This window comes from Hyalella azteca, unplaced genomic scaffold, assembly GCF_000764305.2.
Source record: "Hyalella azteca isolate HAZT.00-mixed unplaced genomic scaffold, Hazt_2.0.2 contig6408, whole genome shotgun sequence".
In the NCBI taxonomy this organism is placed as follows: Eukaryota; Metazoa; Arthropoda; class Malacostraca; order Amphipoda; family Hyalellidae; genus Hyalella; species Hyalella azteca.
Window position 1 is genome coordinate 420,053 of NW_025936571.1, and position 72,089 is coordinate 492,141.

The 72,089-nt window shown below is 39.5% G+C and overlaps 5 protein-coding genes across 7 annotated transcripts in view; 2 read left to right on the forward strand and 3 right to left on the reverse strand.

Moving 5' to 3' along the window:
* The window catches only part of LOC108682927 (xanthine dehydrogenase 1), a 30,078-nt gene extending 15,365 nt beyond the window's left edge, over window positions 1–14,713 (reverse strand). Inside the window, exons 1-11 of the mRNA XM_047880821.1 lie at window positions 14,566–14,713; window positions 14,013–14,188; window positions 12,166–12,326; window positions 9,405–9,573; window positions 8,748–8,813; window positions 6,874–7,092; window positions 5,870–6,010; window positions 4,014–4,181; window positions 2,911–3,076; window positions 1,398–1,513; window positions 242–331 (exon numbers count right to left, since the gene is read on the reverse strand). Coding sequence (XP_047736777.1) covers window positions 242–331; window positions 1,398–1,513; window positions 2,911–3,076; window positions 4,014–4,181; window positions 5,870–6,010; window positions 6,874–7,092; window positions 8,748–8,813; window positions 9,405–9,573; window positions 12,166–12,326; window positions 14,013–14,188; window positions 14,566–14,656 — 1,563 coding nt within the window. The 5' untranslated portion in view covers window positions 14,657–14,713. The remainder of the gene's footprint in view (window positions 1–241; window positions 332–1,397; window positions 1,514–2,910; window positions 3,077–4,013; window positions 4,182–5,869; window positions 6,011–6,873; window positions 7,093–8,747; window positions 8,814–9,404; window positions 9,574–12,165; window positions 12,327–14,012; window positions 14,189–14,565) is intronic.
* Window positions 14,714–18,607: 3,894 nt separating this feature from the next.
* LOC108682929 (cilia- and flagella-associated protein 410) lies at window positions 18,608–34,845 on the forward strand. The gene is made up of 10 exons (XM_047880822.1): window positions 18,608–18,777; window positions 20,886–20,951; window positions 21,816–21,983; window positions 22,332–22,466; window positions 24,093–24,186; window positions 25,320–25,520; window positions 28,079–28,195; window positions 30,022–30,128; window positions 34,514–34,577; window positions 34,834–34,845. Exons 1-10 carry the CDS (start codon window positions 18,695–18,697, stop codon window positions 34,843–34,845), a joined length of 1,047 nt encoding a protein of 348 aa, XP_047736778.1. The 5' UTR covers window positions 18,608–18,694.
* Window positions 34,846–37,202: 2,357 nt separating this feature from the next.
* Window positions 37,203–40,755, forward strand: LOC108682931. Of its 2 annotated transcripts, XM_018172187.2 has the most exons (3): window positions 37,203–37,324; window positions 37,642–38,701; window positions 38,766–40,755. In XM_018172187.2, the coding sequence occupies exons 2-3, from the start codon at window positions 37,930–37,932 to the stop codon at window positions 39,935–39,937; spliced, it is 1,944 nt and encodes a 647-aa protein (XP_018027676.1). In that variant the 5' UTR covers window positions 37,203–37,324; window positions 37,642–37,929; the 3' UTR covers window positions 39,938–40,755. The 2 variants fall into 2 exon arrangements, with proteins under 2 accessions (XP_018027676.1, XP_047736779.1); XM_047880823.1 differs by lacking the exon at window positions 38,766–40,755 and having other exon boundaries at window positions 37,642–37,917.
* Window positions 40,756–50,370: 9,615 nt separating this feature from the next.
* Window positions 50,371–55,041, reverse strand: LOC108682939 (adenylate kinase isoenzyme 6). 2 transcript variants are annotated; one of them, XM_018172202.2, is made up of 5 exons: window positions 54,897–55,041; window positions 53,873–54,024; window positions 52,543–52,688; window positions 51,163–51,385; window positions 50,371–51,127 (listed from the first exon to the last, which is right to left on the reverse strand). In XM_018172202.2, the coding sequence occupies exons 1-4, from the start codon at window positions 54,928–54,930 to the stop codon at window positions 51,181–51,183; spliced, it is 537 nt and encodes a 178-aa protein (XP_018027691.1). In that variant the 5' UTR covers window positions 54,931–55,041; the 3' UTR covers window positions 50,371–51,127; window positions 51,163–51,180. The 2 variants fall into 2 exon arrangements, with proteins under 2 accessions (XP_018027691.1, XP_018027689.1); XM_018172200.2 differs by having other exon boundaries at window positions 50,371–51,385.
* Window positions 55,042–64,304: 9,263 nt separating this feature from the next.
* Window positions 64,305–70,578, reverse strand: LOC108682938 (MAP kinase-interacting serine/threonine-protein kinase 1). Its single transcript, XM_018172199.1, has 5 exons — window positions 70,271–70,578; window positions 68,725–68,847; window positions 68,411–68,523; window positions 67,439–68,253; window positions 64,305–67,281 (listed from the first exon to the last, which is right to left on the reverse strand). Exons 1-5 carry the CDS (start codon window positions 70,278–70,280, stop codon window positions 66,933–66,935), a joined length of 1,410 nt encoding a protein of 469 aa, XP_018027688.1. The 5' UTR covers window positions 70,281–70,578; the 3' UTR covers window positions 64,305–66,932.
* Between the last annotated feature and the right edge of the window lie 1,511 nt (window positions 70,579–72,089).

Below are 72,089 nucleotides of genomic sequence, written 5' to 3' on the forward strand. Positions count from 1 at the left end.
CCAGAAGCTGTTGGGACCAGAACATGTCGGGACCAGAACCTGTCGAGACCAGAACCTGTCGGGACCAGAACCTGTCGGGACCAGAAGCTGTTGGGACCAGAACATGTCGGGACCAGAACCTGTCAGCACCAGAACCTGTCGGGACCAGAACCTGTCGGGACCAGAAGCTGTCGGGACCAGAAGCTGTTGGGACATGAACCTGTCGGGACCAGAACCTGTCGGGACCAGAAACTGTCCTAACCTTGTCGGGTTTGCTGCTGCCGACGAGCCTGAAGCTGTTCACGCCCGACACGTCGTCGGCTGTGATGAAGGCCGCCACCCCCGGCACAGCCTGCCGGTCATAGCGTTACTCTTAGTGCTTAGTATTTGGATCAAGTAAAATTCATTGTAGGTATACTTTATTGTAAGTATACTTTATTGTAAGTATACTCTATCATAAGTATATTCAATTATAAGTAACCTATATTGCAAGTATACTTTATTGAAACAATAGTATAGTATATATTGAAGCAATAGTATACTTTATTGAATTATACTATTCTAAGTATACTTTATTGTAAGTATACTCTATCATAAGTATATTCAATTATAAGTAAACTATATTGCAAGTATACTTTATTGAAAATATACTCTATTGTAAGTATACTTTATTGAAAGTATACTTTATTGAAAATATACTTTATTGAAAATATACTCTATTGTAAGTATACTTTATTGTAAGTATACGTTATTATTATTGTAGTACACCTTTATATTGTAGTATACCTTTATACTATTAATATTAATATATACCTTTTTTGGAAGTAAACTTGATAGTAAGTTTTTTTTCGTAATTGATTGCACGAACTCACGTCGCGCATTGTGTCATCGGGTTACGCTCAATGCAATGCGTTTAGATACAAAGAAAACAAATACATTAATTGCGTACAGTTATTCACTTTCATTTTGCAATGTAAAAACGAATTTCTAGACTCCATCAAACAAATACAATGAGTTAAAAAGCCATAGCTAGCAAATCAAATATGAACAAGGTGCGTGAAAGAACATGTGATTTTTTAATGCATGAATCTGCGAGCAATATAAATAGAAAATCACTATAAAAATTTGGAAAGAAGTAGGAAGAGCATTAGGTGAACAAGACTGAAGTGGCACTAGTTTTTTCTATCATCGAAAATTAAAGAATATTTTAAAACGAGCTAATTTATAAGTGACAATTTGGAGCAGAATGGAATTTTGCAACTCCATGAATATCAGGGTCTGAACGTTGCGGTAATGCAGTAGGTAATGTTATTCGTAACTCAATTTGTGCGAGAGAAATCAATCAATAACTATCATATATTAAACAATAGCTGTACTAGCTACCGCATCACTAGCGTCGCTAGTTCAGTTCCACTCACCAGCGCGTCACTAGCGTCGATGAGGTCTATCCTAGCGTTGGCGACGTCGCACTGCACAAACACGCCCTGCAGCTCCCCCTGCGGCGGCAGCAGGTCGGCCGCGTACTCCGCTTCTCCTGCGGGACAAGTGAGGGACTTGATAACAACTGAATATTGTGAGGGACTTGATAACAACTGAATATTGTGAGGGACTTGATAACAACTGAATATTGTGAGGGACTTGATAACNTGTAGGACTCACCCGACACTTGGATGTAGGACTCACCCGACACTTGGATGTAGGACTCACCCGACACTTGGATGTAGGACTCACCCGACACTTGGATGTAGGACTCACCCGACACTTGGATGTAGGACTCACCCGACACTTGGATGTAGGACTCACCCGACACTTGGATGTAGGACTCACCCGACACTTGGATGTAGGACTCACCCGACACTTGGATGTAGGACTCACCCGACACTTGGATGTAGGACTCACCCGACACTTGGATGTAGGACTCACCCGACACTTGGATGTAGGACTCACCCGACACTTGGATGTAGGACTCACCCGACACTTGGATGTAGGACTCACCCGACACTTGGATGTAGGACTCACCCGACACTTGGATGTAGGACTCACCCGACACTTGGATGTAGGACTCACCCGACACTTGGATGTAGGACTCACCCGACACTTGGATGTAGGACTCACCCGACACTTGGATGTAGGACTCACCCGACACTTGGATGTAGGACTCACCCGACACTTGGATGTAGGACTCACCCGACACTTGGATGTAGGACTCACCCGACACTTGGATGTAGGACTCACCCGACACTTGGATGTAGGACTCACCCGACACTTGGATGTAGGACTCACCCGACACTTGGATGTAGGACTCACCCGACACTTGGATGTAGGACTCACCCGACACTTGGATGTAGGACTCACCCGACACTTGGATGTAGGACTCACCCGACACTTGGATGTAGGACTCACCCGACACTTGGATGTAGGACTCACCCGACACTTGGATGTAGGACTCACCCGACACTTGGATGTAGGACTCACCCGACACTTGGATGTAGGACTCACCCGACACTTGGATGTAGGACTCACCCGACACTTGGATGTAGGACTCACCCGACACTTGGATGTAGGACTCACCCGACACTTGGATGTAGGACTCACCCGACACTTGGATGTAGGACTCACCCGACACTTGGATGTAGGACTCACCCGACACTTGGATGTAGGACTCACCCGACACTTGGATGTAGGACTCACCCGACACTTGGATGTAGGACTCACCCGACACTTGGATGTAGGACTCACCCGACACTTGGATGTAGGACTCACCCGACACTTGGATGTAGGACTCACCCGACACTTGGATGTAGGACTCACCCGACACTTGGATGTAGGACTCACCCGACACTTGGATGTAGGACTCACCCGACACTTGGATGTAGGACTCACCCGACACTTGGATGTTGCACTCACCCGACACTTGGATGTAGGACTCACCGGACACTTGGATGTAGGACTCGAGTTTGGGGACAGGCTGTCCTATGGGCCACGTGTCCTCGTTGGAGTCAAACTCCTGCTGGCCGCTGCCCAGCTTACGGACGAGCTTCTCCCCCGCCGACCTCAGCGCTGGGGGCACCGCCCCCTTCAGCACCCACACCACTGTCTGCAGGGGCAGGGGGATTAGGGGGATACGGAGGAATGGTTAGGGGGAGGGGGATTAGGGGGATACGGAGGAATGGTTAGGGGAGAGGGGGATTAGGGGGATACGAAGGAATGGTTAGGGGGAGAGGGGGATTAGGGGGATACGAAGGAATGGTTAGGGGGAGAGGGGGATTAGGGGGATACGAAGGAATGGTTAGGGGGAGAGGGGGATTAGGGGGATACGAAGGAATGGTTAGGGGGAGAGGGGGATTAGGGGGATACGAAGGAATGGTTAGGGGGAGAGGGGGATTAGGGGGATACGGAGGAATGGTTAGGGGAAGGGTAGGATGTAGAGGGATACGAGGTACGTAATTGTAGGATTGGGGAGAGATGGGGAAATTTTATTGGAAAATGGAGGTGGGGAGAATAATGTTATTCCTAGTAGGGGAAGATAAGGGAAATATAGGGGGAGGGGGGATTAGGATATGGGGATACGTGGAAGTATGACAACCAAAACTCGAGTTTATCATTACATGGAAATAATATCCATATCACTAATTACTTATATCATTACTTATAATTACTCAGTACTAATATCACTAATTAGGTACTTAAATCGCAATTTCATGTGTAATATATAAGCGAAAACGTTCTCGATGCAGAAATGATTAATTAATTGGGATTTTTTGTAATTTTTTAATTCAAAGGGGAAGAGACAAGCCTCAGGCCTCAGCAGTTCTGAAAAACCTGAGGATTGTTAGGCTTACCTTGCAAGAGGCACCAGTGAGGCCACGCCTGTAGGCCTACCTTATAGAAGAGTGAGGGCACCACGCCTGTAGGCCTACCTTATAGAAGAGTGAGGCCACCACGCCTGTAGGCCTACCTTATAGAAGAGTGAGGCCACCACGCCTGTAGGCCTACCTTATAGAAGAGTGAGGCCACCACGCCTGTAGGCCTACCTTATAGAAGAGTGAGGCCACAAGGCCACGCCTGTAGGCCTCACTGCCCTGTTGAGGGTCTGGTGAGGGTGTGGCCTCAGCCAGCAGCCTGCGGATGGCCTCTTGCACGACGGCCTCATCGGTCAGGCGCCTCCCAACCAGGAAGCGCTGCGTGTCTTGTGCCGACACCTACCATCAATTATTAATTGATTAAGTAATAAAATAAATTAAAATTAATTAAAACATCATTAATTCTAACTGGTAACTAATAATAACTAATAATAACTTGTAGCCGCCATTTTCCATTTTTTCTGAAACTTGTAGCAATAGAATTTGCCTACTCGACGCAGTTTATTTCACCAACGTCACAGCATTTATTGGTAGCCCTTGATATATATACGGATGCCTGCACTAAAGCTATTCGGTTCGTTATATTTATTGTTTGATTTCGTGATATATTGATTATCCTGTCAAATTATTGTTAGGTCATATATTATTATTTCATGTAAATAGCGTACCTTTCTTTTTGTATGTTTTTCTTAGGTATATTTGTCATTTCTTTCTAGAAAACCGTCCGTCATGGAATGTTCGTTCTTATCTTGCCATGATGGCGCCGCATGGAATAGCCTAGCAACGTTTCTAGAGGACTATAAGAAAGTCCTTTGCATAATTAATATAACTAATAATAACCAATATAACATTAATATACTACTAACAAGTAATAATAACTAATATATACTATTAATAAATAATAATAACTGATAACTAATAATGACTAAAGATAAAGAATAAGTATTAACAAACTTAAATATAAATGCTTGCAATTTAATCATACAAATTCTTATTCAAGAATTTAGTTGCACTAGAGCAATACAGCTCAAAGAAATAAATGGCTCATATTGACTTCACCCATAGTACGGTCAGCTTATGAACGGACGTAGCACAGACACGCCAAGGTGAGTCAGGGTGACCCACACAAGATGAAACATGCATCTATTTTTGGACAATATTCCACTCATTTCTCGGGATGTAACTGCACATTATACTCTTTGTATAACTTTTTGTTGTAGCATGTTGCTCAACTTCAACTTAAATAACTTTTATTGAAAAGAACGAACGGCAAAGTGCATGTGTTTGACTCATGAACAAATTGAAGTTTATTTCGCGGGATGTAACTGCTCATTATACTCTTTGTATAAATTTTTTGTAGCATGTTACCGTACTCTACTTGAACTTAAAATACTTTTATTGAAAAACGAAGGGCAACGTGTGTGTTTAATTCCTGAACAACATTAGGTTTATTTTGCCATTAATATGTATGTGAAGAATATTTCAAAGAGGCATATTTATGTGGACTTTCTACATGTCCATAAAGGCCGTCAATTAAGATACTGAATATTTCTAAGTATTGATAGAAATTTAGCTGTGTAACGGCTTTAAATTATTTACATCCACAGCATTTTACGAATTATATATGTTCCTAGTTACACTATAACTGGGATATAGTTTTGGATTTATTTATCAGAGAATTTTTACGATAGTTCTATTTGTATGCCATTCTATTTTCTCTTATATTTTGTCAGATGATGCCCTCTGCCAGATGATGCCATATTTGTTTAAAGTACTAGTATACCGCTAGTGTAGGTAGTTTAAATATTATTGCAATCACACAATATAGTTCAAAATATTATTGCAATTACACAATATAGTTCAAAATATTATTGCAATTACACAATATAGTTTGAAATATTATTGCAATTACACAATATAGTTTAAATATTCTTACAATTATACAATAGCGTTGAAATACCAGTATTACATTAAACAATATAGTTGATATACCATGGTTATGACGGTATAAGCAGACAATGACTCACGAAAGTATCGCTGATGCCCCCCAAGACGATGGAACATTCCGCGTTCACAGTGAACGTCTGCAGGTCTACCGGCAGCCTGAACGCCGCGTTCACGTACGCGTGCGCGTTCACCGCACGCGGAGTGATCTTGTATGAACGCACCTGAACAATCATATATTAAAAATATTATCAATTAAAATAAAAATCTATTAAATTAAATATTTGTACAAATATTAAGAATGCAGTCTGGCATTAGCAACATTTTTCACCATCCACGAACTGAAATGAATGGTGCTACCACTGCCACACTTCCGGCATCACCACCCGCCACCACCACCCGCCACCATCGTCACCGCCACCGCCGCCCTCACTTAAGGTCCCATTGACATCACCACCGCAACCCCACCCGCCACCACCACCTCAACACTCGCTACCACAACCCCATCCATCACTACCACCCCAAGCGCCATCACCACTCGCCCTCAATTATATTCCCACCGCCACCGCTCGGCACGAGCGCCACCAATACCCCACCTGTCACGCACTACCCCACCCACACCACCACTCACCCCACAAGACACATCTCAAGACACATCTCAAGACACATCTCAAGACACATCATAAGACACATCTCAAGACACATCTCAAGACACATCAAAAGACACATCGCAAGACCTACACATCGCAAGACACATCGCAAGACACATCTCAAGACACATCTCAAGACACATCTCAAGACACATCGCAGGACTCACGTTCCTGACAGAGGAGTTGGCGACGAGCTGCCAGTGTGAGGCCAGCTCCTCAAGGTACTGGTAGCCCATGAGGCCATCAGGCCCCGGGGAGGACACCCGCAGGAAGAGGTCAATGCAGCGGGCCAGGGTCACCCCCGCCCCAACCTCCACCCGCGCCCCGTCCGCCCTCACCCGCTGCAGGTCCGCGATACCGGACAGACTTACGTAGCGGGCATACGGGCCGTCGTGCTTGTAACCACCCCATACACCACCACACCACCCGCCACTCACGAAGGTGTAGTCTGATATCTTAGGCAAGATAAGGGACAAGATAAGGCGGCCGTCCAGCGGCCGTTGCAGGAGCTCGGCGACCTTGTAGCGCTCTAGGGCCTGCGTGCGGACGTCGGCGACGGTCACCTCCGCGTTGACGGCCGCCAGCGTCACGAACACGTCAGACGGGAAGGACGGGTGCTGTCTCTTCAGGGCCAGGTTGCCTGCCCACGTGCCCGTCTGGGCAACAGGGCACGACGCATCAATGGGGACACATCAAGAGGGATACATTCAACAGGGACACATCAACGGGGACACATCAACAGGGACACATCAACAGGGACACATCAACAGGGACACATCAACAGGGACACATCAACAGGGACACATCAACACAAGGTAGAACTATACGTTATGTACAAGGTAGAACTATACGTTATATCCAAGGTAGAACTATACGTTATTTACAAGGTAGAACTATACGTTATATCCAAGGTAGAACTATACGTTATGTACAGGGTAGAACGTTATTCACAGGATAAAATTCTACGTTTTTAATTAGAATATAGGATTATATGGTTGAATAAATAATTATCATAGTTTAAACAATATTAACGATGATGAAATATAGGTCTACAAGAAATAGGTCTATAATAAATAGGTCTATAAAAAATAGGTCTACAAGAAATAGGTCTATAAGAAATAGGCCAATACGAAATAGGTTAATATAAAATTAGGTCTATAAGAAATAGGTCTACAAGAAATAGGTCTATAAAAAATATGCCTATAAGAAATAGGTCTATAAGAAATAGGTCTATAAGAAATAGGTCTATAAGAAATAGGCCTATAAGAAATAGGTTAATATAAAAATTAGGTCTATAAGAAATAAGCCTATAAGAAATAGCTCTATAAGAAATAGGTCTACAAGAAATAGGTCTATAAGAAATTGGCCTATAAGAAATAAGTTAATATAAAAAATAGGTCCATAAGAAATAGCTCTATAAGAAATAGGTCTATAAGAAATAAGCCTATAAGAAATAGGTCTATAATAAATAGGTCTATAATAAATAGGTCTACAAGAAATAGGTCTACAAAAAATGGGTCTATAATAAATAGGTCTATAATAAATAGGTCTACAAAAATAGGTCTGCAAGAAATAGGTCTATAAGAAATAGGTTATTATAAAAAATAGGTCTATAAGAAATAGCTCTACAAGAAATAGGTCTATAAGAAATAGGTCTATAAGAAATAGGTCCATAAAAATAGGTCTATAATAAATAGGTCTATAATAAATAGGTCAATAAGAAATAGGCCTATAAGAAATAGGTGAATATAAAATAGGTCTATAAGAAATAGCTCTATATAAGAAATAGGTCTACAAGAAATAAGTCTGTAAGAAATAGGTCAGTAAGAGATAGGTCTACAAGAAAGATTTATAAGAAATAGGTCTATAATAAATAGGTCTACAAGAAATAGGTCTATAAGAAATAGGCCTATAAGAAATAGGTTAATACAAAAAATAGGTCTATAAGAAATAGCTCTATAAGAAATAGGTCTACAAGAAATAGGTCTATATGAAATAGGTCTATAAGAAATAGGTCTACAAGAAATAGGTCTATAAGAAATAAGCCTATAAGAAATAGGCCTATAAGAAAAAGGTCTATAAGAAATAGGTCTATAAGAAATAGGCCTATAAGAAATAGGTTAATATAAAAAATAGGTCTATAAGAAATAGGTCTACAAGAAATATGTCTATAAGAAATAGGTTAATATAAAAATAGGTCTATATGAAATAGCTCTATAAGAAATAGCTCTATAAGAAATAGGTCTACAAGAAATAGGTCTATCAGAAACAGGCCTATAAAATAAATAAGTTAGTAAGGCAACGCACCGGCGCCGGTGTTGCCCAGCACGAGGCGAGTCTTGCCCTCGATGTCCTGAGACAGGATCCTGTAGGCGCCCTGGGGGAGTGAATAGAATAGAATAGAAGTGTCGGCGCTGAAGAAATAGGCCCATGGCCTGTTGCCGATTCTTGAACTTTTCGTGACTTGATTCACAAGGGATCCGGCCTTTGGAACCCGATCTTTCCATAACTGACAATTGATTGAGATAGATGCTGGACTTATTGCCTGGTCCATAATAGTACTTGCACTGTTATAAAAATCAATGTTAAACGGTCTCACCGGTGTTCTAGTGGACGGCCGACGAGTGAAAAGAAACAACGCATGGCCGTTTTTATTAAAGTTCAACACTAGAAACCTGTACAATATCTGAAGAAAAAAAACGATTAACGGCTTCTTTTCACGTGGCGGCCGGCCACTAGAACGCCGGTGAGACCGTTTTTTTACAGTTATTTCGGACAGTGTGAGTAGGAGTAGGTACTTAGGTGGACCACGTCAGTAATGACGGGGACAACGGCAGTAATGGTACCTAGCTACAGTCCTACTCACTTAAGATGCTAATAACCTCCACTAGATGAACCACGTCACGAATGGTAGCTACAGTCCTACTCACTTAAGATGCTAATAACCTCGAATAGATGGACCACGGACCTTCAAGTCGACAGGCTGATACCACTTGACCGCCCCGGTGTCCATCACGATCTCTTGGTTGAGTTTGGTGGCCAAGGAGGCCACAGGACACGATGTGCCGCACGACTCGCGGCACGGGCCTCCCGACGACGGACACGTCTTCTGATAGGCCTCCTGTGACCACGAACGGCTTGTGAACGATGAATATCGATCGTTCACTAATATTCATTATTCTATGCTATCATTTGTTCTCATATGCCTTTTTGTTCATTCTGGCGAAATTATTTTATTACGTCTGGCGAAGCTGTGCTTGTAACATTTAAGTCAGACCTGTAGCAGTGGGAACCACGTAGGACGAGGTCAGGTCTGAGCGGCTGTGGGTCGAGGTAGTCAGTCGTGTCCCGCCAGCCCTACAGTGAGGTTCTAGCCTTAACTCACCTCGCTCCGTTGCTCCACTAGCGATCTTGTGCCCTAGCGCTAGTTACTGTGGCTGTGCTCTATATGCTCCATCAAGCTGTGTAATGTCTCTCGTGCTTGCTGTACTATTTTATTCAACGTGTTGCTTTTAAGTTTTCTTTTCTGGAATAAAAGGCAAGTTTTACTCGTGTAACCGAAGTTTTAATGAATGAACATCCCAGTGCAATAAAGTGAACTTTTTACAAGATAGTTGCCGGCGTTTGGCCGTTTAGCTTCGATCATCCTGATAAGATTAAAGGTAGCGGAACACGTCCGGTGACAGGCTTAGTGGTTGTCAGTAGGCCGGGTCCATCACACGTCATAATTTATGGCTTAATCCATGTCCATCACACGTCATCATTTGTGGCTTAATCCATGTCCATCACACGTCATCATTCGTGGCTTAATCCATGTCCGTCACGTTATCATTTATGGCTTAATTCATTTACATCACATTGTCGTTTATGGTTCAATTCATGTCCATCACCTTTTCATTTATGACAGAATTCATATCTATCACTTTTTCGTTCATGGCTTAATTCAAATTATTATCACGTCACCAACCACATTAAATTAGTCAACATGAACTCTGAGGTCGTTCCGAACTCTGAGGTCGTTCTGAACTCTGAAACGTTCTACAATTTACGAGTCTACCCACAGCAAAGTCTAAACTCAATATTTTCTATGTCTACTTATACTAACAGCCAGGTCCCACCTCTACAGGTCCCACCTCTACGGCCAGGTCTCACCTCTACAGCCAGGTCCTATCTCTACAGCCAGGTCCCACCTCTACGGCCAGGTCTCACCTCTACAGCCAGGTCCCACCTCTACNTTACTAACGCCACCAGCGAGGTACGTGGTCCTTACTAACGCCACCAGCGAGGTACGTGGTCCTTACTAACGCCACCAGCGAGGTACGTGGTCCTTACTAACGCCACCAGCGAGGTACGTGGTCCTTACTAACGCCACCAGCGAGGTACGTGGTCCTTACTAACGCCACCAGCGAGGTACGTGGTCCTTACTAACGCCACCAGCGAGGTACGTGGTCCTTACTAACGCCACCAGCGAGGTACGTGGTCCTTACTAACGCCACCAGCGAGGTACGTGGTCCTTACTAACGCCACCAGCGAGGTACGTGGTCCTTACTAACGCCACCAGCGAGGTACGTGGTCCTTACTAACGCCACCAGCGAGGTACGTGGTCCTTACTAACGCCACCAGCGAGGTACGTGGTCCTTACTAACGCCACCAGCGAGGTACGTGGTCCTTACTAACGCCACCAGCGAGGTACGTGGTCCTTACTAACGCCACCAGCGAGGTACGTGGTCCTTACTAACGCCACCAGCGAGGTACGTGGTCCTTACTAACGCCACCAGCGAGGTACGTGGTCCTTACTAACGCCACCAGCGAGGTACGTGGTCCTTACTAACGCCACCAGCGAGGTACGTGGTCCTTACTAACGCCACCAGCGAGGTACGTGGTCCTTACTAACGCCACCAGCGAGGTACGTGGTCCTTACTAACGCCACCAGCGAGGTACGTGGTCCTTACTAACGCCACCAGCGAGGTACGTGGTCCTTATTAACGCCACCAGCGAGGTACGTGGTCCTTAATAACGCTACTTCAGGAACTTCGCGTACTTTTCTAACACAGCAATTCTAAATATGAATGCAAACGAAAAATAAATGACATTCGTCGTCACCACACCTCTACAAAAGATAGAATCTATCATCCTGCAAAGGCCTCGACAGGAATATGTCCGAAATTATATTAAGGTAGGTATCGGTTATGCTGGAACTGCAAAGCAGTTGCAGCATAACCGATAAGACGCCCTGACCATACTTAAACTACTCAAATAATTCATATAAATATCATAGAAGCATACCCATATACGCCGCCATGACCATGCCCGGAGAGCAGTAGCCACACGCATAACGCTTACCCATACGCCGCCATGACCACGTTTAAACTATTACAAACTAACACAAATAATTCATATACATTAAACATATCATAGAAGCATACCCATACGCCGCCATGACCATGCCCGGAGAGCAGTAGCCACACACATAACGCTTACCCATACGCCGCCATGACCATGCCCGGAGAGCAGTAGCCACACACATAACGCTTACCCATACGCCGCCATGACCATGCCCGGAGAGCAGTAGCCACACACATAACGCTTACCCATACGCCGCCATGACCATGCCCGGAGAGCAGTAGCCACACACATAACGCTTACCCATACGCCGCCATGACCACGTTTAAACTACTACAAACTAACACAAATAATTCATATACATTATACATATCATAAAATCATACCCATACGCCGCCATGACCATGCCCGGGGAGCAGTAGCCGCACTGCGTGCCATAGAAGCCGGCGAGGCTGCGCTGGAGTTTGTGGTAGCCCGCGTGGCGGTTGCCGAGGCCCTCGATGGTCTCGATGGACCAGCCCGAGCACGCGTACACCAGCTGCTGGCACTGCAGGTGGTATTCAGAGATATTAAGGCGTAAAATGATTTTGAGGCCTTATTATTAATAAGATATTAATAATATTATTAATAAGATTGATATAATAAGATTGATAGTAAATTATTATTAATAAGATACTTACAAAGATATTAATTAAAGCGTAAAATGATTACACCAGCTGCTGGCACTGCAGGTTGTATTCAGAATATTAAATGGGTAGAATGAATCGAAACTTTCTACATATCAGAAAAATTGGGGGTAGAATTAATTGAAACTGTCTCTATATTAATTGAAGAATAGTGACATTGGGTATTAATTAAGGGATAGAACTAATTGAAATTGTCTCTATATTAGTTGAAGGATAGTGACACTTTCTTACCGACAGCATGAACAGAAATATGACCTGGCTGTGTTACTCCCCCATTTACCTCAGCCAAAATGGGTCAGGATCACCCATACAAGAGCAAAAAGTGTATAGTTATTTGGAGAGATTCTCACTCATTTGTATCATTTAAATCTACGAAGTATTTTAATGCACGCAGTCAATTAATATTCGCACTTGAGGTTTAGAAATTATCGAGTTTCTGTGGAAAGTGTGGGCACGCAGTAATATCGGTTACTTGACATAAGTACATTACTAGTGTTCAGATGTTAAATAATGAACACAAAATAGCTATACCAGCTAGCGTGTTCAAAATTATTCATCAGGTTGTGTCCAATTTATGACGTTCGCCTCCGGCGACCAAAACTATCGACTGACCGACAGTTGTAGCTGCATACGACTAGACAATATGACTGGAAACTACGACTAGACAATATGACTGGAAACTACGACTAGACAATATGACTGGAAACTACGACTAGACAATATGACTGGTAACTACGACTAGACAATATGACTGGAAATTACGACTGACAGTATGACATGCAGTATGACTGGACACTACGACTGACATGCAGTATGACTGGAAAATATGACTGGACACTACGACTGACTATGACTGGACACCACGACTGACATTATGACTGGACACTACGACTGACAGTATGACTGGGCAATATGCCTGGACACTACGACTGACAGTATGACTGGACATTACCAGGACCACCATCAATCATCAGAAGCACTTCATACACTAAGTGAACACAGTTTATAACTCAGACCCGAGTCATTCATTCGCACGCATTACATTAATACCGCACTTTTTTGCAATACGGCAAATTTGTGATAGGTATGTCGTTTGAGTTGCTCAAGTAAACCTAAGTTTGATTTTGTTTCCATAAAAGACTAAAATGTGCAAGAAATGAAATTTCCAAGAGTAAATACTATAAACTAGAACAATATACTTACGCAGTTTCGAAGCCTAAGATGCGGGTAGCCCTACATCAGCTTTATCGTCAGTTAATCAAGTCTAAATTTCAGACAAAAATACATCTTAGCGACGCCTGAGTGAAGAAATAAGAATTAAATGAAGTAAATAGTAAGGGGAGTAAGTATTGAATGAAGTAAGCAGCACCGAAAGCAAGTATAGCACAGAAAGCAAGTAGCAAAAAAAGTAAGTAGCACAGAAAATAAGTACTAGCACAGAAAATAAGTAGCACAGAAGGTAAGTAGCAACAGAAAGTAAGTAGCAAACGAGGTAATAACTAAAGGAAGTGTGAAGTAAATGAATTAAAAAGTAATTAGTTAATTACCGCGTGTAGGTTGAAGGTGCGCACGTTGCCTCCGTCAGCAGCGAGGTCGGGCACGGTGGCTACGACGGTGCAGGCGCCACACCCGCCCTCCCGACACAGCGCCTTGGTGCCCTTAGCGCCCGCCACGTCCCGGATGAAGTCCACGAGGCGCATGTGAGGCGAGACCGACGCCGACACTGCGTGAGGGGGGCGAGGAGGGTGGAAATGTGATACATTATTAATAACAGAGCGATTATCGGGCCACCAGCAAGTGCAGTGCACGGTATCGGGCCACAAGCAGGTGCAGTGCACGGTATCGGGCCACCAGCAAGTGCAGTGCACGGTATCGGGCCACCAGCAAGTGCAGTGCACGCTGCACGGTATCGGGCCAGTGCAGTGCACGGTATCGGGCCACCAGCAAGTGCAGTGCACGGTATCGGGCCACCAGCAAGTGCAGTGCAAGCACTGCAAGGTATCGGGCCACCAGCAAGTGCAGTGCAAGGTATCGGGGCACCAGCAAGTGCAGTGCACGGTATCAGGCACGGTATCACGGTACACGACACTCAATACTCACGCGTGTATTTCTCTCCGTTGATGAAGAATGAGACGCTGCGGCCCAATTGCTCCAGTTTATCAAGTTCGTCGTTTTCCTGGGGAGCCATCATTACCTAACTAACCTAGTTAACTTCACTCCAATTAAATCAATGAAACAATGCTATCTGAAATACAAGAATGACATAAAATTAAATATGCAACTAGCTAAGTGAAGTAACAGAAGTCCGTTTTACTGCAGTGTGGAATTTATTTCTTAGTTAGCATTCAGATGACAATCAAAGTTGATAATTTTCATGTAGAATTATTTCCACAATATGAACCTCCCGCATACCGAAGTTAGCCTAGATTGCGCTTCGGGACAAAGCTCCTAAAAACGAGTTAGTAGCGCAAAACCGATGCCGATTTTCTAGAACATAGTAATCTTGCTTCAACTTTTTAGTAAATTGGACTTGGGAATAGTTGGAGGGCGCTCAAAATCAAAAAGAACATCATAAGAATACTAAAATTGTTATCCTCGCATTCGAAGAACAAAGAATTGAAGGTCTAAACCATTCATGAACTTCATCGCTGACCTCTCCAAGCTCACGTTTAAACTAACTTCGAAGCAAAATTGTACGTAATCGACCAAGAAACAAACTTTTAAGATAATTCTGCGGAAAACGACTGATATTTGTTCGTTCATTTATTCACATTTAAATTGTCTAAGGACTAGTATTACGCGAGTTATCACTGGTACAACCACAGTTTACACTACTTTATCTTTTTGAACTGTCCTACCGTAGCTTTGTGGACTAACGTCACAACACAGCTGCAACCACAACCCTACTCCACCTTACTCAACCCGTCACTAACTAACAGCTAGCCTAGCTAGCCAGACAAGCCGTCTTTGTGACTAGGAGACACCGACACGAGTGGCGACTATCCGGAGTTATGCTCAGCGTCAAGGTCAAATAAAATGAGCTCTTTAAACAACGATAGTTACAATAGAAGTACGGCTGCGTCAGAGCTGTAGTACTGCTACATTAGAACTGTTTAATTAACGCCGATGATCGTCTGCTAACTTCTACAACAAACATTACATCTGGTCTGAAAAAAACAAAAACAGTGATGTCATAAGCCGATGATAAGGCCGATTTTTTCATATACAGGGTGTTTCAGAATTAAGTAACCCTTTTAATTTGTTAATAAATAAAAAACTAAGAACGTTATGAAGTTGAAACTTGTTTTATTTAAAAGAAGAATATTTTCATGGTAATATTGTATCATAGTTACGTCATTATCCTGTATAGCTTGCTAAATTTGTGTTTAATTATCAAGCCTTAAATTTTCATCATGATTCGCTACAGCAAAGAAGAAAGAACAAAAATTATCGCTACAGTCAATAACGATGCCAATAACAGAAGTTCAACGTGATTACAGGATCCATTTCAAAACAAGGATCCTTCAAAAAACACATTTAAATATCTTTATCGAAAATTTGCGGATATCAAAAATTTGCACTCTCGTCAGAAACACTAATGAAGGTGAAGAGAAGAGCCCTATTTTGTCAAAACAATTGTGGTGGGCATTTAAAAGATATTATATTTAAAAACTAGGATACAATATTACCATAAAAATGTTCTTCTTTTAAATAAAACAAGTTTCAACTTCATAACGTTCTTAGTTTTTTATTTATTTACAAATTAAAAGGGTTACTTAATTCTGAAACACCCTGTATATAGCTGGGTTGAAGACTTGTGAAGTCAGAAGCATCTCCATGGTCTTGAGGTCTATATTAGGAGGTCTTCATTCCTTCTGATTGTTGTGAAGCCCCACAAAATAATGTTCATATAGTAAAATTATTATTATTTTACAAAATAAATAGCGACTAATTTACTATAATGTGGCGATGGCGTGATTATATGAATGTACATAAGAAAACCATCCAACCAGTCATTATTAACTCAAATATGATCATAAATCTTAATTTAATGATCAAATCATGTATAAATATGTATATCTCCTCAGTTGCGGCTGATAATGTTACAGTCAAGAAGTGTTGTAGGCTACGTTCTTCAGGCTCAGGGAAGGGATCATGATAGTCCATTCGAAGCACGGCAGTGGTGGTCTCCGACAGGCGTCCCTCCTCAGTCGTGGCGCAATACTAACCGAAACGATTACACCTTCTTCCACGAACGAATAGAAATATTAAGTATAACTCTGTTATAAGTTATAACACACAGAAATTATACAATTTATTAAGAAATTATCTGCAATCTGTCAAGCAGTTTTGTCTGACAGCTGTTACATAATCGCGTCATCAGTTCATGCCTGGTCTTACACGAATATTAGCATTTATAGACGGTGCACGTACGTTATTCAACCCAAAAGTTTATGATGAAACGAAAATATTTCTATAACACTAAAATTATTTTAAATATAATGATTTTGTCAGCGGCGAATTCCATTTAACATCAGTGATTTTACGACACAAATAGTAACCTTGGACTAACGTGTTGAGCCAATTCATCAGCTATTAAAAGATATGATATTACTTAGGTTTCATGTCAGCCTAATCTTTTGTTGAAGCATCTAATTGCTATTAGTGTATCTAAATTCGTGTGCAAATCGGTCTCCGCTTCTCCAAGCACAGTCGGCTCATGGCTGAGTGGGAGTGTATCTTATGACGCTTCGATGCCTGTGAGCTACAAACATTATTCTCATGTCCAGCGACGCAAGAACAATGGTTTGCAAGTGCGTTCACGTGAAGCACAAAACCGAACGTTGGCGTCTCCTACTGAACTCGAATGTGTGGTGAACTGCAATATCTTGCATGTTTTGTCCCTACAGCTATAGATTTAAATCACTCTTTTACACTTCATTGCTTGCGTTTAAGCATTTATCGCTGTTTCTCCTAGCTGTGGAACATTCTCGGGAATATTTGCTTGCAAACTTTAATATACAGCACTAAGATCTTGAACTGTTATGCCATGAACCTGCATTGTTAATATCTTTTGAAGCTAAAGCAAAGATCCTTTTCACGAAACGGTTTTCATGGAACAGGCACTTTCATAAAACATAAGTTGCGTTAGTCAAAAAGTTCATTTATTATTTACTATTATATGAAATTGAATTATCAAGAAATTAATATCGAAATTTTCTGTTGTTAACTCCATGGTGCAAGGTCGTGAATTCATTTGAAATTTCTAAATTTTATTTCAACTAATCCATACTTCAATAGTGATCAATGCAGTTTCATTGGCCGACCCAAAGCATAAGCTAGAAGCTTAGCCGATTATTCGTCTCGTACACATTCTCCCTCGCAGTGCCGTATATGGTAATAACTGGCGCAATGGCACATGTGGAATAAAAATATAAATAACGTTTGATTTATGTAAGCACATTATGAAATTACGATGAATTAGAAAACTATAAGCTACCACTTTACAGCGGTTATAAAGTTTGCAAATAAATGCTTACTGTATTGTTTTGTTAGTGAGCTGTTTTCACAACGATATAATCAGAAACTTTACGTGTAGGCGATGGTTCCAGCGAGTGTTCAAGCGCATATGAACCCAGTGCTGCTCTGGGTTCTCTTGCGGTCGATGTGATCACATTGGTCTTCATGATGTTTGCAGGATGAATCTTTTTGTGAAGTATGGATGCAAATAATATAGTGACCATGGTTGAACCATGAAGTGACAGGGTAGGATGAATCTCTTTGTGAAGTATGGATGCAGATAATATAGTAAAATAAAATAAAATATTGCTTCCCCTCGAATTAGCTTGAAATTTTTTTTCTGAATTTATAATAAACATTATAGAACAATCGTTACCTTACTAGCCAATGTTAAACAAACAAACTTAGCCATAAGAAATTCGTTATTCGTCTGAAAAAATATAAATTGGGAATCATCCATTATTTTATTCGCTCAAGCTGTGTTGTGAAGCGAGCAAAGCGTGAATTTGGGATTTTAGTAAAGCGAGCTGAGATCAAGTAGAAACCACTTCCGTCATTAGTAGTTTCCGTATTTTAGAAATTCTTACTTTTAACATTTAATCATTGTATAGTTAGACGCGACCACACCAGCTGCTGTCTGATCCGTCAAGCATGAAGCAGCGTGTTTGACTGCAATAATTTCCGATACATATCGACATATCCTACCAAAATGCCAATAAAATTAACAGAAGACATGGTCGTTGCCCGTTCCAAGGGCTCCGATCTGCAGAACATCAGGAAACTCAACTGCTGGTGAGATGCTCCTTGTTGATTTTGGTGAATGGCTCATTGTTTATATCTTAGTTTTCCTTTAAAAATGAAACTACTTAACTAGTTAGCTATACAGAAATTTATTTATTGAATTTGAACTCATTGTTAATTCTCCAGAACATTTTACTTGATGTAACATTTTTAGAAATACAACTGGTAGGTATTTAAATTTGTATAAATGATTTTGATTTGGGCTGATCTTGCAATAAGTTCTCAAAAATACATCAATACTAATGATTAATACTGGTCAGTGGTCACTGCATACCACTATGCAGAGGGTGGATGCAGCGTCGGCAATATATGGATTTTTAAGCCCAAAGCGTCGCCGGCCATTTTAAAGATGCGTTGCCGGGTAATTTTTAATGAAAAGCCATTTACGCTGAGTAATGACGAACTATTTACAAGCCACGAACTTATTACAAGGTTGCATGCACGTGTTACCCCAAAGTTATTCACTATTTGGTAGAGCAAGGTCAATTGTCAAATTTGACACATTTTTCGATGATCTCACCAGGTGGCATGCATTGTCTCTCTTTGGATCTCAATATTTTCCCACTAGATAGCCAAGACCTAGTGTTTTGGCAGTATTTTGATGCGTAATGTATGACGTCACCATTTCAACCATCAACAAACGCATGGAACTAAAACAAAGCTTAATATAAAGGAAAAGTTGGAGAGGTGACAGAATTACCCACGATGTCGGAATATACGTACCGCGTTTACTCTAAGTAGACTCTAGACGGTAGACCAGTGGAGTATCATGGATACCAGCAATTTCATACTCAAGATATTGGTTTAAATCTTGAGTAGATCTGTAGATGACTAAGGTGAGGAGATTAAAAATGCTTAATATCATGTTGCTTGCTTGACACGTTGACTCCGAAGTCCAAAGTGGTACATATGCATACCATGAAATGTAATTCTCCAGGACGTAGTGGTACATAATTCAGGTTGCCTAAAATTGGCCAAATCTGAGAACAAAAAAGGCTGATAACTCAATATATACTAGTTTATTTGTAGGTTCTGCTATAAAAATTCCATTTATCTTCTTTTGCAGTATTTAAAATTTAATTAAGAAGTACCCCTATCATAAATTTTAGCTGGCCAATGCAATTGAGATAAACTAAATTACAGAATTTGTCCGGAAGGACGGAAAAAATGACCATCTGGCAACCCTGTTAAAAACGGTACAAAAATGAAATAATAGTACAAGTACAAGATTAAGCAATCAGAGTCCAAGTGTTAAAGTTAATATTCTTAGATCTTTGGGAAGAGGTGATTTAGCTGCATTAGACATATGACCCACTAGAAGGGGTAAAAATTTACTGGGTCATGACACAAGGCAAGTTTTTCATAGCTGGCGCCTGACTCCAACTGTTCAATGTCGTGCTTCCTTGTTATTATATTAACTAGTGCCTGGACTGCCTGCCAGCACCTGCTATCTGCTTACCATCAATTTTGTAGTAAATGTTGTCTGCATGATGATGAATGTTGGCAATAAAACTTGGCATCCACTGTCTATATCAGTATAGGTTTGTCTTGGAGTCTTTGGTTAGAAAAATGGCATCCTCAACCTATGTTATGCCATTTTGGGAAAAGTCCTACTTTTTTCTGAAATATTGTGGCTCTAACATTCTATAATTTTAGTAGGTATAAAATCTTGTGGCTCTACTGTCATGTATTTTTGTTTGATTGAAAAAATCATGGTTTGCATTTTGCAAACATGTCATTTCATAAAATTTTCAACTCTGCAATCCGCATTACTTTAACTGTACGGCCAAAATATCCTGCAATATATTTAACAGTGACATTAAATATAGTATTTAATAAATTGATACCTTATATTTAATAATACAGGAGTATTTTCAATTCAAATAATGAGTTTTGCATGTTAAAAAGCTGAGAGAAATGTAAGAAAATTACATTTCCTAATTTGTTTGAACATGTTTTTCAAATTACTTACAAGGATCAATTAATCATACTATAAAATAACAATACCATTATATCATATTCCTTTTTTCTTAGGTTAATTGGTATGTATTTCCAATATTTTAAACCAATCAAACCTAATTTCTCTAATTTATTTTCAGGGGAAGTGAACTCTCTGATGTATCTGTGATTCGCAAGCTGCCCAATGTGGAAGTTCTTTCTCTCAGGTAAGATGTAATTTTTTAGTAATGATAGAAAATTTCAATTTTACCTTCAGTGAATGTTAGTGGAAAGATAATGAAAATGATAATGATATTTATAATGGAGGCTGGATGCAAGCAGCAGAAGTGTTGTCTGGCACAGCTCATTTTCCAAGTTTTTCTAGAGAAATTTATTCATGGAAAAAAATTAAATCTAAATGGAGTCAATATGCTCATCCATTGTCTACTGACAACGGCACTATAGCCCAGACTCATGCAGGGTCTATGCTTCCATATTCCTGTTTCTATTGCGGATTTTCAACATTACCATGTTCAAAATCTTTGCTATTTGTAACTATCATACATAGACATCAATGTAAGCTCATATACAAATAATGTTTATGTTGGGAATTTCTGTTGATTGGTGGTGGCTATGGGACAAAACTCCAATTAATAAACTAGAGGGTACTAATTTTATATTTCTTGCTGATTCATCTCTCACTGATTTACTCCTTTGGGGTTTTTTGAGGAATATATTGCTCAACATACGTATATATTAATATATTTCGAGGGATATTTTTGTCATTATATGGGAATATTGAGAGGACATCTAGTAGGTATAAATATCGTAGGAGGGGCTGTATAGGGTGCATGCCAGAAGTTTTTTCCAGCCAGAGAACATTACATATTGAATAGAAATAAATATTTTCTAAATAAATTAACAAATTTTCTTTCTACCTCAGAGCAATTTTATTGGCCTAGAGATAGGTGTATTGCTAAATACTAGAAAATGTTGTAATTTAATTTATTGATAAGAATTTTGAATTAGGTTTATATTTTTGTTATTCTCACCCAAAGATTCTACCGTTTATAATCAAACCTCTTTTACAGTGTGAACCAAATTTCAACCTTGGTGGACTTCCAGTGGTGCACAAACTTACAAGAACTTTACATCCGCAAAAACAATGTAAAGGACATCAATGAACTGCTGTACCTGCGTCAGCTGCCCAAACTCAAAAGCTTGTGGCTTGCTGACAATCCTTGTGCTCAGTTTGACAAGTGTGTTCTTTACAATTAAATCAAGATATTTTTGTGTTTTCCAAGTCTTCAAATAATTCATTTGAGCTTAATGGCAATTAATTGTGTTTACTATTTGTATTATTGGAGAACCAAAATGTTTCTGGTTTACATAGGTGGTTATATAATTTCCTAAAATATCAATATTTAGCTATGACATTTAAGTATTCAATAGAATAATTCTAGAATTATTTGTATGGTATCTATATTGAATATTCAGTGTTATGTATGTTGAAAGAAGTAATTTTATTAACATGTCGTCATACGTACGCGGCATGAATATTTCAATTACGTATATTGAGGTGAAATAATTTAACATTTACTACACAGTTACCGGCTGACTGTACTGCGGGCTCTGCCACATCTACAGAAGTTGGACAACGTGGTGGTGGAGGGAGAGGAGGTGCAGCGTGCCATGGTGTGCGGTACCTTGTTGCCTTTAGGTGCTGAACATCAGGCCGACAGGTGAGTGTTGCTGAAGTGATGGAAACACGGGAGTGTTACGGAAGTGTTGGAAACCCGTGATGTATTGCAAACCCATGTCGACAGGTGAGTGTTGCTGAAGTGTTGGAAACCCGTGAGTCTCACTGAAAATCAGGCTGACAGGTGAGTGTTGCTGAAGTGATGGAAACACGGGAGTGTTACGGAAGTGTTGGAAACCCGTGATGTATTGCAAACCCATGTCGACAGATGAGTGTTGCTGAAGTGTTGGAAACCCGTGAGTCTCACTGAAAATCAGGCTGACAGGTGAGTGTTGCACGTGGCTTTAGTGAGCCATTTTCGGGATCTTAGCAATGCTGCTGGCTTTTGTATGGCACTCTCATGTCCTTTGTAATATAAACCAATATCTGAAAGTTGGATGCTGTTGTGGCTTTCGAGTAAGTGATGCAATTGAGTTGTGTAATTAATACATTTGTGGGTGAGTGATGCATTTGAGCTGTGTAATTAATACATTTGTGGGTGAGTGATGGATGCATTTGAGTTGGGAAATTAATGCATTTGTGGGTGAGTGATGCATTTGAGTTGGGAAATTAATGGATTTCAGTTTATGCACAGATGACTATTAGATGTTGCGGCTGACGATTATACAATAATGCCAATATTTGGGCAAATTGTTGACAATATGCAGAGATCGCTGATAATTATGGGGTATTTCTGAAAGGATTGTTCTGCTAGTGACTGTATAAGGTTACTTATTTTGCTATCTATTCTATCTCTGTATGCACGTTATTGATCGCTGCTAATGACGGTTGATAAAGCTGCTCATGCATAAAAACTAGCTTGAAATTTAAAACATTTTCTTTAATTCACTGAAATTGTTTTTTTATAATTGGAGCATTTACTAAAATATAGTTAAGATTGCAATGCTTAGACCTTAAGATTTAAATTATTCTTTTTGCCTTTAGGTTATTGGGAGTAACCAGCTTGGCTTTCAGATAATAATAGCATTGGATATGGTTTATTAATAAATATATACAAGGATTCAAAACGCATGTATAATATGTGATCACAGCCAGCAATAGAGCAGCAGGTGTCTTTTTCCAATTACTTTTGTAGGCTTCAATAATTATAATGGCAATTAATATTATAACTAATTGCCTCCGGACTGGATGTCATTCTAGGTGTTAAATATGTGAACTTCGGAAGTAGCCTATTACAAAAATGTTTATTTTATGTGGATTTTTTATTGTTAAACATGAGAACTGGGCAGAGAATAACACCCATTGTGGGTGATTAGCATAGAATTGTACCATAAATATGCGGACTTTGTCACTAGGAAATAATGACTTTGTCCCACAGCAATAATGACTTTGTCACACAGAAATAATGACTTTGTCCCACAGAAATAATGACTTTGTCCCACAGCAATAATGACTTTGTCACCCAGAAATAATGACTTTGTCCCACAGAAATAATGACTTTGTCCCACAGCAATAATGACTTTGTCCCACAGAAATAATGACTTTGTCCCACAGCAATAATGACTTTGTCACACAGAAATAATGACTTTGTCACACAGAAATAATGACTTTCTCCCACAGAAATAATGACTTTGTCACACAGAAATAATGACTTAGTCCCCCCGTACAGAGGCAGTGAAGGACTGAGCAGTGAGAGTGGAGGCGGAGGCAGTCTCTCCGACTACAGCCCTCCTGCCTCCTCCAGGACCCAGCGCAACTCTCAGGTTCTTTTCTCTACTACAATACTCAGCTTGGAATAGTTTTTGTGAGACTTTCTCATTCAATTTTTAATAGAATCATGTTTATTTTATGATCAATGTGTTAATATAATTTCGTATTTAATATCAATTGGTTTCTCTATCAGTTGAGTTAATTCTTTGTTTGGTATGTGTGAGCTACAATTTAATTTGATGTTTTATTGCTCTTATTTTCAGCAATAAACAATAAAAAAATGATTTTCAAACTTTTTGGTGGTCAGTTTTTTATGGTTAGTTTGAAAGTTTTTCATTCAAATTGTAACAAGTAATAATAACATAACGATAAAATTGAAATAGATTGTGAGATTAATTTAAGCAGTGTAATAATAATAATAAATAAAATATAATAATCACATAATAAGCACTGTAATAAATAATAATAAATAAATATAATAAAATCCACCCACACAACAAGAAATGTTTCATGTCTTCCTGACAGCCAACGCAATACTACCTACTGCTGCTTCATGGCTTAGCAGCTACATACAGGAAAAAATTAGCTGCGTATTAATTATGTATTAGCTGCGTATTAATTATGTATTAGCTGCGTATCAATTACGTATTAGCGGCGTATGATTTTATTAATTACGTTTAGCTGTGTATTGATTTATTAATTACAAAAATACAGGAAATCTGTTCATAATGGAATCAAATGTTAATAAATTATAGAATAAAAATATGTTCTTAATCACATGTTGGGGTGTGTGTAAAATTGCTGCAGTAGTGTAAGCCTTGTTTTCAGTATATTTTATTATCTGCATTGTTTAGATTTCACTTAATTTCATTTTAGTCTCTTTAATAATAATAATAATAGCGGTTTCAGCGTTTATTAGGCCGTAGGCCTGTCGCCGATTCTTAACATCGCAGAACACTCACAGCATTGTGCGGGCTTGAACTCGCAACTCACTGCTACAATTCTGCTGTGCTTAACCGCCCGGCCTCCTCGCCGATTCTGACCAGAAACTGGCGCACAGAGCTGGGATCGAACCCGCGCCTTTCTGCGCCAATCTTGGTACTCTGAACTTTAACCGCTGGGCCACCCTGCCTCTTTTTACACTCGGTTGTTTAGTTGCATACTAAAGCAAACTAATGCATTACAGAACAGCTACAGCAGCCCTGAGCGAGAAAGCTTCCCCCAGCAGCAGCAACAGCAGCAACAACAGCAACAACAACAGCAGCAGATGAGGCCGACATATGAAGACGACGAGGACGATCAGTCAACCGCCTTGTCGCCCACACGTCGACCGTCCACTGCCGCCTCTGCACAGTACTCTGCCGCCCACGCTTCACCAACGTCGCTAGTGAGACGATAAATATGATGCATCAACTAATATTTCCACCTTTATTATTCAGGTTGGATTTATTTTATGTAATTTGCGTCGTTTGCTCGTATTTTTAGCGCATTTCTCATTTATGAAAAAAACGCTATTGTGCTCGCCATGTCTGTCTGTCCGTCCGTTTGTCTGTCTGTCTGTCCGTCCGTCCGTGACTTCACGTTTTCGTCGACGAGAAAATGCGCTCTCTGTCACTCACTGCAGTGAGTACTGAGTTATATTTTTTAAGTTAACCGACACATCAGGCACTGGATTGATTATGGCCGGACCAGCCTCTCCATGCTCTTCTGGTGGAGTTATTAATGTTATTGTACAGCGTCTCCTGATGGCCTGGGGTGGAGTTTGGCTGACACATCCACGTCTTTGTTACGATGCAATTCGTATGAAAATATCTTATATTTTTCATACTTTTCTATTTGCTATCGCTGTAATTTTGTCACCGCGAACACGAGTATAATTGCCATATGCTGGCCTATTTTTATTATTTGTCGAAGGTTGCTACATACCAATAATATCATTTTATTTTTTTAGTAAGGCTCTTACTTTTTTTTTCTATCTCGTTTGCGTTGTTGATGTCTATTATCTTCTGGTTAACTTACATAAAGTGAAGCATTTGTTCAAATACCCTGACTCGGTCCAGCCAACTTCAAGAACCTCGGACCGCCGCAGCAAGAGGCCCTTGAGTCTGCCGTCGGGATCATTACCTTCACCCCCAGGGTCCTCATACCCTCCGTCAGGCGCTGGTAACCACACGTCGGGCCAACAAGCGTCCTCTACCTTAGAGAGAATCTCTGTACACGGGCCAAGACTCATGTCCAATGGGACGGCTCACGTCCTCAACAACTCCGGGTCCCGCCCCATGTCGCCCATGGTGTCGTCAGCCCATGCCATGTCGCCCCGACACATGATGTCGCCTGTCCCGTCCAGCGATGCAAGAGATCTGTCGAATAATGAGAAGAGGGGTGCGTTTATGTCGCCCCTTCCCCCGTCCAGCTTGGGGAATACAGGGTTTATGTCGCTCCTTCCCCCGTCCAGCTTGGGGAATGCAGGGTTTATGTCGCCCCTTCCACCGTCCAGCTTGGGGAATGCAGTTTTCATGTCGCCCCTCCCGCCAACGAGCGTAACTTCGAATGGTTTTACGTCGCCCAATCCTCCCTCCAGTGGCAGTAATTCAGGATTTTTATCGCCAAATTGCACCTCCCCTGAACCAGCAGAAGCAAGAAGCAACAGAGATGACTATAGGAAGGTATAAGTCGCATATGTTTTTCTTATTGTGTGTCCCCGTTAAATTAACCACGATTAACTGAGCCTGAGATATCGTCTGCTATCTTGTATTAGCTTGAACAAATACAAGAAACCTGATTTGTTCATAGCATTTTGTTATTAATATACGTCTGCTTGTTCTTTATTTTGTGGTTCTCACCGGAGAAAAGAGTGTGAAATGCATTACCTAACTTATTTTACCTCATATTTTTTTTTACTTGAAACATCAGATGCTCGCTGTGAAGCAGACCTCAAACTGAGGCATTAGATAAATAATTGTTATCTTCCAGCAATGAAGCCTGCCAATTTGTTATTGTGTTAACTAACTAGAAAGCAGTTATTGTTTGATGTTTTATAGTGCAGCCACGAGCAACATATATATACCTAACAGAGTGGTCTTCTTATAAATACGTTTGCTCATGTTTACAATGAGACACGTGCACTAGTTTATTAACAAAGTTATTTGTAATCGTGGATTTAGATTATTATTACCGGTCGGACTCGATGTTTCTAATTTGTTTTCTCTTTAATGCTTCAGGATTTGACTCATTCCAGATTTGTTCCTTTGATTACAGTTTGTATTTGTAGTCTCACGTCGTTTTTAGCGCATTTTCTTATTTATGGAAAGAAGGCGCTATTGTGCTCGCCATGTCCGTCCGTCCGTGACTTCACGTCACGGACGGACGAGACAATGCGCTCTCTGTCACTCACTGCAGTGAGTACTGAGTTATATTTTTAATGTAGTTTCTGCCAATTCATTTTCTGATAATTGATAATAATTTTCAATTGCCAATTGCAATTGAATTTTGATTGTACCACCGCCGACCCCTGATGACCGCCGTCAGTTATAGAACGCTGCTTTGCTGACGTCATGAAAAAATTACAATAACTTTAGCTGCACGCGAAGAGGTCCCTCGCCGGCGCACGACTCCTACCAGCACCACCTACAGGAAAAACAGGAGCTTCTTCTGCAGCAAAAACTGGAATTTCTTCTGCAGCAAAGACAGGAGCTTTTTTCTGCAGCAAAAACTGGAATTTCTTCTGCAGAGAAAACAGGATTTTTTTAGCAGCAAAAATGGATTTTTTTTCGGCAGCAAAAACAGGAGCTTTTTTCTTAGAGAAAACAGGAGTTTCTTCTGCAGCAAAAACAGGAGTTTCTTCTGCAGCAAAAACAGGAATTTCTTCTGCAGTAAAAACATGAATTTCTTCTGCAGCAAAAACAGTAGTTTCTTCTTCAGCAAAAACAGGATTTTTTTTTGCAGCAGCAGAGGCAGGAGGTTCTCCTACAGCAGGATCACAGTAGTGGCGATGAGAGGACGAGTCAGTCGCTGCCCGCCAGCAGGAGAGCGTCTTATCAGCAGCAGACCAGATACTATCAGGTCTCCGCCACGACAATATTGTGATCTTTGTATGCCTCTCTCTTTATAATAACCGGTTTAAAGAGACACTATCATGTTTCCGCCATGGCAATATTGTGATCTTTGTACGCCTCTCTTTTTATAATAACCGGTTTAAACTGATACTATCAGGTCTCCGCCGTGACAATCTTTTGATCTTTGTACGCCTCTCTCTTTTTAATAACCGGTTTAAATTTTATAGCTCGTTCTATATATGATCTTATTCAGGCTCTAATGTCCAGTATCTTGTCATCTGTGGATGATGCGCCTCCATTGGCCGTTCATTCAATTTGTATTTCTGGTCTCATCTTGTCTTCCTTTGTGTTATCTTACATAAGGTCTTGCATGTATTTCTGGCCTCAATTTCTTTTTGTGGCCTAAATTTGTATTTCTGGCCACAATTTTTATTGCTGGCCTCAATTTGTATTTCTGGCTTCAATTTGTATTTCTGGCTTCAATTTGTATTTCTGGTCTCAATTTGTATTTCTGGCCTCAATTTGTATTTCTGGCTTCAATTTGTATTTCTGGCTTCAATTTGTATTTCTGGCCTCAATTTGTATTTCTGGCCTCAATTTGTATTTCTGGCCTCATCATCTCCTCCTTTGTGGTATCTTACATACGGTCTTCAATGCTCCACCTCTCTAGATTTCGTGCTCTATTTAGGCCGCGATTTTCATCATATTATGATTGCTAAAACTAATTTTATTCAGGTCTTATTTATGTCTTGCGGTGGTCTGCATAACCACATTTTATTGAATTTTTTAGCTTGAAACTTAAATGAATTGGATTGAATGACACAATAAACATCACGCTGGTGCATTTGCCACCAATTGTTCGAAATTTTCCTTTCATGATTGCTGGTCTTTATGATTTTCTTATTCCTCCGTATAATATTCAATTCTTTGCTCACCTGATGTATAACTAACCGGTGTTTTTCAGGTGAAGTTTCTGAGCAACAACAAATCAACATTCTTAACCTACCTCAATAACTTCGCTCAATAAAGCGTATTAAATTAAGTCAAGGCAGTTAACGTCAGGAATTCTCTTAAAAATGCTGTATTACAGGTATCTTTTGTGGATATATGTCACGACTTCTTTGTCGTGTTTTTGGTCTAGTGGAGTCTTTACTGGACAATAAGCCCTTGCTCTGAGGGCCTATTCTGGTCTTTAAAAGAAAATATATAATCTTGTATTTGCTTTAATGGTCAACGCTCTATTCTGTTTTACTTAATACTGTTTACTAATACCTACTAATACTGTTTATCATAACTAATAATACTGTTTTCTAATACTTATAATACTGTTTACTATAACTAATAATACTGTTTACTAATACTGAATGTTTTTCTAATACTTAAAGTTTATTGGATTTTTGTTGCTAACGTCGTCTTGTCAATTTTTGACATGAAAAATTCTAATTCCTAAAATTGAATATTTTTATGCCAAAAAAACTAGTAGGACATTTCATTTACACTGACAATTTTTATTGATCTAACCTAATTTTTCCAACATTTTTCTACTATTTGTCCAAGTTTATTAATTTCTAACAAATCTTATCTATCCATGAGATGATCCAAGTGCGATGTTTATACTGGAATTTTATTCACAAGAACAGTTATTGTAATAAATATCCCTGATGATAAAATGAAATCAAAATGCTTCTATACATTACATTGATTTATACATTATATTTATAATGTTTATACACAAGTTATACATTTATACATTATAACCCAATGAGGAGTAATGATTAACTTTGTTGAATATTTAGTCAAGTTTATGTGATTAATGAATGATGGTTTTTACAGAGTCCGACCCGACGCGCCTCTCACGCGGGAGGGCCGGCGGGCAGCGACTATGACAGCCCGCAGTCTGGGGGGCGTGACTACCACTACCAGGACCAGGCACCTCTCAGGTCAGTGGCACTACCAGGACCAGGCACCTCTCAGGTCAGTGCCACTACCAGGACCAGGCACCTCTCAGGTCAGTGCCACTACCAGNTATTCACAGGCAAGACAAATGAAGATTTCCTATCAAGAGAACATTATTAGTTACTAACCTATGGTGCTGGCGGCCAGAGCAAGAGTGGCTGATGGCCGGCTAATGAACACAGACTAAGACTACGGAGGCAAATATTACCCTAGGGTTAGCTAGAAATGGCTTGATCCTTACACTACCATTGTTACAATAGTTCATAAAAAGTTATGTACTAGTGCTACCACTGATCCAGGACGAGTGTTAGTAACGATCAATAAGATTGAACCTTGTCATATGCGTATCATAAGTTCTAACAATGTCAAGACTTATGTTTGTGTTTAGTTTGATAGTTCTATATTATAGGGGAATCTTCCATCAATATGATATTATTATGACACAGTTTGTAGGATTAACTCTAGTTACTTGAATTATATAAGCTTCTGTACTAATTATGATGGTATTGCTGAGTGATACGGTATAGAACAAACAATATAATATTGTTATAACAAAGTTTATATAGGATTAACTCTAGTTCCTTTAATTCTATAAGCTTCTGTACTAATTATGATCGTATTGCTGAGTGAAAGTGACCAAAATTCTTGCACATCAGCACTCGTTTTAACCAAGTTAATCCCTCCTCCCTCACGCAATCGTGGATTGTCTTCACCAACACCGTCGGGGTTATGTCTATTGTGGTTATAATAATACTGCACGCCTATAATAATGTTGCACGCTGCTATAATAATATTGCACGCCTATAATAATGTTGCATGCTGCTATAATAATTTTGGTTGCTGCTATAATAATGCCTATTGCACGCTACTCCAACTTTAATCGTACCTGCATTTCTTGCATTTGACATTGATTACGTACTTTTATTCATATTATTTCATTTTATTCCTTCATTTGCTTTCTCCGATGATTCGTATCTTTATTTTTCTATAATTTGTTAATTTCTTGAACATAATTTCTCTGTGGTTCTTTTCGCCATGTTTTTTTTCATGCGCAAGTGCGTGCTTTTACATCTGCTCTCCCGTGATTTTCAAGTATATTTTCTTGCTCTGTTTCATGTATTCCACTTAAAATCCATTTTCTCGTAATGCTTTTCTAAAATTTTCACCTTGCATGAGCTACACATTGTTCGTAATTCTCTTTACCCACGTTGCTTGCTTATCTTTCACTGATACTAACAGACAAGACCAAAGTCCAGACCGGCCAAATCGCCTCGATGAATCCGAAAACCGCAACGTGAAACCTGAACCTCGCCAGCGAACGGCACAGAAAATTCCGCGAACGCCGCATGATGCCTTTCAAATGGAACACGTTCGGCGAGTGCAGAAATCAGAAGGACATCTCAAAAGTCCTGAGACTCATCCTTGTGAAGATGAAACTGCAGGAGGCAAAGAGTCGGGCACTCCGTATCGCCGTCAGATACGTGAACAACGACAGCAACGGCAACAACAGGAACAACGGCAACAGCAGGAGCAACGGCAGCAACAGGAACAACGGCAGCAACAGGAACAACGGCAACAACAGGAACAACGGCAGCAACAGGAACAACGGCAGCAACAGGAACAACGGCAGCAACAGGAACAACGGCAACAAAAAGTAACGGGCATACGTCAACAGGAACGCGACGAAGAACGCGACACTGACCGCGAGTTGCAGTCTTACATGGAACGCCATCGTCCCGAACGTCGGAGTGACAGCGCTGACAGACGAGCGATGTTGTCAGAGTCCCAGGAGCGCCTTTACGAGCAGGACCCTCCGCCTGCCGGCCGCCGGGACCCTGCCAAGCCACAAATGGCCCAGCAGCTCATCAACACGCTCGAAAAAACGGATAAGATCCTCTTACAAGAGCGCTATATCCGTGAAATGGAGCTGGCTAAGTCTAAACAACAGCGAATTGATGAAGCGTTCCAAGCCAAGCCATCGATGACAATTTCATCTTCAGCTTCTTCTATAACTTCTTCGCAGCATCAACAGCCCCCCATGCAGTCCCCTTCGTTGTCCCGGTCTTCAGGGTCTAGTCCTGCTCTCTTAACGCAAGCTAAACTTGTTACCAGACCAGTCGCTCTCAGCAAGTCTGAACAAAGTCAAAAGAATGTCAAACTTGAGCAACCAGCGACCAAAATTGCTGGTGGTGCTGGTAGAAGATCTAGCGGGAAAAGTAGTGGAGGTGGAAGTTCAGGAATTCTTTCGCCACCGCCATCTTTTTCGAATTCGATGCAGCGTTTCGATTTTAATTTCAGCAGCCGTGACCGTTCAGATGATGGACGTCGCGGTGATGCTGCTGATGTTGGTCGCCAGGAAGGATCTCGTCATCCTGAAACAATTCGTCGCGCCGAAGAAATTCGACGTCCGGAATGTCCATCTCCCAACAAAATGTTGCGTTCTGCCCACGAGGAGGCCGGATGTTTCGAAGACGAACCAAACTACCCACGCTTCCCACCTTCATCTGAAAGCCACACGAGATCTCTTGGAAGCATCGGACCATCATCTCAAGGGTTATCGGCCCCTCACGAGGTTGGCCCGCAGCCCCGGTCCCCTCATGGGTCTGGTCCCCCAATGGCCCGAACATCGGCGGCAGCGAACATCCCGCGGTCAACATCATCACCTCAGTTTGGCAGCGCCGAGCACCGAGCCAACGGCAACACGGACGCATCGAATGATCCCAACGCTAACTTTCCTGCCGAAGTTGTTGCTAGGAACGCCAACAACGTTAGGGAGACAGCGCCGTGAGTGGCCGCTTGCAACGCTCATCTCTATCTTTGTTCCTCTTATTTCTCTCAGTATTCCCTGTTTCTTCGGTATTGCCACTCTTAATGGTTATTTTTATTGCTTCTCATTGTAATTGCAACGTTCCTCTCTTTCTTCTTATTATTTCTCTCAGTATTCCTTGCTTCATCGGCATTGCCACTCCTTATGGTTATTGTTATTGCTTCTCATTGTAATTACTATTCCTTGCTGACCACATTCCTCATAATATTCTCGGTTGGAGTTTCCGTAATTGCCTATTATTTTAATTATTTATCGTAGCATATTTTCTTGCTGGTGCCTTCTTTGTTGCCCGCGATTGTTGTTATCTCACGTGTTATCTCACGTCCATTTTCCACATGTTTGATGCGATTTTAATTTATGCACGATTCTGTCTGCATCAGCTTAATTACATTATCATTTACGTATAGAAATTTCTGAAATTAACTTAATAATGTTAGCTAGCTAACCTTTAATTGGTTATGTTTGATGTTTTTCAACATATTTATTTGTTTAACGAAGGCTTAAGTTGAATTGGAAATTAAGAAATGTTATTGAATGCCATAGCTCATGTCATTATGAGATTCAATCTATACTCACGTGATTAAATTTGATTTAAACGTCATTAAGAGCTTTAATTGAAACTGAGTACCTAATATCTTAACTGTTTTCTATAATCATAACATTGAGTTTATTTATGCGATGCGACAAACTTTTTGAAGTTTTACAACGCTCCATCACAGAATAGTTTCATTCAATAGGGAAATGAACAGTTAATTGGGATAAACTATTCAATATCTAACTATTCTAACTAACTATTGAAGTATCGTATATTTCATATAATGATACCTGAAGCATCATTTATTTGATATAATGTTACTTGATGTTTAATTTATTTCATATAATGATACCTGAGGTTTAATTTGTTTCGTAGAATGTAACCTAAATTATCATTTATTTCATATAATGTAACCTGAATTATCATTTATTTCATATAATGTAACCTGAATTATCATTTATTTCATATAATGTAACCTGAATTATCATTTATTTCATATAATGATACTTGAAGTATCATTTATTTCTTTTAATGATACTTGATGTTTGATTTATTTCATTTAATGATACTTCAATGATTAGTTACATGTTCCTACATGAGGCTCAATTTCGCCTCTATAGTGAGCCTCTCTCTTTAAAGAGGCAGCTTTCTGCCGAGGCACATTTTCTAGGATGGAATATTGCCAAGAAGTTTACTTTAAAAGTTGATTTGTGATGAAACTTTTCTATGAAACCAACTTGACATAAACGAAAGGGGAGAGTACGTTGTAACAACACTCAACTTTCTCGTCGGTTTGGTGAAATACATTTTCTAAATCAATAATATGTGTAGAAATTGCCTTGATTCAATCGTAGCATTATTAAATATTGGATAAAATATTATTGAAATTAAATATTAAAGTTGTTATTGGATATTATTAAATCCAATCCCATTAGATATTGGATTTGTTAATAACATTTATCTAATGTACAATTGGCCGGATTTTTGACTTATTCTAGTGTCCCCAGACGCACGTCCCAGCAGCAGCAACCACCACAGCAGCAGCAGCAGTACAGGGAGAGCAGCGCCTGGGTGAGTGTGCTTAACCATGGTTACTGTTTTCAGTGCATTTTCCCATTAATGGACAAAAAGGCTCTATTGTGCTCGCCATGTCCGTCTGTCCATCCGTCCGTCTGTCCATCCGTCCGTCTGTCCATCCGTCCGTCTGTCCGTTCGTCCGTCTTCACGTTTTCGTCGACGAGAAAATGCGCTCTCTGTCACTCACTGCAGTGAGTACTGAGTTATATTTTTTCCATATAAGCTATTTTATACTGTTATTACCAACCAGGGTTTTGGCTAAAATCAACCATGGTTCATATTTGTTCATCTAACCTATTTTGGTGCTTGTTGTAAACACGATTATTTATGAAGATTCGTGTTTAGTAAAGCAGTATTTAGTACATTTCTGCACATAACTCCACTAACTTCGTGAATGTTTGTACGCATGTGTTTTATGTTGTAATTCCCATCACTAGTTAATCCCTCCTGCTAAAATGCACTTTTTAATATATTCTTACCTTTTTTAAAATTGAAGTTTTTTATCAATGATCATCCTAAAGATCGTTAAATATAAGTGCAATGATTACCTTTATCTTGTAACAAACGCGCCAATATAATAAATATGTTGCAATGTTATCTACTTATTCTTACCAAGCAGCTACTCCATCAATGTTGTCATCTTACTTGGCGGATGTTAATTAAAATTATTAATTTATTATACCACAAGATTTTATATAAGGGGAAAGTTATTCAGTACGTGATAGAATATTTAATCGTGCTGCTATGCACATTCATGATACCATTCACTATAATAGCCGCGCCTAATATTATAAGTTCACTAAATTAACTTTTGATTATTCCTTCATTAAAGTAAGTCATTTATTTCCACTAAATCGGTCAAAATGCCTTTAATTAATATATTTAATCTGACAAATGCACCGCTACTTACGTGTGTATTACTGGTCATGTGTACATCGTGTATACTGTATAGTTTCTATTGAGAAACAAATTAAGATATTAAACGCTAAGGCATAGATTTTTATATTTCGGTCGTCCGGACGCCAATAAGATTTAAACAATGCAATAACAACAACAATAGCGAAAATACAATAAAATGTAATGTTGTTCACTACCGTATCGCTCCCTACGAATGAAATTCTTGTTTTATTTCGCGTTGTTCGGTGTTGAAATAATTATTCGCTAGTTAACCAGTTAGCCTTTCATTTTGTGTTATGTTGTAATGAAGAAATGCTGAAACAATTTAGTACATTAGTATATAGTGAAGCACTATTTAGTATATTAGTTGCTATGGAAGTAGTTTCCTGGCTCGCGCACTCTTTGTTCTGTAGCCTTTATTTCAGCCTAAACGGACTTACCCACCCTGCACCCTCTCAACCCCATCCCTGAACATCCCTTCCTATCCCTCCACATATCTTTACATCTCTTCTCATATCTTTACATCCCTTCACATACATACCTTCATATCCCTTCACATTCAACCCCACATACAACCGCAACCTTTTATCTCCCTGCGCATTGCCAATTATAATCCTCCCATTCACTTCTCCTTCCTCTCATACTCAACCCATTCACCCTATTCTCCACACGTCCCCTCTCATTCAAATCCCCCTTCTCCCCTCACTCCCCCTTCTCCCCTCAATGTCTGCATTGTCATTATGTCAAATAAGTAATAGTTCGTTATGCATCCATTAGTCACAAGCTTGTTCTGTTCACTGCACTAGTGAGTGATGCCGATGCTCTGCTTGTAATGTTTATTACTTTATTGCATTTACCTCAAATGCTTATGAAGCAGGTGATTATTCTGTATCCCTAAACCATAGTCACAGCTTATGTTCATCCCAACTTCACTACTTATTATTAGAATATTTCCTGAACTGCAATTATCTTACACGCTTTTTGTGTGCACTTGTAATAGTGTTTTTAATTTAGTTACTTAGAGCCTTGTTGTCAGTTTGATATGATTGAAACAATTAGCTTATGCCTAATTATTTATTTTAAATTCAGTTTTTCTGATACTGATGTTTCGAATGGAAGTAATTACTGATAAGGTTGATAAATTTGCTTCAACCTCAAGAAGATAAGAAGAAAGAAAATATTATTTTATCATTTGTACTTGCAGAGTGGAAGAGAACGAGACTTGTACAAGTAGATATAAAAATTATGTCTTTTGTGTGGGTCATCCTGACACAGTTTGGCACGGCAAAAGGGCGCGTATCACGTGCTAGGTGCAAAAATTGTGTCACTAGTTGGACAATATGACCCATTAAATTATCCATGGTTGAACTAGTACAAGGTTGACCCATGAGAAGCTCATTTTTCGCGGTGTAGTTCGTCGTTCGCCCGTGACGTCACTGATCTCAGTGACGTCACGGGCATTAACCAATCACCGAAATGCGTTCAAACCAGGCAACCAATCCGTCATGAGAAATACGGGTTTGTTTACGTTTCTCGATCTCAGTGACGCAACAAGAAAGCTGAACTGAAAGACGGAACTTCTCGTGGGTCAACCTTATATAGTTCAACCACGAAAGTATACCTGGAGGTGATGGAGCGAGGGCGCGTAGGTATCGGTGCAGAAATTATCCATGTTGGACAATATGAGCCATTAATTATTCATGGTGCAGATGGAGGGCGGGAACATCATGCAGCAGCACTATGACTCCGCCTACCGACGCCTCGACGCCCACGTGGAGGCGGCGTCGCTCCGCCCACACCCTGACGCCGGCGCCCGCCCCTACCACGCCCGCCCCAAGACCAGGGTGAGGGTGTGTGGTGTGGTGCTTGTGGTGTGTGTTGCTTGTGGTGTGTGTTGCTTGTGGTGTGTGGTGCTTGTGAGTTGTGGGTGTGTGGCGCATGTGGTGTGTGGTGGTTGTGGTCTGGCGTGCTTGTGGTGTTTCGTGCTTGTGCTTAGTGTGTGGTATGTGGTTAATGGCGTGTAGTGTATGGTGTAGCGCTTGTGGTGTGGTTGGTGGCGTGGTATTGTGGGTAGATGGATGAAGTTCCTATAGTGTGTGGATGAAGTTTAGCCTAGTGTGTCCTCATTTAACCCTCGCGTAAGTAACGGACGTGTGGGCAGAACGGCAACGTGTTGTCCGCGGTGTTGTGCCTCATCAAGGAGCTCGACTACACGAGCCTCGAGGTCGCTGAGATGGCCATACGCTGCCGTATGGACGAGCTCGACGACTGAGGGTACGCACCGCACCCTTGTCCTTCTCTTGTCCTCAACCCTCATGGCCTCAACCCTCGTGGCCTCAACCCTGATGGAATCAACCCTCATGTCCTCAACCCTCATGGCCTCAACCCTGATAACCTCAACCCTGATGGCCTCAACCCTCATGTCTTCAGTCATCAATACCATCCCTCGATGCCTAACGCCTTCATCAAGATGGGGGAAGGGACTGGCCCGTACTTCGCTAACACAGAAATGGAACTCCCGTATTCTCCTTCATTGAGGTCTGGCATCCCTCATCCAGTTGAGGCTATTGCCTCTTACCCTTCTTATCCTTCCTCAGCTCCATATTCATTTCCCGGTAGTGCAGGAGTTCCTTACACTTTATCTTCATCGTGCGCTGTCTTCTCTAGTAATCAGGCCGTCTGGGGGGCGGCGCCCTCAGGAATTGTTACTGCTGTTAATTCTACAGTCGCTTTCTCTCCTAGTGCTACTTTGTCTCCAAACGTCAGCCTTCTCTCGCCCAGGTCACCTTATGGTGTCAACATGTCGCCTAAAACACCTAACCTCGCGCCATCCAATGTGGCACATAACGCTTACGGAACTCCAAATGCCAATGTGACACCCAACGCTTACGTGAGTCCGAATGCCAATGTGGCAACTTACGTGAGTCCGAATGAAAATATGGCACCTAACTCTTACTGGACTCCTAATGCCAATATGGCACCTAATGCTATGGCACCTAATGCCAACGCTAATGTTGCACCTCGAGCTGTTCATCCACTGCCTACAGGCGCCATGGTTTCCCCCGGCTTACGTGGCGCATGTTCTCCTAATGACTCGGTATTTTCACCTGGCATACCATCGTCTGGTAACCACCCATACCTCGGGCAAATACCATCATCAGGTAACCACCCATACCTCGGGCAAGCTCAAGCGGCGAGTGTCTTAGTCTCGCCTTCTGGAGTTGGAGTCCCACCCATACCTCGGGCAAGCTCAAGCGGCGAGTGTCTTAGTCTCGCCTTCTGGAGTTGGAGTCACAAGTGGAGAAGGCGTTCCAGTGGCAGTTTCTCCAGGCCGTGGTTACAAACAATACAGTATGGACCGTGTGGATTGCGTTCATCAATTTCCACCACCAATGAGTTCTCCTGGTAACTTTGATGAGTATTCAATACCTTGTTCCCAGTGCGAAAATCCGTATCATGATGGGCCGGCTAGGATCTTATATCGAGTCAACCCTGAAGGTTTAGCATCTTCTGCCAATCGTGCAACATCTAAACTTGCCTTGCGTCGCTCTGATTCCCTCAACGGAGAGCTAGGTTGTGGGTCTGTTTCTCGTGTCAAACCCAGCGGTCCATCAGCGTCTGAAATGCTGTACGGCAACGCTAAAGTCGCCATGGATCCCAGATGCTCTCTTTGGTCCAAATCAGGCACTCCTCGGCCGATCTTTAATAGCAACAATCGAGGGAGTAAAGATAGCGATGTGTTTCACGAAGCTTTGAGTCCGAATATTGAGAAGAAAAAGATGAAGCAACGGCTACGTATTTCCTCCGATAGCGCTATTGGAAGAGAGGAGTTTGATTTCGAACAACCATTATATTTTGACGGCCATAAATGTGATAACAATTGTAGCCAATGTCTGCGTAATGAAAGACACAATATTCATGACACTCTCCTTGCAAACAAGTACCCTAAAGATGCCGATCTTAATAGAAGGCACAGTGAATTCCTGCAAAAAGTTGAACGTTTACAGGAATTGAGCAAGACTTTGATCAATGATGCCCAGTCCGGCATCTCAGGCCGTGGTCGTAATCTTGGCTTCATGGAACTAAACAGCAATGAAACCAAGGAAATGCCAACCAAAGTTTCTCCCATGATTTCTCCAAAATTTATAACTACTTCTCCGCGTTCCCCGCGAAACATCAACTTGGAATTTAACTCGGCACAGAAATCCTTAGGTGACAAATCCTGCAACAGATTCCCAGTTGATAATACCAAGTTCCCTGAGCTTGGAGACACCCCAGATTTGAAACGTCCTAGGAGATCGGGCAAGGACCGTGTCAGGTTCATGGACGTGTCGAATAACGAAGCTGGGGTAGGGGAATTGTCACCTAGAACACCTACTTTATTACGCTCCACTCAAAAATTGAGCCCCAAACTACCTCCCAAATTTGGTCAGGATTTAAAAGAAATTCACGTGTAAGAAGCAGCGAGAATATAGAATAAACTTTGCACCTGAAGAAGACATACAATTCACTCCATCTTCCGAACAAGCTATAAAATCCATTTATATTTCTTATTTTAGCGTAATTTCTCAAATTTGTTTTTTAAAGACAATTTTTTTGCGAAACTGTGTGAATGCAGCTCTTGAATGCAAAATTTTATGTGCTCATGTAGATAGTCAAATCTTCTATAGTTGTATCATAACATCGTGACAGGTCATTGTAATGAATTTTCATGTCAATTTAGGGGCTGAAATTTTTCACAATAGTGTTAAACGGCAGCTTTTTCGTTTTGTACTAGATTAAAGCAGCTTGATTTTTCAACATTTGACTTGACCACACAACTGTAGTCATTTTGACGGCTCTGCTGAAATGGATTTACGTACATTAGAAGATCTCTTATATGTTGACGTCTAGAGTGTCTTGCAACATTAATCGCGATTAATAAAGATCTTTGAACAATTCAGCAATAGAGATCTTCACGTATAAATTGATGAATTACAATTACAAACAAATTCACGTATGAAGAAGGATGAATTTTTACATTAGTCTTGAAATCGCGAGTTAATGGAACCACTCTCAGGTTTTCGAGGCTCGGTATTTACTGCAGAGTTTGCATGTATAAATTAATTCTTATGGTATTCTTACATGCCTTTCATGTTCTCGTTGCTGTCACTGTTATCGTTATCCTTCTCACTTCCCTCTACTGTTCTCATCACTTTCCTGTTCTCACATTCCAACTGTTCTGTTGGCACATTTCTCCTGTTCTCGCTCTCTTGCTGTTGTTCTCTCTTCCTCGCTGCTGTTGTTCTATCTTCTCCCTTGCTGTTGTTCTGTCTTCTCCCTTGTTGTTGTTCTCTCTTCCTCGCTGCTGTTGTTCTCTCTTCCCCTTGCTGTTGTTCTCTCTTCCCCTTGCTGTTGTTCTCTCTTCCCCTTGCTGTTGTTCTCTCTTCCCCTTGCTGTTGTTCTCTCTTTCCCCTAATGTTGTTCTCTCTTTCTCTTGCTGTTGTTCTCTCTTTCCCCTAATGTTCTTCTCTGTTTACCTTGTTGTTGTTCTCTCTTTTCTTTGCTGTTGTTCTCTCTTTCCTTTGCTGTTTTTTCTCTTTTTCCCCCCTATTGTTATGACTGCAGCCTTTGTTCTCGCTTCCCTTTGGTGCTGCAGTTCTTACTGCGCTGTTGTTGTTGCGGTCTCTGCCGTGGTTCTGGCGCTGGAAGAACAGACTTGTTGCTCGTCATGAATTTGAGGCGCTTTAATTAAGATTAATTGGTTAGTTTATTAAATCAATCAATTAATCTTTAATTAAATAATCAAGATTAATTAATTTTACAATCTGCACGCTTTAATTAAGATTAATTGGTTAGTTTATTAAATTAATCAATTAATCTTTTATTAATTAATTAAGATTAATTAATCTCACAAGCTGCAAGCTTACAGATTAATTGGTTAGTTGGCTGCAACTTTTAACTTGGATCGCGTTCAGATGAGATTATTATATCATATAACAAAGCTTCTCAGGTGTTGACGTTATACGTGCGATTGTATGGATGAGTCGTTGTTTGTTGTTATACCTTATCCCGGAATTGTATTCAGAATTATAAATTAGAAGTTTTCATTAGGTAAGAATAGTAATAAGCTCTTGCTAATATGTTAATTTCGAAATTTATTACTAATTATTCTAAAATTAATCGTGAAGATTAATCTTGGAATTTTGAAATTCGTTAAATTCTTGGAAAGTAATCTTAATCGTAATAGAACAAAATAAGACGCTTGAATGAGAGAGAGTTGTTCGTTTATAAATTACTCAGAGATATTTAATATTAAAAGTAATTACGAACAATAATTAATGTTATTTGTTTTCTCGTTTATTCACCAATTCTCCGTAATTGAGAAATTCAGCTCAACGAATCTCGATAGTCGTGAATATGTTAATTAATATATGTTAATTGCATATGTTAATTGCACAAGAATCATTGATGTGACTTCCTCATTTTCTTATTCTAACAACTAATTTATGATTTGACATTTTACAAGTGGATAACTCAGCATTTTTTTTTAAATCTTCAGCAAATTTCCATTTTTCTTTAGATTCCGCGTATTTCTTTCTAATGAGATAGAAATGGATGACTAATATGGCATTCTAAATGCTTGGAAGTTTTTTCTTTTGATCAAATTTCGCATAGTCACTAATGTCTTTGTTGCTGTTTTCAAATTATTTCTGTTTATACGTGAACATAATTGAGCACGTTAGGCCTGTTTTTTTAACTCTCATAGTAACTTTTATACGCTTTACTCTTATTCAACATACTTGGAGGCTAGCCAGCTTTATTGTTTATAAGGACTTACGTTACATTTAACTGTTTGTTAACATTTAGACTTTTAACTTGATCGGTAATTTCGTATTTTACTGTACTCCGTTAGCCTTCATCAGTGAGTGTTATTCACTATTCATAAGTTTTCAGTTTACTCTAACCGGCGTCTTAGAAGACCTGAAGTTTCATTAAGCTTTAATTTGGACATCATTTTAGCCTAAGCTATAGCATGACTTGTGAGATTGTCTCTGAAGTTCAAAATAAAGTTTTGAAATATAATATTTCACTCGAAAAGGGATATTTACAAAAATTTTACTTGACAACTTTTCTCATAGTGATGTTTATGTAAAATTACACCGTTTTTTTTCAGTTTGATAATTTCTTAATGTTTCATAAAATATTTTTTCTCGTCACACCAATTGAGTAACATCGCTGTACTTCTCGTCTATAATGGCCATCGAATGACGGTTTAAAAATTAAGACATTTTTTTTTCTACTGAGAAATCCTGCAGGATTTCTTTACGATTTCAAAGTTCATAAGATTTTTTATCCAGATAAAATTTTTGATCACATGTTATTACGTATACTCAAACCAAAGATCGTCGCAGAAGCTGCCTCTCACTTTACGCGTCTTTTTCTGTTAGGTACTTAACAGTGAACTATTCTCAAACTGCAATGCAATCTGCTCTCTCATCTAAGTCAAGCTCATCGTTTTTTTTAGTTTAAGTTAACACTTTCCTTTTTTTTGCTCTCATTGTGGTTTCTGTTTCAACGTCTTTAGAGTTTAACCCTTTCAACATTTCATTTTTCAACCGTTCACCTTTTTCCCTTAATCCTGTAACTCTAAGTTTCCTTTAGGTACGAGTAGCATTGATGATAGTTGATGCATAAGCAGAACAAGCATTAAATCCCTGTTATTTAACCTACATTATTCTCATGTTGAAAATTTCTTCAGTTTATTTGTGAAAACGATCTCTTTATTGATCAATCTCGTGTTTTTCGACGGAGAAAGGTTCCACAGCAATCCCGGGGAATAGCAATACCATAAATGTTGAAAAATTTGCTCACATCTTTTTAACCACGATTTTTTTTAAAGGGACCACTCTTAATCGTTATTAGCCATACCTAGGTTTTTCTGTCAATCGCTTGTATCTTCGTTCTTGATGAGTTGAACGTTGGATTTGCCCGTTACTCTTTGTCCGGTTATATAATGAAAGTTACGGACAAAATTCGTCCTTGTATTCAAACTTTGCAATGCTAAAGGAATAAAATTAAAGAATAAACTGCCTCTGCCTACAAACAGTACCGTGTTAGTGTCGCTGATATTTATCACTTCATGAACTTTTCAACATCGAAGTTATCACGGAACTCAAGTTTGTATGTAGCTGTAACAACGTATATCATAACTCATGAATAACGCTTGTAAGTTTGATCGCTAAATAACGATGTATAACTCTACCTTCCTCTTTTAATGGACACCAATGATTCTTTTAATTCTGTTTATCATCCTCGTTGTTCAACATTTAACCTTTTTTGTTGTATAATTAAATAATTACAATTACATTAAATTTATGTTGGTCATTTTGTTTGGTTAGGTATTTTTAACCCTAATCTCACCGTAGTCTTTTCAGACTAATTCACAGTAATTTAAGGACAGCTTTATTGGTTAAGTTGATTTTAACTCGAATTTTCGTACGGATTTATTCGAGATTTATAAATGTTAAATATCTCAAGTATTTCTGCTTTTAATGATGTTAATTGTTAAAAAAAATCTGGATTGTGCACTAATTGTCAAATCCTCACAGAAATACCTGCTTCTTATTAGACGAGCAGATAGGAATAAGGATTTCTCAATATCGGTTAGTGGTTGTGGAATTTGCAACTTTTCGCCTATTTTCGTAACATGTAAGGTGCTAACGCTTGTGACAGAGTGATGTAGCTGTTGCTACGTCGTTGCTGTGGCCGTCGTATATATACGATGTTCACTATTTGTAATGCTATTAAGAATGGTGGTCGGATTAGAGGATGCCAAATTTAGATTTTTCTTGACCGCTGGCAATCAGGCCCTAATTTCTGTAGATTTTGTAGCCATCGAACGTCTGGCAGGCAGTGTGCAGGAACATACTTGCTCCAGGCCCTAACATTTTTACCTAGTATTTGCTATCACTAGTTTTGTCTCCTAAGACTAGCTTATACCTGAGAAATGACTCGTTTTCAGTGATTTTGCGTTCCTTACTTCACGGCATGATGGCCGGCAATAAAATGCGCTCATCAAACCTGCACTCATTAGTCGTCACTCAAAGCTTCTCGCTGGTATTCTGGGGCTATACTTTCAAAACTCGCTGAGTGAACGTAAGTATTTACGCTCTATTTTCTTGTCGATGATTAGTGGATTTTGCTTGAAAGGTCGTCAATGATTGGCTGATGAACTTACGATCTCTTAACTTTTTTTGAAAGTATAGGCCCTGGTCTTTGTGATTATTGGAATGATGTTTTGTGTCGTTTATGGCGTGTGTTATTTGTGAAAATAAGTATTTGTCGAAATATGCTCACTGGAAACTTGTTCTAAAACGAATTCTCGTAGGTATTTTTCAATCCGTCGATATTGCCAGTAAAATGTTCCCTTATTGCACTTGAAATGCACAATTGGCTTCAAAATTCCCAGAGTTTCAAGCGAGTGTTGCACGCCGCTGCCGATGCTTGTAAGCCTTAACTGTCTGCTTAACGAGACTGAACGATCGTGGCCAAATAGCTTATAGGTTTAGCCAGCCGATGGCCTCTTGTCTACCACCTTTTGGCCCTTCGATCAGTGGCCGACCGCCGACCTGTCATCAGCCACCTTCTGGCCATTTACCGGCCAACCTCAGACCTCTCATAGGCCCCCTAGGAGCCGCCCTTTGTATTGAGCCAATAGAACGAGAGGAGAAAAGACATCAGTGAGATGCGAACGCTGGCTTGCCGGTCGCGATGCGGTTCGCCGAATCCATGGCTCGTTCGGGCAGAGATTTGGTATCATCAACTTAACGCACAGTACATAACTAGGAACCTCGTATGCTAGTGTTATAACTAATGTTAAATTCTGCTTTTAACTGTAGTTTGTAGGCTTTCGCCTGATCAATGAATGGTTCTGGCAAATTTAACATGGCTTCCTCAATGGCTTAGACCGATCCTAGTGTTTAAGTGGGTTGTCTGCTACAATAATGATCTGAATGTCTTGTTAACTTTGGTCTCCTCGTTGAATTTATTGAGAGTCTTTACATGAATTAGCTTTATATCTTTTAACCTGTTTTAGGCATTGAATGCATTTCCGTGCATAGATTTGAGCCGCCGACTTAGGTGATGTGTCCACAAATAAATACTTATAAATACATGATTAAATGGTTTTCGACCATTGCTTGATGAATTCAGCGTTACAGTTAGGACTAGGCAAGCTCGTCAACCATATTTCAGATGTATGAATTCAATATTGGTGTCTTTGGTCGGAGTCCACGTGAGCTCCCCATAGGACATTGATGTCCCCTCATAATTTCGAGTGGGTTACTGACCTTACATGGCCGAGACTCGCATCTCTTGCCTGCAAAACAGTTCCGCCGCTTAGAGTAGCCTTACTAGAAGTAGAAATTTGTTGGCGATGCAGAACATAGTTTTTAATAAACGCAAGTGTGCACTGGACTCCGCAAACGCACACCGGAGATGAATCTTAATTCAGCTGTCGCTTCTGAAGCGCGTATCTGTAGTCCCCTTCAGGCGACTTTAATGTGCATGTTCGCTCTCGAATAGAATTATGCTAAAATACGCGTTTTTATCTCACTAAACGTTATACACTCATGTGGCGAAACATTCTGTACAAGTCCTGAAAACGGCAAATTTTATGTTTATAAACTGGTGTATTTTCGGTTACACGAATACGAAAATGGAAAGAATCGACGGTGTACTTGAATATTTTTACATAATTTATGCGTTATATTGTGTACTGAGCATTTCCACATTGAGAAAGTTGTGCACTGAGAATTTTCCGTTTTATGAAGTCCTGTGCACCGAGCATTTCCGTTTTATGAAGTCCTGTGCACCGAGCATTTCCGTTTTATGAAGTCCTGTGCACCGAGCATTTCCGCTTCATGAAGTCCTGTGCACCGAGCATTTCCGTTTGCGAAGCCCTGTGCACACTTTTGTCATGAGATTTGTGTGAATAACTTGTTTTCTGCAGCAAGTTTATGTTAGGCAAGTGTATGTATAGGCTAAGTTTTGCTGGTCTTGGTGGGCTGATAGCCCTTGTCTGCACGTATACCTTGACAGTCGTACCTTACGTTTCTTGTTGCTTAACTGAATAATGCTTTATTGTGCTGCCGATGATAAGGTGCGCTGTGGTCGAATGATCGTTGTTTACTGCCTGAAGTAAAGTACACTATCACATAATGACGATGTAATAATGATGTTCTACAACCTATTCTCGTAGGTATATCGCGATATCATGATAGGTACTGTGCAACCTATTGTAATCATCCGAGATATGATAGGTATATACTCTGCAACCTATTGTTATCTCCCACGATACCATGATGGTACTCTGCAACCTATTGTTTTCTCTTGCGATATTATGAAACAGATAGGCACTCTGCCACCTATTGTTATCTCCTGCGATATCATGATGGGTACTTTGCAACCTATTGTTATCTCCCGCGATATCATGATAGGTACTCTGCAACCTATTGTTATCTCCCGCGATATGCTAAAGCTACTCTGCTATCTATTGTTATCTCTTCCGATATAATGATTCAACAATAGGTACTTTACCGATTGATTGATTGATAATTCACCGCATAGGAATGAATCAATTGTTAAATGTCCTTTAAAAGGTGGTTAGGGGAGCCTTGTTAATACAATTCTCCGTTTTCAGTGGATATATTCTGCTTGTGTATATTAAACACGAGCTTTTCGGTGACCGAAGTATATGTATTGTGTTCTCATTAATTCTGGCAATCAAATGATTAAAGTTTTTGTTCATTGTCTTTCACTTTTCTTATTGAGGAAACTTCTTATTTCCTCATGGCTTCGTGTCTGCTTTACTTTTAGTTTTTGTGAATGTTTGCTCAGTTAGAAGCTCTGCGACAATCATCTACGAAATTCACCTCATCGGTTCTCTGATTTGCCTCACCGTTTGCGTAACTGCGTTTTCATTTATTGGGTATGGGAATTCAATCTTGATCTGGTGCGCTAAAAAAAGTTTCATTCACCGATCGATGATTGGGATAGTAATTGTAAGTGCGTTTGTCAATGGTGAACATCATGATTTTATTATAACGTGGCTGTACTCGAGATTAGATAAATGTTTATTACTTAATCTCGACGTAAGATAACTTTATTCGTGTGTTACTTGCGTAAGAACTTGAAACGCCTATTTGTTAGTTGAAATATTCATATTTACGACGTTACTACAGTCACGGTTCACACCGTCTTGGCAGTGTAAAAATAATAGTGTTCAAATTTGCAGACATGATCACCTAAATTGTTATAGCCTTCCATGTTATTCTCGTGGATTAAAACCTTTCCAGATGTTCGTTAATACAATAGCTTCGTATATTTAAGCAAATAGATTATCAAATGCAGTACCGGTATATAATATAAACTCATGGAATCATCTCATTTTGTTGAATGAATTTATTTGATTTCCCGCTCAGTTTGCAAGCAAACAAAGATCTTATCCATTACGCATCCTGAGAAATGTTCCATTGCATGTTATCGGAAAATATATTCTACGCGAAACCAATTTACTCTCGCCAATTGTTTCGACCTGAGGACGTTCTTTTAAAACTCACCTAAGTGAACGGAGCCTCCGATTTCTCGTCTACGATGGGTGGGTCTAGCTTGAAAAACCGTCAGTTACGTTACGAACTCTCAACTATTTTTGATAGTGTGGCTCCAGGGCCTATACTTTCAAAAAAAGTTAAGAGATCGTAAGTTCATCAGCCAATCATTGACGGCCTTTCGAGCAAAATCCACCAATCACAGACAAGAAAATAGAGCGTAAGTACTTACGCTCACTTAGCGAATTTTGAAAGTGGGGCCCCAGGTCTGATTTGTTCGTATTATCTGTAAATTCGTCGCTGTTCAGAACAAAGGTTGTGCTCTTGACGTTGCTCATTAGGTTATCTTTTGAGGATCTCACGGTCATCTCATGCTCTTGCACCGAACTTTTCAGCCTCGTATATTTTTGAGTTGCTTGCAGTTTCATCACTAGTTATAATGCAACAATTATACCCACATGCGCTAAAAATACAAATTGCTTCTTAGCCACTAGGTCTGCAATTGTAAGTTCTGTGAACTCAATTCATCTTCTCAGCTGTTGGTAAATTCTTGGCATGTAGGGGCAGATATATTTAAATCTTGTGTTGTCTCATAGAAATTTATCCGCAGGAAGTCATGCTACCAAAGTTTTTTAACATCAAGTTTCATGTTAGGATAATTTTTATTAGGTGTAATGTGTATTTAATTTGTTTTTTCTACCACTCAAACTTTGCTAATCCAGAAGAGGCTATCGTTTTTGACAGCTAGTTATCCAAATGCGTACAAAGTGAGTGAAGCGTCGCCTTCTACTTGTATTTTATTGATTATTATTGCTGAATTTTGTAAGTTCGTGGTTTGAATTGTTGTCACCTCAGTTACTTTTCATTGGTTGAATTTAATCGCGGTTAATTTGGTGTTTAAGAAGGAAAAGCACAAGATGAATTTTGATATTCCATGTATAAAGCTACGCACAAATGAGAAGCTATAGTCTCCTTCAAGTTTGGGGAGCATATATAGCTTCTTTGTACATCACGGAGACTCATAACCGAACGTTGAGAACAAAGCGCGCGTCATTACTAATAATGATGACCTCCGTATGATATATTGTCATATTTACCACTAAATTCAACAGGATGATCAACAAAAATGAATTGTCTGTACTTAGTTTGTGTGTACTTAACGTGTATCCTTATGAGTTAAGTGTATTCTAAATTGCGTTGAAATGTAATAACTTTTAATACATCTACGAGGCATGCTGAGGAGTGCCGAACTCTACACTGGCAGCTCCTTTATTCTTATTGCTGTAGTATAACATGCAAAAATACTTTTAGTGAGCTAAATTGTCGCAAGTATCCATTTTATATACATTTAGAGTAAATAATAAAGTGACTCGGCATAACAAATTTAACTAAATTAGTTTATCTATCATATTATGTTTTTTAGTTTTAAAAAATTTCCTGATATGATTATTTCCTCATAAATATTTGACCATCGGCTTGTTACAAACCTGTTTTGTGCGCGCACGGTTCAGTATGAAGCTGTCTAATCTCATTTTCAACTAACGTTTCCATATGAATCTATGTCGTTGCTGTTCCCTGTCGAGCAGCGATTTCGTTACGTTGCTTAAACATAACATTTTCTCCCGCTCTACCAGCCGTAGTCGATCTTTTTAGAAATATGAGAAATATGTTGGTCCTAAAATCTATGCCAAAAACTCGTGCTCCACGCACGTAGCGCGTAATTGTTAGGTAAACATTCGCTTCTCTGTGACTCAACGCAATATTTACCACTTAAGTTTGTGTTGGCTGTCCTTCAGCAGCTATATATTTGTTTTAAGTCATCTTTGTTCTAGTATTTAGTTTAATGGTATAGGCGAGTAGTTTCAATTATGAGCTAAAAGTCAACGTACTCAATTGCATTGGACAAGAAGATACAGTCTGGGTAATTACAATACGATGTACTTCTACATTGTTGAGAATAGTTTGTATTGTCACTTAATTTCCTACCTGTGTGTTCATATGGATGAGAATTTAATATAGGGCAGACATTCCAGAAGCTGCTAGAGTTTGGCTACTCTCATCAAGTAGAAGGGCTTGTCTTACAAATACTAGACTGCATGCGTAATGCAGTCTAGGGGATTTATTCGACTATCATACGGTCCTCTGCCCTAGAAATGTTCTGCCCAAGGAAAAAAAGCCTCCATTCTGTATCGATAATTCTGGACGCAAAAGTAAATTTTACCGTAGAAATGTTCTGCCCAAGAACAAAAATGTCTCCATTCTGTATCGATAATTCTGGACGCAAGAGTAAATTTCAGGTGGTCATTTCAAAAAGAAAATTTATTCTGAGAAAACTGTTGCTATTTCAGTCCGGCATGCGGGCGCCGTTTGAATAAAATTGTCTTGCTCAGAATTCAACACAAAAATGTAATAACAAACAAAATGATTTGATTTAGTTCTTCTGGGTTGCCTATTTTTGGTTCAGGATATGAGATGTCCGCGTTCAGGGTCTCTTCCTTAAATTTAATCTTGGTTTAAGTATTATTTTTCCTGTCTCGTTCTTTCTCTGTTAACATTTTAAATAAATCGTTATTATTCGGGTTTGATTTCTTCAAACCTTGACTTTACTAGCGTATAAAATTTTGGCTTAAACACTTAAGTAGCGAGCAGTAGAGAACGAAACAGAAAAAGAACATTGTGTTGGGAAACAAGTTTGTTGTAAATCGTATCAGCAATTGTTTCCAAGTTCATGAAAAAATGAATTTTTTACTCACATGAGGTATGCGATCTGTTGAGGCATGCGCATCTGTTGGAAACATTAGCTTTCTCTATAGTTAGGCAATATCTAATTCTTCTTTTACTAAACATAGCCACGAAAGTGAATTATCAAGAATAATCCTCCCTTAAGCTAACTTCACAACATCCGTTATCACGAGCAATGCATCCCACTTATTTTATATGGCCATTTCAACGATCTTAGTTGAGTAAAGGGAACGGAATGAACGGATCATATTCATCGTATTAGTTTATTGCTCCATGGAATCTTATTAATCGTATTAGTTTATTGCTCCATGGAATCTTATTAATCGTATTAGTTTATTGCTCCATGGAATCTTATTCATCGTATTAGTTTATTGCTCCATGGACTCGTCGTGTTGTCTGACCCATGCCTTGACCCACTCAGTGATGAGGTTGACGCCCGCCTCGAGCTGGTCCACCGTGTCGTTCTCCACCTCCATCACGATCTCGGGCTTGTAGTTCTCCAGCGCCTCGTCCCGCAGCACGTGCAAGATCTCGCACTCTATGTTCTCCAGGATCTTCTCGGGCGTGTAACCTCTGTTGAAAATACAAAGATAAATGTTTAAAGGCCGATATAGAAGCTACGTTTTGATTCTTGGGCGTGTAACCTCTGTTTAAAATACAGAGATGAGAAATCAATGTTTCAAGACCGATCCAGAAGCTACGTTTTGATTTGCGCAGTCTTAGGACGGAATGAAAAGGTTACAATTTTTAGAGAGTCTACACGGTGCAGCGATGTCTGTATATTTTGCTCAGATTTGTGTGATATCGCCATAGAGAAGGTACTACTGTAGTCAAGTGTTTTGTTAAATATGTTAGATTGGAATGTCACCCGCCATTCAGGGCGGTCGCCGTGCACTTATTTATCGGAATCAGCGACACCGCATATCATAACAAAAATACTTGCAAGAAAATAGCAATTTCACCACTTTACGCTAACAATTTATCAAAAGATTGATTTTTTACAATTATTTTTTCCGTTTTCGGTTGCATCAATTGCCACTAATCTCTCATAAGCGTTCTCCTTCTTAACGCTGTCACTCTACTGTCTACTCCTTGGATTTGACATGCCAAATTCAAGGGAATCTTCCATATAATGCAATAAATTTGATGAAAAATTTTCAAAAACATGCCGAAAATCAGCTACTGTCGCCTAACAAATCCAATTGAGGAACGAAATGAATCTGAAAGCGGTGCTACCGTCTACATGAGCCAACTTTTCAGCACAGTTCAAAGAAATCTCTGCTCTCAGGCTCGGTTATCGCTGCAACTGTGCAGTCTTGCGACGGACCGACCCAAATACTGGGCAGATTTCGAGTCTAAAAGCAACCTTTTATCTGCAACGTGTTGAACTGTGCAGAAAAAAGGTTGTGCTAAACTTAGCGTCTAGACCGACCTTACAGTTCGACAGCTTGTTTCCTAATAGGTTAGTACCTTCCATAAAACTCAATGTCTAGAAAGTTTAAACAGAGTTCTTCTCGAGTTCTTCTCGAGAGTTAAAGTTCTTCTCGAGAACTCTGTTATCTTCACAATAACAAGTTTTTTAAATTTATTAGGTTGGTTTAATTCAGAATTTGCATATTAATGAAAATATTTCATTGAGAAAACTACTGCCGTTCTGATAACTGATCACTGTGATATTTCGTACTAAAAGAAGAGTTCAACTTTTCCCTATAAATAATTAAGGCACTGACCTGGCAGCTAATCTGTCATGCAGAACTGTGTTGTTGCAGCGCAGCACAAAAACTGCATCAAAAAATCGTTCAGGGAAGAAGCTGCTGCCATGATAGTCCACGACCTTGCCACCTTCGCTGATGGGGTCTTCAAGCTCGTCGAGAACCTGCAAAAAATAATTAAGTTTTATCGGTCTTCAAGCTCGTCGAGAACCTGCAAAAAATAATTAAGTTTTATCGGTCTTCAAGCTCGTCGAGAACCTGCAAAAAAATAATTACGTTTTATCTTAACACAAAGAAGAAAGCAACATCTCTAGCAGACTCGCGCTAAATATTGTTCTTATTTGCTGAATTGTAATTCGTACTAGAAGTCTAACTAATTACTTATTTATTCTGATACGTTTCCATTTCCTAAGAAACTACCTATATTAAGTGGCTAGAAATCAAATTATGACTTTATCTACGATGCAATAATTTGACGATTCTAAGTTTATTCTGATGGTCAAGATATGATTTCAAGTAAAAGTAATCAGAGTGGAACAATATCATTCAGACCACAAAGTCTTTTGCATGTTTTCCAAGAATGCTCCATTGCTGTACTTAGGACCTGTCTATTATACACGCTGTATACTTGTCCAAGTTTGTGTGTTTGAGACGTAACATCAACAAATTACATTACTAAATCGTTCATATTTACATTACTAAATCGTAAATAACTTAATCTAGATAGATTAAGTTATAACACCAGTCACTATAACACCAAACTTAATGCAATAAATCACCATACATTTATCTACTTCGGAATAAATGTCACCATTTATTTCGTACACCAGCCTTGCTTTATACACGCTGTATACTTGTCCAAGTTTGTGTGTTTGAGACGTAATATCAACAAATTAAATTACAATTCTGCTGTTTTTAATCAACGTTGGCTTGACTCTGGTTCTATTGGGGCTTAAATCGTACTCTATTCTGGTGATACCTCAGAAAATACTTTTAAAAAATCTTGGAAAAAACGGGGATAAATCTTGGAAGCACACATTCATGTATCAGTTACTGAGAACAATAATACCTATATTTACTAATGAATAATATATATAATTGCAGAGAAATTATCAACTCCATTTATGCCTTCACAACACACATGCTGTAGATTTAGTAGTGCAAAAGTTGATCTTATCAACTATTACTTCTTGCCAAGGATCAAAGCAAGGTTAATGGGTTAAACAGCTAGCCCATCATAAACATTATTACCTACTGACCAAGGACTTATGGTTGTGTTACTAAATTAAATCAGAATTATTTTAACATACATCTCACTGACAGCTAATATTCTAACATGAAGACTTACTTTATCTTCATCAAGAATATGACATTGCAATGCATCATCATATCCATCAAAGAGATTGTTCTCTTTGGCCAAGTCAGAGACGCTGATGTGTTGCAGGTTGCAGTTCTCAGCTACCTGTGCGGCCATGGTGCTCTTGCCTACACCCGGAGTGCCTACACATGTCAGTGTTTGAGCAATAATAAATAATAATCAAAGCTAATAATAAGCAATAAATAATAAATCAATCAATCAATAAATAATAATAATCAATCAAAAATAATAATCAATAATAAATCAAAGACTTCAAACATGATTAAAGTGGAAAATTAATAAAGAAGCAATAATGAATGGAACCTTATTGACTGAATGTCTGCCAAAGGTTGTTGCAATAAAAAAACTAATTTGAATCTGTGCAATAGTTATATAATATGCATAATATACTTATATTAATAATAATACTATTATTAACAACAATAATCATGTTTTGATGAATGACACACAAGCTTGAGCAGAAATTTTATTTTGGCCAAGAAACATACAGAATAATCTGTTTGTGAGTGGAAAGAAACTAGTAGCAAAGTGCAACGATATTAAAGTGTTAGACTATCTGTGAATCCTGAGTATGGAAACATACACCATGTAATGTTGAGAATAATTTTGACTACTTCAATTTATTTCAGTTAACTGCTTCATGAAATAATTGCATGTGGAAGGAGCAAAGTCAAACTACCATCAATAGTGAAATTAAAATCAATATATGTATATTATACATGTGTATATAGATACAGTAATAACTAAAGTAGTAGTACATGATGGACAGAATTGAATAATCATTTAATATATTCATCGATTATATATGTATTTAAAAAACCTGTTCTACAATTGATATCACATTTGTTAGCTCTATAAAAAATAGTATAGGTACATACACAATATTATTAGATAATACTAAATCATACATGTATATAGAGGATTGAAACATTTGAATTCCAGAAATAATAATATATTCACCTGCTCCATATTGGAAACATATTCAATAACTTACCTGTAATAAGTATATTTGGGTATTTTATCATCATTTTAGAAGAGAACTTTTCTGAAGAAATTGGATGATAAAAATTTTATACAAAAAAACTATGCACTAGTCAGTTATAACTTTTCTGAAATAAAATTACTAGATTGCTTAAATCGCAAGTTAATCAGGAATTTAAAAGCAAAGAAAACAGCCAGAATATTAACCATTTCTTAAGAATGAAAACGTTTCGGGAACTTTACTTGCGGGAACTTGCGGGAACTTTACTTGCGCATGCATCCTCCTCATTCAGCTGTGCGCGTCCATGCCGAGCAGTGCAATGTTCCGGTGTCCGATAGTGATTTTAGAGTTCTAGCTTACACGACCGGTGTTACTGACCTACGGATTTTAGAATCCCTGTACATTTTTAAACAGAAACCTGGTTTAAATGCGGCCTTCAGCTCCTATCCCCTTGAAATTGTAAATAGATAGGTCTGTCTCCTTATGTGTATTTGTTTTTATTTTGTCAATTTATGTTTTTATCTTCGATGTGAATTTAGTTTTCTAATTGATTCTGATTTTCTTATAGGTTTTGATCTTTTGAACTTTTGAACTGACGATGGAGCTGGACTCCGAAACGTTTTCATTCTTAAGAAACGGTTAATATTCTGGCTGTTTTCTTTGCTTTTAAATTCCTGATTAACTTCTCTGAAATGAAGATTGATTAAATTCATGAGAAAAAATGAAATTCACATAGAATTTTTTTTTGTGAGAAACACTTACTGAAACTGCCTTTGGTCACCTTGAACACTTAGCCTTGAATATTTGCTAGATATTTTGTAATTTATAAATTTATTTTTTATTGTAATGTAATTTTTTCAATGTAATTTTTTTAGAAATTAAAAGAAGCACCAGATAGCTTCAATGGTAGTAGCATTTTTTCAGATGTTCCAGAAAACAATCAAATGGGTCACACTGCAAGGTTTAAATTGGAAAACTATCAGGAATGAAACTTTAACTAACATAACATCAAAAAATTAAGGTGATAAAAAAATAAAGTTCATTGGAAAGTTTTGACACGGGATTAACCCATTAATGCCAAGCGGTTCCATTTGGAACCAGCGGGAAAATGAATTCATATTAAAATTGAATGATCGAATAAATATACAAGTGTATGCGTATGTTTGATATACACCTAGATAAAACATGTTCTGGCAATGTTTGGTTCTGCTGCGCTGACTACTCCCCGTTTAGTTAACATTCAAAGATTATAAGAACCAGGTGTCAGACAGAATGGCTTGATATCATAGCGTAGAAAGGTGAGTAATTTGTTCTAAAAACATATTATTTATGACTCAGTTATAGAATTTTATCAATAAAGTGAATAATTTTAATGCTGTATATGGTTTTACGTGTTATAATGTTTCTAAAGTCATTTAGATCGAGAAATATTTATCCCAGTTCCTAATGGGACCAAGCTATAATTTTTCACATACAACAAAAAATGAATATTTGAACATATTTTTCATTTATTACTGTCACAAGTGGTAACAGTATCAAAAGAAAACAAAGAAAAATTCAGAAAATAATTCTCGGCATTAATGGGTTAAGATTAAGATGATGCCCCAAATCAATTCTATGTGGTGCGATCTGACAGCAACAGCATGTCCAGTCATTACATAAAACTCTAATGAGCTTTGCTATACATGTACCTAGTTTTTCTACCACCTGTTAGGATGAAGTGTGGAAAAACTGCAGCATTTGCAATTGTCCCTACTTACACAAAACTAGTTCTTCCTAAATCTATTTAAAGCTGCATAGAGTGCTCTTCTTTCAATTATATAAGCACTCAGTTGAGTGCAGGGGAGGTAGTTTAAATTTAGGTTGTTAGTTCCCACAAGTGTTAGTCTACTTAAGGGTTAACATAGTAAATAACAGGATACCAGGCCAGTAATTAGCTTCACATAAAAGTTTCTGGAGCATATTAGTTGCAATTAATGGGGAGGCAACTGCATTTGCAACTGCATCCTGGGTGACACTAGGAAAAGCAAAAGTGGTGAATGGTTTTTGGCCTCAATGTGTCTGAGTTGTTGGATAGTGCTAAAATGTTTTCAATCTTCCAGTAGATGCCAGGAAAAGTGATACATATTGCATTATTTCAGATTGAATCTTGGGAGGATATTCTCCTCCACCAGCATGTATTTCATGGTTACTGGGACTCCAATTGAATGCAATTGAGTCTGCATAATTGTGCAACTGTTAGCATATAAAGAACATTGCAGGAGAAAATGCTCAATTGATTCATCTCTCCCACATGAACAAAGAGCTGTATTGGTTAAGTTAAACCTATACAGGTGCTTCCTTGGACCAACATGTCCCAACCTAAATTTTGCAAAAGCAGTTTCCATTATTCTCCCCTTAAATGATGACCATGGCCAATATCCCACTTTATCCCTAATCTGCATTAGATGGTGACCAGTGTTAGTAATAGCCACCTTTTGTTTAAAGTCTTCCTCCCACTGTCGCATGACTTCCATTCTTATCTCGCTCACCTTATCCTCCCTGCACATGATAGCCTCAGGCCTTCAGGCAGTGCATGGGCAGCTTTAGCTGCAAGGTCTGCCATCTCATTTCCCTTGATGTTCTTGTGGCCTGGGATGAACTGGACCACCACTGGAAAATGAGTGCAAAGCCCTAATAACATCTAATGAATTTTAAAGATCAAGGGTAAATGTGATGTTGGTCAACGGGATGTTAACAGGTTCAGACTTGATAATGAATCTGTGTAGACCACAGCTCCACTGCCACCCACAGTGCCATCCCTTATCATTTGCACAGCCTGAGCAATGGCAAACAGCTCACAGCTCAAAATTGATTCCTGAGGGTTTAATTTCCAATTATACATTTTTACAAACCTTTCCTCCTGAATCACTACTGAAGCAGTTGATGAGGGTTCTGGATCAAAAATTCTTGAACCATCAGTATATACTTTGTGATATCCATTGTACACTGTACTTTGTAGGTCTCTGAATATGGTGACAGCATCTGTCTCTGACAACTCTCCAACAGTCTGTCTGGCAAAAAAAAAGGAGAGAAATGTGCTGAAAAATCAATCCATGGTGGTATTGGAGATAGCAGATCTGCTTCACAGCCAACACATGTCAAATTAAGATCTGCTAGAGTCTCTCTTGCCCGGAATACAAAATGAGGAGCAAAGATTGTTCCAGCCCATGGCCTGTCTGCCAATCCCTCTACATCAAAAAGGTTATTGTAGACTGGTGAGCATTGAGGGAGCTCCCCCAGGCAACATAGGTACCTCAGCCACACAAGCCCAGCGGGATGTACCTCAGCGGAGGGGATGTTGCTCTCAACCTCCAGTGAAACTATAGGAGATGTTTTCCTTGCACCAATAGCTAACCTAAGGCATCTATTCTGGATTTTATCTAGTTTTACTAAATAGCTGTTTGCTGCTGTCTCATAAAACATGGAGCCATAATCAAGTTTACTTCTTATTACAGTTTTGTAAAACTTGAGTAATACTTCTCTATCGGCTCCCCAGTGGTGTGCTGACATTGCCTGCATCACATTGGTCCTCTTGATGCAGCTTTCTCTGAGGTGGTTTATGTGATCTTTCAATCCCAAAGCAGGGAAGTCAAGCAAAAGGCTGACAAATTCAATATTACATTATCGATCCTAACATGAGGGTAGTTAACATTTTTACAAGTAAATAGTAATCCTTTTGTTTTTTTCAGGATTCAATCAAAATCCCCAGAATTGAGTCCAGTTGAAAATTTGATTCACTTGTGCGGTTGTGCCTGTATACAGGCTTGTACCTCTCACAAGTCAGGACCACTGCAATAGATGGCAATGTCATCCTCATTCTCTGCCAGAGTCACTCCCCTCACACGGGGTAGATCTGAGAGCATGACATTAAATAATGTGGGTGATAAAATGGCTCCTTGCGGGACCCCACTCCTGATGATGTGCACAGGAGAAATGGCTCCCTCAAAAAGCACTTTAAAGGAACGGTTTTTTAGATACTATCTGATCCAGGCCAACATCTTCCCTCTAATTCCTTTTTGTTGTAATTTATACAGGAGGCCCAGATGTCATACACAGTCATATGCACAACTTAAATCAAAAAACACTGCTATGCACACCTGGTGGTTGACAAATGACTCCCACACACATTTCTCAAGTCTAGCCACCAGGTCAAGTGTGCAAAGATGCCTTCTGAAACCACATTGTGTGGTACTAAGAGCCCCAGTTGTTTCCAGCTGGAAATTCAGTCGATTGCACACCAAACGTTCCATTAATTTTGAGATACATGGAAGTAATGAGATAGGCCAATATGCTTTAGGATCAAGGGCAGACTTACCAGGCTTCAGAATGGGAAGCACTATTGCTTCCTTCCATATACTTGGGATACAGCAGTTCTGGAAACTGTAGTTAAATATTCTGAGGAGCCACTGCATATATTGTGGAGGAAGGTGTTTCAGCATGGCATTGTGTATAAAGTTGTGACCTGGAGCTGAGTTATTGAGAAGTTTAATACAGTCTGCTAGTTCAGAGGGAGAGAAGATGCCATTGAATGGTAACTGTGTGTCATCTATTAGTGTCATTGTAACAGGCAGTATAAGTGGAGCACCATCATGCTGACATTCTGGTGATGCAATTATGGTGGCATATTCTGCTGCAATAATGCTGGCTTTTCTTTTTGGGTCTGTTACTGGTACATTTCCAATCAAAATTGGTGAGGCTCGTTGGCTGTGTCCTTTGTTGGATAGTTTTCCAATTTTCTTCCATATTGTGGCCATTGGGGTATCTTTATTTATAGTGGAACAGAACTCCTGAAATGATGTATTCTTGGCTTGTTTTACTTCCCGCTTCACCAGTGCCTTCGCTTTCCTCAGAGCAATTAAGTTTTCCATAGATGGATGTCTCTTTAATATGTTTTTGGCAGCATGTCTCTCTGCCACACGCTTTGTACATACATGCTTCATTCCACCAAGGCTTGGAGAAGCGAGGGGACACTTTCTCATTACTTCTTTTAAATTCAGATTCAGCTGCTCCAAACAGTGCTGCAGAAAATTTTTCTACCTCCTATTCAAAAGGCATGCTTGGTGGAACCTCTGGAAGAGACATCTGCCACCTGCTCCATGATCCCTTGTGAAAAAGCCAGTGCTGTCTGGACTTGAAGACGGCCTTGCTGAGGACTACCTACATTCACAGATAGCAACACTGGCTCATGGTCACTGCCCATTTCAGGTTCTAGAGATATTTGGGAGAGCAGCACCAAATCAGTTGAAACAAAACATAGATCTAATGTGGAAAAAGATCCTGTTTGGGCATTAAAATAGGTGGGGAGAGACACTGGTGTTAAGAGACTCAGATCAAGGAAATCTTCTAGGCTTTCTACCAAATTGAGGCCAGCAGTATTGCAGTTACCTTGACCTTCCCACATTGTATGGTGTGCGTTAAAGTCGCCCACAATCACTCGTGGGCCAGAGAGCTGGTTAAAATAATGTGAGTACTAGGCCACTTGAATAGGGGATTTTGGATTGTATACATTTGTTATACAGTGGGGGGAAATAAATATTCGTACACTTGAAAAATCGTATTTTAATGTATGTAAGTACACAAACTGAACAGGAGAAGTGATTTATATTATGTATAGAGGCGCATTGTATTCAAAAACAGCATCAATAGAAATTAAATCTCAATGCAACAAAAATTAATGCAACATGTTAACTTCTTCGGGTCAAAAAAGTATTCGTACAAAACAACTTTTGACTAATATTTCACACCAGAACATTCCAGAATGTACCAGAAACATGTAGCACGTTCCAGTAATGTAATCAGTAACCATAGTTAAGGGGATCGGCTACCCCTACGGAAAACTTCTACAGTTATTATTCGATTGTCATGAAACTTCACATACATACGTAAAATGTAAAAAGAAAAACATTTTGCTCCTATGAATTTTTCGAAAAAATTGAAAGAAAACGTGAAATTCATAGAAAACGGCTAAAAAGGGGTACTTTAGAAAATCTATCTCCTCCCACAAATATCATCCTACAACATCGAGACACGTACATGTATCAATCGATTCGTAAAGACCATATCTATTGACTCTAACATCACTTTTTTCATTTTCCATCTAGTTTTTTTATTGCGTTTTTTTCATTTTTCCCATTTTTTTCTCATTTTTCACCCCTCCCCCCCTTCTCCCCCATATAAAAAACAAACCAGACCGAAATTCAAAAAAGTGATGTTAGAGTCGATAGGCCTGGTCTTTACGAATCGAATGGTATACGTCTCATTGCTGTAGCTTAAAAACTGTAGGAGGAGATAGATTTGCCGTGAGAGCAGTATGAGGTTTTCAGTACGGCCAAAAGACTGCCCGCGCGGCACTTAAATAGACATAAAAATTTATTTTGTATAGGCCTAACTGGAGCTGTTTGTTCTGACCCACTAGTGCTTTTACTTTGTCCAACTGAATTGAGCTGATCTGGCACTGCTTGTTCGTGGTCTTCTTGAAATCCACAGAAGGTGTTAGTATTGCTCCTCTTCTGGCTTGATTGCCCCTTGGTCATCTTAGCTTTACATTTGCGAGCTTGAGGGCCTCTTAGACTTGAGACAGGAGTCAGTGGTGGGAATTCTCCTACAGACATTTCCTCCACTGATGGTCCATCAGAGAATGACAAGTCCGGCAATGGAAACTCATCATCAAGAGCATCATCAAAAATTTCAGCTACAACACCAGCACCATTTTGATTCCACCCTTCAGAATTGCATAGGCCTGCTCTATTTCCAGAGGAGACACCCTCCATTGTTATTATGTTTGTTTATTGTGGCCCTATGGGCCACAAAAAAAAAACACAATAAAATAAAAATATATTTGAGAAAATGATGCTATACCAGATGGAATCCTAATGACCGTAATTTTTATCAAAATACTTACTATTTGCTTCTAGCAAAAACGAAAAGATAGTCGATTGTTCAATGCTCATACACACATCCGTAGTCGACCGCAGCTCGAACCGGAATGGCCCGACAGCTAAGCCCGTAACGGAATCTCCAAGTCACGAAAAGCCGTCCGTATCTAGGCCCTAGATACGGACGGCTTGAAGTGTTGAAGGCTACGTTCCGGAAGGCAGGAATCATGATGGTCCATTACATCCAGGGCAGTGGTGGACTTCGGCAGGCGACCCGTCCTCTACGTCTACGCTCTTCCAACTGACTTCCAGGCCGCGGATCGAATTTTCCTTCCGTACCAGCTGGTCTATCTGCGACTGCAATTCTTAAAAATACTCCAAAGCCAAGCTCTAAAGTCTAAAACAATCAAAATTTGACGATTTTCGTAAAAACACGCTGATATTTTTAGATAGGTTACATGTATTAGCTTGTATAATCTTTGCTTGAGCTTCGGGTAGTAAAAATAGGTTTCTAAATCCATCGTCTTTTTCACAGATTGGCTTTTTAAAAAAATGTCTTTGTTGTTAATTTGGTCAAAATCAGTGTCGGCATGACCAAACTGACACTTCTCCGAACACGCCTGCGGACTCAAACGCAAAACCATACTAATGGTTGAAACTAGGTAGTAAAGTTCAACCATGAGTGTCGATCTGAAAAACTTTTGTGTTCAAAGCACTGTATCGACACTTCTCCGGACCCGCCTGCTAACTCAACCGCATGAACCACTCATAACTCCTACAATACTGAACAGATTTGCTGGAATTTTGGAATGTGAGTAGTTAAAATTCAGCGCGGAGCATTTTAATTTAAAACGAAACAGATAAATGAATTCTATAACGTTCGCATGGGTATGTTGTTGCTAAATATTTTTATTTAGGTCAAGATCGATTCTGATTAAGCAATATAATGCACGAAAAACTTGTTTTGGAAATTTGGCCCAAAAATTCGGCCCAAAAGTGTCCGAGCGCTTGTCAAATTGGTTAAAATCAGTTTAGATTTTAAAAAATTATAAAACCTAACATTCAGTGCCATAATTAAAAACGAAGTGGAGAAAATAAATTTGTTGACAATGCTAACAAGGGCGCACCTTGAATAAGTAGCTTCGATTTTAAAAGTGAATGATAGGTTTCAATTCCATAAGTTTATGTGCGGAAAAGACGCAATGAACAATTAGTCTACAAAATATTGTTCTAAGAGTCTCGTTTCAAAAGTCAGCAACAAACTCGTCAGCCAATTTAAACGCAAAACGCAACTTAGGCGCAACCCATGGTTGCGCAACCGAACATCACATAATTCCCTAAAATCTATGCGATCCTGCGTGAAATTTAAAATAAACTAATTAAAAACAAGATAGGTAGGTAAGAATGTTCGAAAATTTTCAAGATGCTTCGATTTAAAATATGACGATACTTTAGAGAAATTAGTTTGGTTTAGGTCATACTAAGAAAAGTTAAAGATAGGTTAGGACTGGCTAGGCTATGCAGAATTTAACATATCTAAGCTTAACCTATTCAACCCTACCTATCTTAACTTAATAATAGAATTTTTCGGAAGATTCATTTGATCGAAAACGCAGCAACGCAAAATTTGGGACGATTCCTATCTTGCGGTGTATTGCTGTCGTAAGCTGTTCGGTTACGTTTTAATCGAAAACGCAATAACATAAAAACCTTTAATAATAAAATTCCTCAAGCAACGCATTATAAGTAATTATTAATTTCTGTATTTCAGTCAGATCCGTTCAGAATTGGGGGCCTTATAAGCTCTTCGATAGCGCAAAGCCCCAAGTAGCGTTTTGAGTATTGACAGAAGATTCTAGGCACTTCATAGTCATACCCGAGTTCTTTGCAAACGGCTGCTTGGTTTAATTTAATAGATGTGCCATGTCGCAGGAGCATGACTGTTAGCTGATATTTGACGACGCCAAAAGCTCTGTAACAGGGATAGCCGTTTCGATAGTTGAGTTCGTAATAAGAAGTGTTCATTTTACTTTTTAAGATTGACGTGTTTTTAAAGATGAATAATTGTTCCCTTTGCAATAGAGTATACTGTATGATTCAACGACTAAATCATAAATCACGTTGCTTGCTACGGCCCTATATTTAAAATTAATTTCAAAAAAATTTTTGTCCTAGGGATTATGCAGTTACCGGATTCAGTGCTTTCTGTAAAGTTTAATACACAATCAGAAGGACGTTAATTTCATGCGGGCTAAAAATGTCACTTGATTGGACTCAACTCCAGTGTTGCATGAACATGCAAGTATTTAGAGATCTGGGACCAACTGATGAGTCAGTTTTTTTGGCTCTACAAGCCAAAAATTTGTTGACAGAGTATTTGATGTCTTGTAGCTTTTTCTGAATGAACGCACAAAAAAACGAGTTCAAAATTTTTTCTCAAGTAAAGTATTTGATGCAACCTGATACTTCCAAGTCTAATATACAGGTAAAATAAAGACAAATATAAAAATATTTTGTTTTATTTGTATGAGGCAACGCCGTTGACGGTGTTGGGGCATCAACCAGTACAGAAATGGCTAAGGATCTCGGCCAACAGAGCAGAAAAACGTAAAGAACTACTACTCCGGACAGCCGGGACCCTAGCAAAGCATTTCACAATGATACACAAATTACCATCAAACAAAATACTCTGATTTGTAAAAAAAAGATCTCTCCTTTTTGATATATATTTATATATATAAAAAGATGTAGAATGAGTATGGTGATGGCACAGGCTATGAGCGGTACACCCTGCAACAGCGAGAGATTCTTGCGAATGAACGGGTGCACCGGGATGAGATGAAGCCTGGGCGATTATTTGAACAAACCGATGAATGTATGAGGAATGTTAGCCAAACGAAACAGTTAACCGCCATGCAGCGTTCCGAACAAACGAACAGATGACAACCTTTAAATCAGTTCACTCGACTCAGTCACACCCACTTGTGGTTGATCAGCATTATAATGTGTCGCGTGCTCAGATGGAAAGGTCTTAATGTGCATGGCGTGGAGACCAGCAACCAAACCCACTGCAATTCTAAGCGTCTCTCAGTCAGGGCCATACAAAGCCCCATGTACACCGAAATTATTGAGGATATGTCAATATAACCGAACAGATTTACAAATGGCACTATAAAGACTATAAATTACTGGGTATAAGGCATACAAAATATCCGTACGGACTACTTCAACAACGAGGTGAACAATTCATGAAGTGGAAGCTGACAAAGAAGCAATGGTGGTGGAAAGTATTCAAAATCACGCGCCCTGAGCGAGAGACTCCGAAGAGGTGGGACGGTCGTGCTCTCAACGCCGGCTGATGGTCGGCGGCGGCCACATCATTAGGCGTCAAATCGATGACATCGACTAGAGAATATTTCTTTAAATCCGATACTTTATTGCACCATACGCGCATCTAATGACACTGAGCGCGATGTTGCGTGCAGTATACAACGACAGAGGACCTCAAAAATGCAGATATGCTTGCCTGTCATGGGCTTCACGCAGCAGATATCCACACAAATCACTCAATAAATAAGTGACTTCTAAATCGTTTGAGTTCACGCAGCACTCCGAACACATTGAACATGTGCTGACCTCTTCATGGGCGAGTTATATACCGACAAGATCGCAGCTTCGAGCAATGGCGCCCAATAGCTTAACCAATAATTACAGCAATAGGCACTTTCTTTTTTTACCTAACCTTAAAAATTTATCACGAGCATTGAGTGGCAATTGACACTTAGGCAAGGTAGCAGTTTTGAACCTGCACCACCACCAGCACCGTAACGCAACCGAAACCCTGACAAATCGCCAAGGAAGTGAGGCAGCAGTCACGAGCTTATGGTCTTGCCGTATGTGATATCGCACAACCCTCAGCTCTTTTGTACTTAGCCGGCTGCACTTACACACCTTCAAGGCGTTATCGTTCGAACAATATCCAGCACAAACCACACATTTCGAACAAAAAACATAACTCCATGAGCCTACCGACAACAACGAAACTAGAAGACGGAAGTTTTGTTTCCAGAGGAAATCCTATGACATAATAAAGAGCTGGTTAGAAATCAATAAGTCATAATGCACTGATTCCGTCTTGAAAATGTCCAAAGATACATTAATTAAAGCTGGAAAACCTATGAACAGAAATTCGTGTTCTCGTGATAAAACAGAAAAATGAATAAATCAATTTTATATTTCTAAAAGAAAAGATGATTTTAATTTGATAGGAAGACATTTGCTCTAATTGATAATGGCTGACCATATGAAATAAGAGTAAGATGATGGTCGAGAGTTACATCAAAGACTTGAGCTCTAAGCTCACCATGACATAGAAAATCCAAACCTTGACTGTCACAGTTCAAATCTCTAATACAGGGACCATTCGGTAAATACTTTCGATTACAGTGACTGGATGACACTAATACACTATAATTTACCAGTCCGGCTAATTGAAAATTTTACAAGTCAATCAATGGCCATCTAAGGTCGATGGTTAATTAAAGGAGTAGTGGCAGGACAGAGCGCGAAGGCTACCTTCGCATTTGTAGGCAGTAGCTACGATAGATACTTAATTCCCCAAATAAAAAATTAAAGATGTACTTTCGACCCATTTCTCCTGACGATCGCTGCACTTTGGTTATAGCAACCTCTCGTCGAAAGCTAAGAAGCATTATAGCTTATAAAATCAAATCTATATTGGCTTGAAAATACTTAAAAGGAATCTTTAAATAAATTTATAAATATGGTTTCGAAAGTACTCTACATGCAAAGAAAAAAGCCTGGTTATTTATAAGATGGAAAAATTAAAGCCACTAAACAATTCAGCAATTAAAATGAAAACTTAAACAAAACAGACAAAAATTTTATCACATACTCTTCCAAATTTAGTTTTGAAAAACGCTTAGCTTAGAAAAGGGTAGGACCCATTACCCGTAGCACACTCCACCAATTCATCTTATATAGATCAATCTGAAAGTCCTCGTAAGCTTATTTCTCATAGAAAACCCTAAGAGAGGGGGATGCTCAGAGAAGAGATCATCAAACAAAGCATGCCGAACCCGAGCGAATGAGGGCCGAGTAAAGCATGCGCTCAGTGAGCCAACTGAGGGATGAAAGGGGAGCCCACAAGGGAGCTTTGGCCGCGTCGTCTCTCCTGTGAACGACGCTGCAGGAGACGAGAGGCCGTGGGAGGTGATAGACCGAACGGTCCTTCTTCTCCTACGAAGCCAGGGTCGCTGTAGCGGTCCCGAAGATGGTGGGGAGAGGGAGGAGTGGCCCCGAACTCGCCGCACGCAGGTGGGGACGTTCCGTAAACTGTGTCATCAGACTCGCTCGACCCTTCGCTGTCGTAGTCGATGTGCATGTGCTGCATCACCAAGCTGTTAACTTCCATCGCGGAAGACGCGAAGTTTGACACTTTTTCCGTCCCGAAACTGGTCCTGCAAAAAAATAGAGAATTTAGTTAGCATTTCTTTTCAATTTCAGTAATGGATTCTATCATGCATACAGGCATGCGCCAAATTTCAACATGGTTTGAACAGTGAATCTTATCATATTTTCAGTCCTAAACAATACGATTAGATTTTATGAACTCACTTGTTGATATTTTGAGGTGTGTTAAGGATAGTGTCAGATCCCCCGCTCTTGATCCAAGGATGGTCGAGGATCATCTGTGCCGAGAGACGCTGCTTGGGGTCTTTCACGAGAAGCTTCCTCACCAGATCTTTGGCGAGAGGGTCGACCTTATCCCAGTCCTGTTCCGGGAACGAAAAATTTCCTTCCTGGATATTACCGAAGAGCTGATTCTGGCAGTCGACACACGATCCACCCTGAGCCCAGCCGCAGTCTTCACCGCAGTTGCCACAGAAGGGAGGGTACCCACACAGCAATATGTAGATGACCACTCCCAGGCTCCAGAGGTCACACCTCTTATCATAGGGGCTCGCATCATCGCTAACAAATCCCTCTACTACCTCAGGAGCCATGTACTCAGCTGAGCCGACCGGCGTCAGTAGCTGAGGGGTCATGCCACATCTTGAATGATTGATCTCCACCTTCGAGCCAAGGTCAAGATCACATAACTTGACGGGGCTGATTGAGTCCTGACTGACACACAAAATGTTGTCGGGCTTCAGATCCCTGTGAGCAATGTTAATATTGTGTAGGAAAGCGATAGCGTCCGCCAACTGCTGCACAACTTGGACCACTTCGCGTTCAGTGATGGTCTCGCAACGCGCAATTGCATTCATCAGCGGTCCGCCATGGACTTTCTCAAAAATTATGTAAAACGCATCTTCTTCGTCGAAGGTTTCCTCCACTCTGATGATGTGCTTATTAGAACGACACTTGAAAAATAGCTCGACTTCATTGAGGCATCGTTGACGGCTGTGAGTAGGTATCTTATCGATCACCTGCGAATAAGATAGAAGATAATTAGATCTCTTCTTCGCTTTTCGCAACGACGTATTAGCAACAAATACAGCCACAATTTAGAGGCCTGACAGAACGGTACTTCGGAATTCGATTTGCCAATAAATATCCAATGCAATGAGGATCAAGTAAATGTACCTTGACAGCAAACTCTTGTCGCTTCTCTTCTTCAGTGAGGGGATGACGCCTCCAACACGAGTATACTGAAGCGTATGCTCCACCACCCAGTCTTTCGCCCAGAACAAACAAATCTGAAATCAACAATGAATAATCATGAGTACCGAACAAGTAATTGTAATGTCCGGTGTGACGCCGGACAGTAAGGGTCCAACAAAATCGGCAGTCTTTAATTTCTCAAGAATATTCATCAAATTTTATCTCTCCTAAAAAATCACTAAGAAAACAGCTCTACAAATATGATCGATGCATTAAGCTTAATTGAGATGACTTACCTTTGAAACAGGCTCTAGACATGGTTGACCGCACTCTCGTTCGACCCTTTCTTGCGCTTTGAGCCCGGCTCTTAGCCTCCTCGAAGGTCGAGGGCGATCCAGATGTTATTTTGCTCAGGCTTCCTGCAAATTGGCAGAAGCTCACAGTTAGCGGCGTGAGGCAGTCGTTATTAATTCAATAGGTAGTCATTATTCAGTGGTACAGTATTCCGACTTTGTGTTCATCCTCACTGAGTTAGCGACAAAAGCAATTCGCCGATAACTCGGAAGGTATCAGAGTATTTTTTCGTTCATGGAATTCAATGAATGCATATCAATTTTGAAATTTGAATGCTTAACTGATATTGTTTTTCTTAAATAGGGGAGGATAATTCAGCTTTTACCATTTACATTATAGACTGCACAAATTCCTGGAACATTACAACATTTCACCGTGGATTTGTTGTTCGATTTTAGTTCGGCAGTGTCACCAGAGATTAGAGTTATAAATATACATGACATAACACATGTAAAATTTTTTACTGATACAGTTTTTCTAACAATTTGGCATTTAAATGCTACTGCTAAGTTCGACCTATTTTTATGGTAGGCTACAATAGATACTATCATACTAAGCACACATTAATATAGACCTAGTCTCTAGATATAGGTAGTGAACAAGCGTGTACTAAGTTTATATATTCATGTGCAAAATAATTGACAAAAAATTCAAGAAATACGTTTTATATATTATTTCATAGAGGAAGCAGCGCTAGACATAAAACGCAACTGAGATAGCGAGAGAGGGACTTCTTTGTTCCGAGCGCGCGCCGTGAGTGTTGTCAGCCCTGCAAGCAAGCCCCCCGTTTCTCCCCATAAAGAGAACTCCCGCTACCCCTTCGCTTCCCGATTTGCAACACTGCCAGCAGCTGCCCATAACCCCTTTCTTCCTCTATTTAAAAACTCGTATTTTTCGACAGTTTCAGCATACAAGATTTCAACTTTATTGGACAGCTCCAATACGTATCACACTGTTACATTTTAAAATCACGAATGCGATTCAACAGAAGATTGAGTTAGCTTTTGAAATGACACCTCGTCACCAATACAATAACCGCACAGGCCTCGCTAAACTTCCATATAAATCGGCTCCTACCATATTGTAATCATAGTACAGTACTGTCAGTACTATCACTTGATATCAACGCTCCGGTCCTCTAATCAATCAACCATGAATGAAGACGAATTTCACGTCTAAACTAGGTATGCCCTATAATATAATAATGAAGATAATAATTATTATTTTCAATCATTTCACTAGAAGAACGGCACAGGAAGAAGTCAGGATTCGGGAATAATACTTAATAGTCAATAGTTAGTAGGCTAGCTAGGCTATAAGCCTATAACTATAAGTATAAGCCTTTCGAATCGTTCGCTCGCTTCAACTCCTTGAAAATTTAATGCATTATCGTTATGACGTACTATCAACTGCGACTTGTGAGTACATGTTTTATAAACCAATATAATGAAAATTAAGCAATTCGAAAAAATAGTCACTACAACTCACCTTGCACCATTTTGACGGACAGAAGATATCACAAGTCGTAGAACAAAGCTTAAGAAGAATATCACAAATCTTCAATGACACAAGTACGAATTGAAGAGTAACGAATCACAGATTTAGCAATTAAAATATATTAATAAAAGAGCTTTCCGAATATCTCCACGTGAGCAGGCTCAATCTGCTCGTTCACACTTGGGTTTCGGCTCGTGGAAGTGGAAGGTAGAAAAAGCTACCGTGGTGCTACACTCGTCCAATCCTCCTATCGTCCCATCTCTAACTTTGGCTTCACTGCGAGGACCACGACTGTGCAGCTTATTATATGCAACTGTGTAGTTGCCGAATGCTGCTGGCGGCGGCAATAATAAGTGCCAGATAGCGCAATGCGTTGTAACCTATTTACGTATCCATGAAAAAAAAGCGTACGATAAACGTAATCAAGTCATATTATTGCAATTAGACGAATAATCCACTAGAGAGATAGTATCAGTAAGTTGATGAAAACAGTTTTATGGCAAACAACAAGCGAACGATTTTCGCTAAAATAAGTAACTTTGGTGAGACGTATAATTATTGCATACTTCTTTATTCATCGATTCATCGATTCATCGTTCTTTATTCATCGATCATGACACCAAAAATATTTATGGTTTAAAATAAAAACTGAGAATCATTTGGGTGTAAAGTGGTCGGAATCAATCTTACGTAGTTTTTAGCTCATAATACACAGCTGAAAATTAAACAAGCAGCATGGATAATGGATCATCCACACTGCTAAATTGAAAAAAAAAATTCAAAATGGTCATAAGAGTGTACAAAAAGTGCGAGATAAAATCATATCTTGTGGTGAGACAGCTTTATTCCGCTATAAGAAGAAAATAATTATGATACCAAAATTAAGATCCACCAATTCGCGGGACTCCACGCATGCAATGTTGTGCTAGTCAGGAGTACCAATGGTACAAACTTGAAAAATTATTTGTTGATGCAATCGTTGACAGATATCAAATATATTAGCAAGTAAAAGAATGTTAACCAAATCATATAATAACTTATAACTTGGCTGAATTCTCGAAGTGGAATTTCATTCTTTCGCGGCCAAAAGAAATGATCTTTGCAACATCGCTTATGCTGAGTCGACTTAGCCCCAATAGTAGTTTCGCGATTTCGTGCTACGTAGCTAGGCGGCAACATCCCGCAGACTAAAATTAAACTAATGAAACTTATCTTTTCACGTCGCCAGTAGGAAGATGATACTCGTGATAATTACCAAGATTCACTAGGAGCAAAATTCACAGCTCGATGCCTTAGAATATATATTCAGTTAATTATCGCGCAGACGTAGGTGGCTTACTTTCATGACTAATGTTGAAGACTTCAACCTATCAATCTTTTCGAACGAAGAAATAATTATGGAGTTGGCTAGATTAATATGAAGCCGCTAACCCACTTTTTCTATTCTTCTACGATTTTAGCGCTCCAATTGAATGTTGGACTGACGAAGTCCATAAAGAATCTTGAACTGTGATAATGTATGAAAGTATGATGTAAATATTAATGCCATCCAACGCGTGAAATTGCTCAAATTTTCGAACTTCATCATTTACTACTAAAAGAATTTGATTTTGCGAGAAAAAAGTGTCATATACATCGTCGTATGACGAAATTTTAGAATAATGAATTATAATAATTACTTTTAAAAGAAGGTCAAACGTTTGTGTTAAAAGTATTTCCATTTCCTCACGTACCCACAATCAAGCTACTGTTTACGATCATCCAGCGAAGTGGCAGTATTGTTTTGATAATTCTTCACCTTTGCTTTCTG

Bases quoted from the DNA above. Each gene is read 5' to 3' on its own strand.
- LOC108682929 (XM_047880822.1), top strand. From the start codon at position 18,695: ATGCCAATAAAATTAACAGAAGACATGGTCGTTGCCCGTTCCAAGGGC. The intron at 20,952-21,815 runs GTAAGATGTAAT...CCTCTTTTACAG, and splicing joins GTGGAAGTTCTTTCTCTCAG to TGTGAACCAAATTTCAACCT. The intron at 22,467-24,092 runs GTGAGTGTTGCT...CCCCCCGTACAG, and splicing joins GCTGAACATCAGGCCGACAG to AGGCAGTGAAGGACTGAGCA.
- LOC108682931 (XM_018172187.2), top strand. From the start codon at position 37,930: ATGCCTAACGCCTTCATCAAGATGGGGGAAGGGACTGGCCCGTACTTC. The intron at 38,702-38,765 runs TTGGAGTCCCAC...CGCCTTCTGGAG, and splicing joins CTTAGTCTCGCCTTCTGGAG to TTGGAGTCACAAGTGGAGAA.
- LOC108682939 (XM_018172202.2), bottom strand. From the start codon at position 54,930: ATGATGATAAAATACCCAAATATACTTATTACAG. The intron at 54,025-54,896 runs GTAAGTTATTGA...TGACATGTGTAG, and splicing joins CCCAAATATACTTATTACAG to GCACTCCGGGTGTAGGCAAG. The intron at 52,689-53,872 runs GTAAGTCTTCAT...TATTTTTTGCAG, and splicing joins ATATTCTTGATGAAGATAAA to GTTCTCGACGAGCTTGAAGA.
- LOC108682938 (XM_018172199.1), bottom strand. The intron at 68,254-68,410 runs GTACATTTACTT...TCTTATTCGCAG, and splicing joins GACAAGAGTTTGCTGTCAAG to GTGATCGATAAGATACCTAC. The intron at 67,282-67,438 runs GTGAGTTCATAA...ATTTTTTTGCAG, and splicing joins ACACCTCAAAATATCAACAA to GACCAGTTTCGGGACGGAAA.